A 72,089-nucleotide genomic window follows, 5' to 3' on the forward strand; every position below is an offset into this window, starting at 1 on the left:
AATTAATTGTGCCCATGGGTCCGCTACAATGTGGGACGCCTAATCCAAATTTAATTCCATATGACTATTCCTTAGCTATTACACAAAAAATTCCTATCCAGTTTCAATCTGTAATCAGTTTACAACCCTTACCTGCGGTCACGGTCTATACTGATGGCAGTCCAACTAGAGGGGTTGTTGCATGGCACGAGCAGGGGGTTTGGAAGACAATTTTCACCTTACCCCAAACTTCCGCTCAGAGATCTGAGTTGGCCGCTGTTAGTATGGCGCTGTTGACTTTTGCAGATCAGGAGGTTAACATTATTACCGATAGTCTTTATGTTAAGAATGTTGTACTTGCATTACCCGGTAGTTATGTCTCTCCCATGCTGGACACTAATCTACTTGCTCTTATGCTTACACTTCAAAAACTCATACATACTCGGTCTTGTCGATTTGCTATATTTCATATTCGCAGTCATCAACCTTTCCCAGGATTGTTAACAGAAGGTAATCAATATGCTGATCAGGCTCTTCGTGCCCTCCTTTGCACACCCATAGAAAGTCATGCCCTTCATCATCAAAATGCTAAAGCACTCCAGAAGCAATTCCATCTTACTGCCCAGGAAGCCTCTGCCATTATTCAACAATGTCCCCAATGCACACAGTTAACTCTATCCCCAGAACCAGGAGTGAACCCACGAGGTCTCATAGTTAACCAGTTGTGGCAAATGGATGTTACACATTTTCCTACTTTCTCCCCATGGAAGTATTTGCATGTTACGGTAGATACATATTCCGGATACATATGGGTAACTCCTCAGAAAGGGGAAAAAACTAAGAATGTTATTAATCATGTCATTCGTTCTATTGCCATCATGGGCCAACCTCAGACGATAAAAACTGATAATGGTCCTGCATATGTTTCACAGCAATTTGCACAGTTTTGCACTAAGTGGTCCATTACACATTTGTTTGGTATTCCTTATAATTCTACAGGTCAAGCTGTCGTCGAACGTACCAATCGTACCCTTAAAGAGCATTTGCTTAAACAAAAACAAAAAGGAGGAGTACCACTGGGATTGGCCACCAAAGAGGAGTGGCTGGCACAAGTGTTGTTTACCATTAATCATTTAAATTTGTCTCAATCTCCCAATACTCATTTTTCCTTTTCTACTCGAGCGCAGCGGCATTTTCAGCAGTCGGAGTCTCTACCTGCCCCGCGGGTGCAGTTTCGGCAACTACCAAATCCAGAGTGGAAAGGCCCAGTTCCGCTTATAACGTGGGGTCGAGGTTACGCGGCTGTGTCTACGCCTGACGGTCCTGTGTGGGTACCTGCTAGGTGTATCCGGCCCTGGAAAGACGATGTCCTGGCACGATAATCTTAAGAATCCCATCCCTAATTTTTCTCTGCAACTTCAGGATACTGGGATGTCTTCCAGGAAGCGTGGTCGGAATGTTCCGCAACCTCCCGTGACTTGGGGCCAAATAAAGAACTTAGCAACACAAGCAGAAAAAGCAATGGAACAAGCCGGGGTGGACAAGACAACTGAGAATACCATTCTTGCTTTAATTGCGTCTTTAAATACAAATTCTATTTTTGTACTTTGCATTTGTTGGATTTTAGGAAGCGCCGGGGCTGACAGGTTGGGGCAGGAGTTGGGGATGCGGTTTCAACACAATATCTGGGTTCAGTTAGCAAGAATGACAAATGTGAGTGACTTTTGCATGACTGAACATGTACAGGAAATGGGTATGTTGGGAACATGTTTAATACCCGTATGCAAAGCACCTGGGGATATTGGGAACATTACAGGACTTGGGCGGTTCATGAATACTTCAGAGATTAAATATCATACTGTTTCGAATTGGGGAACTCCAACCTTCCAGCTGCCTGTTAATGCTTTTCAATTATTTACATCACATGTTGCAAATTCCATTAATAATACGTGTGCTCGGATGGTTAATTGTAGTCGACATAAGGTGCAGAAGGGATGTCTAAAGGTTGGGAGACCCACATGGAATTGTACACAGCACATTAACATATCCAGTATGTACGGACACATTCCTTTACCAGGTGGATGGTTTTGGACATGTGGAGAAACCACTTTTAATTATGTTCCCGCTAATATTTCTGATACCATCTGTTGCCTGAGTCGACTGGTTCCCATTTTCCTTCATAAAAGGGAGTTGCTAGCCCAACGTAGGAAAAGAGAAGCTGTTGCCATGCCGGCTGATTGTAATGACAAGGTGGAATTGCTTAATAAAGCAGAAAGTGTATCACTAGCCATCTCCCTTGTTGGACTTCCTGCATTGGCAGTAAGTAACAGCAATCAATTACATAAATTAGCCTGTAATTATGTTAAGATGATAAATGCCACCTCTCGAGCCATTGCTTTGTTAAATGAAGAGCAGGGTATATTAAGACAAGCTATCTTGGATAATCGTGCAGCTATAGATTACCTGCTATTACAACATCAGTTGGGGTGCGAAACTATAAAGAATATGTGCTGTTTTAATTTAACTGACAACAGTTTTGAAATCAGAACACAGGTAAAAAACTTGAAGGATCTAGCTAATAACATTTTGCAGGACGCCCCTACAACTTGGTGGCAGTGGCTTTGGAGTTGGCTGCCCACTGGATGGCTAAGTCAGATTCTTAGATATGCTATTCTTTTACTCATTTTAAGTATAGGCTTATGCTGTTTTTTACAATACCTTTTCCAGACGTGTACACCTGTTGCTCCGCGACCATTACGTAGTAATTACTTTTTGCTAAAAAATAAAAAAGGGGGAGATGTGGGGTGGACTGAATGAACAGCATACGTTGGCAAACCACGCTGCTGTTCTCAGTACACTATCTCTCAAGACATTGCGATCTGACCAGTGGAAAAACAGGATGTGGTTAACTTTATGGCTGTAAACGATACTGACATCTGTAGTGGTTAAATAACTGCCTGCATATTGCCACGTAGATAATGCTGTTGTACTATGTATGTACGTGATGTTATACAATAGTTAAAGGTCATAGGCTGTTTATGGAGAGAAAATAATCCACGCCTCCAAGCGGAGGTAAAATAAAAGCGGAGACGAGAATTACGAGGGGGGCTCCGAAATTGAACTCTGGTCTCACCGTGTCTCACTGTGTCGTGATATCTACATGGAAATGGGACTGTACTATGACTGTACTTTTGATAATGTATGTTTCAATGTCTTACTAACCTGTATCTGTTATTTCTTTATAGGAAAAGCTGTTATTCTGTTGTTTGTTTGCAGGTCTGGGACAGACCTTTGTCAGGAAAGGGGGCAGTGTTATGGGTTTAGGGGCTGAGACAGATGATTTCTGAGTCCCCTTTCAGCCTCTGGTTTGAAGCCCTGCACCTGGAGGTGGGCTCTGCTGCAGAGAAGCCTTCTCTGTTGGTCAGATAAGCCTCCTTTGTTAATCTAATAGAGTGGCCAGGTGGGCTAATGGGTCTATCAAGTGCCCATTAACTGGCCAGGGAGATCCTATTGTTACTGAACCTCTTCAAGAGAGCCCTACCCCCCTGGGGTCAAAAGAGAGGCTTGTGATTTTAGTTGGGTCTGAGGAAGGGGTGGGAACTAGACACACAGAGATGCTGGCTCCCTGCACCATGGCTTTAGGATGCCTCCGTGATGTCCCTGTATATATAATACTGTAAATATGGTAAGTGTGGGTTTATTAGAGTATATGTGGTAAGTAGACTGAGTGAGAGGGGGAGTACATGGGTTGAAATGTTGAAGAATGTTGTATGATGATTGGCTGAGCGTTTGAGTGTCTGAAGGTATAAATGAGAGGGTGACAGTTGAGAGGGGGTGTCTGTTGTGTCGGTCAGTTGGTTCTGTGGGTTGGTTTTGGATAGGGTGGATTGGATTAGGCGGGTAGTGAGGCAGGTTATTGATGACTAAGAAACATAAAGAGTAACACATCTTATGAAACCACATACTTGTTGACTAAACCTTTAAGTAATCTTGTTATTCCCTGTGTATATAAATATTTCTTGGTTTACCAAAACGCCTGATCCTTGGCTGCACTTTCACACATCAGAAAGGTGGGCAGAGCATCTACCAAGGTTGGGAAACAGTATCAATGGTGGCAGCGGTGAAGAGATAGTGCAACATCATCAGGTATCCAGAGCAACCCAGGGCTGTAATATTTATAGCCACAAAGATACAGGGGGGTTGAGGCCTGTAAGTGCACCCAGACACAAAGTAGCAATAAGTGAGGAGACGAAGGCACAGTCTCAAGGCAAAAATTGTTTACTGGGAGTGTCTGGTGGTGCTGCCTAGCAGGGGGAACTTGAGAGAGGTTTGCTAGAGCCGGTGAGATAACTGTTTTGAGAGCAGGACCCTGAGGTGGGACCGTGACAAGGCGGTGAACAGAAGAAGGGGCCTGACAGCCTCCTGTAAGCCTAATGGAAAAACAAGATCTATTGGACTGCTGATGCTTTGAACCCCTCATCTTACGCTCAGGTTGGAATGTGTGTAAATAAACAAACCATATTACATAAAGACACCACAGTCTCCGCTGACCTTCTTTCCAAGGAAACCAAACCCTGGGAAGTGCAGGGACCTCTGGAGATCTCTCACCGCTGGAGTTTAGGGTGGCACGCAACACTATGTAGGCCCAGTGTCAGGGGTTAGCATCATTGACCTTAGCAGGGGGCTTCTCACCAACCAGAGCTCCCTGATGCCAACCCCTGACACTAGGTGTAAATTGCTGCCATTCTTCTTCCTCCTGACTGTGGCCTCAAGCTTCCTCACCCAAGTTCATTTACTCTCTGAAGGCACAATATGTCAGAGGTTGCCAACCTGTTTTGGACCAGTTTTGAAAGAGTGCTGGGGGTACATCACAAAATGGCTGCCATGGGAGTGTGGCATAACACAAAATTAGAAAGTAGTCATGGTGAAGGTTTTCCCATAATTGTATTTCTATAGTAGAAAAGGCTTGGCCTGTTGAATTTTTGCCTGCCATATAGCTGTTAAAGGCACAAGAACCCTGTTTTTCCCCAATGCCAATCCTAAACCAAAGCCTAGTATTCATCTGCATACTGAATAACTGCAAACACTTTGAAATGATAATTAGCATCTGTGGGAGGAAATCTGGGCACTTGCCACATAGTGGAGTGCTGAGATGACCATTCACATTATGCACAACTGTTTAAAATTAAACATTTTCTTGCTAAGCATGGTAAATGTTAATGGATTTCCTGACTCTTTGATAAGAGATTGTCTGAGACTACAATTTAGCAAGATATTAAAGTATGTAACTAGCTTTAATCATGCAGTCTTTTAAGTGCTTTTGTTCTTGGTCTTCAGAATAAGAACCTAGATAGACCTAATTGTGCATTGTTCAGTATAATTACTGAAGTGGCTTTACTTTTTTTTTTTTTTTTAAAGATGTCACATCATACTTCACAGATTTTGGTGCCATCATTTATAAATGGAAACATGTCTTTTTAAATCACAGTCAACTTTTAGCATGATGTTCTTTTAAGTGGTTATCAAAGAGCAAGAGAAAACTAAGCAGTGATGGAACAAAGTAGTATTTCATATATCCTCATTTGGTTATAAATAGAAGGAGTTAGACACGCAAATGATTCTTTTACAATAATGCATGATGGATATATAAAATCAAGTTGGCCAATGGATGAAATAAGGCTTTAGCTCAGCTTGCAAATGGTGGGGAAGGGAGCTATGTTCTTCTAAGAACTCAGTGGCAGAAAATAAAAGGTCCATTGCTCTCTCTACACCCCACCCCCTTGATGATGACTCAACAATAGGTCTGGAATTGTACCTAGTTTTAATATATCTGAGATGGGCTCACTGTGTGGCTTTGATTAAGTCAAAATTTCTAGGCTTCTATTCTTCATCTATAAAAGACAGATACCACTCCAGTGACCTACCTTACAAGACTGTGAAAGTTGCAGAGCATGCAACAGATCACAATTACTGTAGAAATGCTATGTAAGTGGTAGAAGCAGCACTTGCTAAACCACAGGGCACAGATCCTGAGCACTACAGCATGTTGGGGGAGGAGGATGGATGATCAAACCACAGAAACACTACAGCTGTGGTAGCTTCTTGCACCTTTGGTTGAATCAGAGCTGTCCCTACCATTGGACAGAACATGGCAATCACCTCAGGTAACAGAAGGTAGGTAGGGGTGTGTGTGTGTGTGTGTGACATGTAGCTGTCCCTCCAATCTTTCTCCTGAGCCATTCATTTAGTTCAGTCAAAGCTATGTGTGCCATAGGCTTGCTACACACCCCTTAAACTAGCCTGCTACCTTCATGTACACTGAAAGATGCTATTCTGTTGCCAGTAATGAAGTAAGATCCAACTGCCAGCCCTGTCAGCTTCAGTACATGGAATGGAGGGATGCCATTTTTTCCTTTATGCCGGGCAACAAAATGTCTTAGGCTGGCCCTGGACTGAGTTCTTTAAAAAAAAAACACCCTTCTTGAGATTGTCTACTCTATTTGGAGTGCCTATAACTTCACTCTGTTTGACATGATCAATGCAGCTTTGCGGAGCAGTTTTACTACTGGGAAGAATCACTATGACAAAGCTGTGTGGAAATTTTTTTTTTATTATAAAACATACAGTATACTGATCTTAATATTATACAAAACACAGTAGAAGTATCAGAGTCTTGTAAAGACCAATAATTTATACACTGAGACACAGGTCACTGTTATTATTCCAGTCTCATAGTCTGAAACAAACAAACCCACCATATAAAATATAGAATGACTAAAGTCAGCTAGGGATTCCCTTGCTGTGAGGCATTTGCACTGTTACAGTAATTATTGCTAGGCTGTGCGAAATAAAAATCAGGATTGTTAGGTGTGTGTTTTAAATTGCTAACAGAAGAGTTGAACCCAGACTGCTGACAGAAGAATGAACAGAGTAAGTTGGAGTAATCCAATTTACGGGTAGCCGGCAGGAGAAGGGGCGGTAGAGGAGGAGGCAGTGGGAAGCTCCGCAGCATCCACTTGCTGCTTAGGAGCCACCATCCCAGCTGAGTGAAGGCTCTGTTGAGAGCCTGACTGGAAGAGCCAGCTCCCATGAATAGGCCTACCGGGGAGTAAGCGCTCCCCATAGACCACCGTTGTCGTTATTTTACTCTGCCGACCTTTTTGCCGGTGGAATTCTTGTGTGGAGCGGGACCCGGGGGAGCATTCCGAAGGGAACTTCGATCTTGCATAAGTCCCCCCAGCTCCTCCTCTGCTGTGCCCCATTTTCAGGGCTTTTGCCGGCTTTCAGTCTGCTGGGCTGGCCATCCTTGGTGGATCCCCAGCAGCTCCAGCAAGGTCCTGTCTGCGCTGCAGCTTAGCGGGGGGGGGTTCTGTTGGTGGGGCCTGGTGGCGCCAGGAGCCTGCCAGGTCAGCTGAGGAGCCACCTCGTCCAGCTCCCCCCAGCCCGGTGCAAAATCAACTTGGATTGCACCCTACATTAGTAATCATATTCTATAAAGGCTTGGCTATGTCAAAGCATTGCAGGGGATTAAGGAAACAGTTTGTGCCCAATAAAAAAATAAAAATGAATCAACTTTCACATCAGCTCTTTTGTTATATTTAATACTTCTTTGGTATGTTTTAAGGTGCTGGGTGCATTAAGGCATAGATTTGGCCTTTCAGTGGTCATAGTACTTTACATCATGGGTAGAACCAAAACAGAGTTGGGTAAGGGAAATTTTCAACAAGTTGCTCCTAGTTTAAATTTGCTTGCAAAAGATGCAAATTTATATTCTGATTTTCTTCCCTTCTGCCAAGTGCAGAAGCCACAGGGCAGGGATAGAACCTGTGGTCTTCCACATGTTGCTGGATTACAACTCCCATTACCCCATCCTTTGCCCATGGTGACTGGGGCTGATGGGAGCTGGAATCCAACCACATTTAAAGAGTGTAAGGTTTCCCCATTCCTGATATAGGAGTTTTTAGATAGCACATAGTGTAAAATAATTTGTCAAGCAAAATATTATTGCTTGAAATGGGTCAACCAGACTTGGGTCATAACTACTTCTTACTGGACTGCTGCTGAGAATGGCATTCCTGAATCAAGTATTCTTCTCTGCCCTCAGCCACCCAATGCTGTGGAGTAAGAAACTCACAATGTGATATCACATCATAAGATGACTGTTCCTATATGTTATACAGGAGAAGAGAAAAACTTAGCATGGGGATGCCATAACACAGAGGATTCAGTGGTCAGGGACAGTGGGAGTTGTAGGCCAGCAACATCTGGAGGGTCAGCTTAAGGCTATTACATTATGACATATGTGACTAACCTGTGGCTCTCCAGATGTTGTTAGACTATAACTCTCATCATCCTTGACTGTGCTGATTGAGGCTGATGGAAGTCCAACAATGGGGTTCTCCATTCTTGGCTGGGAGGTTATATAATACAATCTAGCCAAAGTCAGGCAGTTATTAGGTCCCAGTGATCTCAGTTGTTAACTCTGCCATTGAAATCAATGAAATGTAAAAGTCCTTAACCTTGGCTGGATTATATATCAGAGATATGGTTATATATCCGAGATATGTATTTGGCTGGACTAAAGCACCCTTCAAGTCAAAAGCAAAATTGGAAAAGTTCACACTGTCAATACGAAACATTGCAGGATATTTAATCTTCCTTCCTCTTCAGCTCTAGTCTCAGGTTCCAAGGCAGATGGCAAGAAGCCCTCTTAGATCATTGAGAAGGTACAGAGATTTTCTCAGATATGTTACCTGCCTGACTAGTATTTTGGTATATCATGAAGATAAAGCTGTATTACACTATTTCTGGCACAACCCTGCTCTTCTCTTAGTACAATTGGTTTCATTTAGCAACAGTATTTTCCTAGCTGTGCTCGCTTGGCAGGGATATTTTTGTGTATTCAAAGACATTTGTTTGAACTTTAGAATATGTGTATGTAGGTTGCTTTTGAATCACTGCCTAGTATATTTTTAGCAGTGCATTTGTAGAAGCCTGCATCCCTTTGTGTAGCTTGCTGGATGATTAACAAGCCCTGAGGGTGAAGAAATTTGTTTCCATACAGACGGGACTGAGCTCCTGTTGTCAGATGCGATTTGTCTGGGAGATCCCATGTTATTTCTGCTTTAGGGATCCCAATGGCCATACAGCTCAGCTTCACCGTATTGCCTGGCCTCGCGTAAATGATGGGAGCTGGTTCACTTGTGATCCGAGGTGGATAGGCTATCACAATTACTGGGACGTTCATAAGGGAAGAGCCATACTCCGTTGTGACCTTGCACAGGTAAGTACCTCTGTCAAACACAGACGCCTCACGCACAGTGAGAGAGCCATTTTCTAACACAGAGAATCTACCAATAGCTTGCGGACCATCTAACACCATTCCATTGGGTAGCGTCCAGGTTATGTGAGCCCGCTGGCTGGGCTGGGAGATGCAGTGAAGCTGCAAGGTCTCCCCATTGATGATGCTCACTAGATTGTTATACTGATTGCCGATTTCTGGTTTCAGCCCCACTTTGAGGAAGACCACCCTTTCTGCATAACCACCTGGGTTCCTGGCAGTGCAGCGGTATGTCCCAGCATCTGCTGCAGACAGGGCAGTGATGTGTAGTATTCCATTCCTCTTGTGGTAAAATCGGTGCAAATGGCTGCTTTTCTGAAGTTCTGTGCCATTGGGAAGGATCCAGGCTGTGCTAGGTTGAGGGGCCCCATGTACTGAGCAGTTCAGATTGATACTGTGTCCCGCAGCAGCAGTGATCCTTTCTGTGACAGGATCCCTGAAGGTTGGCTTTTCCACACGGTCCACAACTTGAAGCTGCACAATCAGCCTGGCTTCTCCCCCTTCATTCCTGCCAATGCACACCAGCTGCACTGAGTCTGTCTGCCTCACTCCACGAATGTCCAGTGTACCATTGCGGTACACAGTGATTCTGTTCCCATAATAGGGGGCAGGTAGGATCACTCCTTCTGGGAAAGCCCACATGACCCGTGGAGATGGGATGCCTTCTGCTTTACAGTCAATGAGCTTCCGAGTGTCCCTTAGGACCATTTCTCTCACTGAGATGATGGCACTGGGGTGCCCATTTATTTTGGGAGGTTGAACGTTGACATGGATCAAGATAACTTTCCGGTCTTCCCCGGCAGTATTCTGGGCAACACATGTATAGTTGCCGCTGTCAGATCTTTGGGCTTTCTGTATGAGAAGAGTACCATCTCTGTATACCTGATATTTATCTGACAGAATTGGGATAGGCCTGTTGCTTGGAGACAACCAGATCACTTTTGGTGTGGGGTCACCTTTTGCTTCACATCCTACAGACACCACATCTCCATATGGGATGTTGACAACTATATAGGTTTTATTCCTAATTGTGGCAGGTTCAGCCACTACTTTGACCCGCACTTTCATCTCATCTTTACCAATCTGGTTCTCAGCATAACAGGTGTAGTCCCCCTCTTCTCTCAGCCCTACTTCATTGAAGTACAGTGTCCCGTTGTTGAACACCACATATCTCTTTGCTCGGCTTCCACTATCATCGGCTTGCATGAAGGTATTGATCATGCTGCCATCTGGAAGGCTCCAGGAGATCTCAGGATTTGGTAGACCTGTGGCTACACAGTCAACTTTCAGGTCCCCTCCATACATCACCTTGTGGTTATTCTCATTCTTGTGTTCAATTTTGGCAGGTTTCATCATTACATTCACTTTGAGAACCACGTAGTCATCACCAATCTTATTGCGGGCCACACACAGATAGTCTCCTGCATCCTTGTCAGTGATGGAATGGACAACCAGAGTTCCATTGCCAAATACCTTGATTCTGCTGTCCAAACTAATTTAGAAAAAAGGAGAAAACAAAACATGTGCTTTATGTTTATGTTCATAAGTCATCATAATTATCTTTATTTGCAACCAAACAATTCCATCCTGAACTGACATTCTTCTAATGGAAGGATGTTTTTACATCGTTATACTTCTAAAGTTCCACATTTTATTTACAGAATTCTATGAAGCATTTAGACTCGGAAATACAAGGAGGGGAAATCCTCATGTATATATACACACCAGAGATAAATTCCATGTAAGCTTATATGCATGGACACGCATGTTTATAAAATGAACAGGATATTGACAATATACTCCATATGGCAAGATACACATACATTTAATAATGATGCAATGTTATTCCACAGAGAATCACATTGCTTTGGTTGGAAACAGTCCAAAGAATTTTTTCTATTATAAAAATGGAACACATTTTTATATTTTCGCTCCCGCATCCAGGCTGCAGTCCTGTGCACACTTACCTGAAAGTCAACTATATTGAATTTAATGGGTCTTATGTGTGAGCAGAACATGCATAGGATTGTGTTGCCAGTTACTTAATAGTGAATCATAGGATCTTTCAGAGCAGAAGATAATGGTTGTTTGGGTTTCATTAACATTATACAAAATATTTACATGGAGCCATTTAAAAAGTTTATAAAGCCAAACAACTTAATGCATAAGGACATTTACTTTAGCTGCAACAGTGAAATCAATCTATTTTAAAAGGTTATAAACATCCAATGATATTGCATAGGGCTGTTCTGCTCAGTTGGCAAAGGAGATGTTTGCCTTGGATGTTGACCCTGCAGCAGGAATATCTAGTATTTCTAGCTGGAGGCACTCCCATTACTCTCAGATCTGGGAGATGGAAGAATTTCAATCTTTTATTCTTTCTCTCTGAGCAACTTCAGATATTATTAAGGTGCAGTCACTTCTGCATTCATTGCACAGAGGAGATTCATGAAGCATTCAAAGGAATGCTTCTGTATGATGTATCCACATTCTGTGCATGTTCCCCTTCAAATGCTACAAGCAGCAGAGCCAGTCAAATGCAGAAGTGCACTTAGTCTCAAGCCACACTCTAACTGGCAGGACTTTCTCAACCCTGCTACCAGTTCAAAGTGCTGGTTTGATCTATAAAGTCTTGGTCATTGCAGACCATAATGATCCCAATACCTCACATGCACCAACCTAGACCCTTTGCCTGTCACCTGAGGCTCTTCTCCACGTGTCTCCTCCATAGGAGGTGCAGAAGATGGCAACACAAGAACAGGCCTTTTCAGTGGTGGCTTCCTGCTTATGGAATGCTCTCCACAGAGAGGCACACCTGGTGCCATCATTATCTATTTTTAGGTGCCAGGCAAAAATGTTTGTTTTCACCCAAGCTATTGGCCCTTAATTTGGGTGGTATTAGGTATACGTGTGGCTCTTTCTTGCTTGTCTTTTAGTGGGGTGGGTTGTGCTAGACCTGCCTTTTTATATATATATATTATGGATGTGGTTTGGGGTTTTCATTTTGTTCTTTTTTTGTACTTGTTTTTAATCCTTGCATCAATTTCTAAATTGCTTCATGTCACTTCTGGTGAAAAAAGTGACTAATGAATGCAGTGAATAATAATAATAAAAATACCGCAGAGCCTTTTAAGTGGTGATGTCAGGATCGGAACCTGGGACCCTCTGAATGCAAACATGTGCTTTACTAGAAGCTGTGCCCCATTAAGAAAGTTATAACTCTTCCCCAAACCTGGAACACATCTTTAGGTAGTGACCTGAAGCTGCTGCAGTTGAATTGCTAAGAAGTAGGGTCTGCAGTTATCTCTTCCCCACTTCCTGCTCCCGCAGGACAGAGCAGTGGCCCTTGCATAGGTGCATCAGGGCCCTACAAGGTCAAGGATGGCAACACAAATGCTACAACCCTGAAGCAGTTCCTACAGAGCCTCCAGCCAATTGTCCTTTCTGGAAGATTCTAAGAACTGCATCCCCAACAACATTGTCTCATGGGATCGGGCTCAGCTATCTTTCTGAAGCCTAAAAGGTGGAACAAGATGCTGTGGAAGGTCCAGGGCTGTCACAGTAAAGGACAACCCTGCACCTATTTCTCCACAGGAAGGAGAAACAGTGCATGAAGCGACATGATCTCATTGTGACTTTCCTTTCACTAGTGGCAGCCCATGCTGCAGAGCAGGGGTTGGAGAATTCACAGCATGATGACATTATGTCACACAGTGACTTCTTTACATGTAATAGGGAAATGAGGAGAAATAAGGTGATGCTGTCTTCCGTGGCAGCCCCATGGCTTTTGTAACATCTAGTTCCACAGTGACTGCAATGTAGAGTAACATTAGTATAAACAGAAATCTAGTCCAAACATCTTAGTATACTTGAAACTCTTGGAAAACAACAATTATTATTTATATTTTAATAAAAAGAGTTACTTTAACATAAACACAGGCTTTCAGCTAAATGTACACATGCAGAAACAGGGAGATCAAATCTCATATTGCTGCTCTAGCAAACATGGCCACAGTCCAGTTGAAAAGAAACACATTTAGGCCGCCTCCTTAGTTTAAGTGGGGAGTTCAGCACACAGTTCTCTCCTGAAGCCGATAGACTTAACTATGCTTAACTCTGGATGCACTGCATCCTGTATTTTTGAGATGGGAGGGAATTTGGACTGACAAGTCTGCTGATATTGGAAAGTTATGCAGGCAGGTTTTAGCTTCTCTGCCTTCTTCATTAGAACTATTTCAAGCAGTTCCGCCTTAATTTAACCCAACCCTGTCTTTCAGAGGAGTTTCTTTGTGATCTACACTGGTCTAAACCAAATTTTAGGAAACCCGTTCCACATTGCTGTGCTTACTGAGTACTGCACTGCAAGGTGTTTGGAGGCCTAATCTGGGGTACGTAGTCAGTTTGGCACTTTGAACCTCATTGGTGCTGTGCTTAAACAGAGTATACCCTACAACACAACAAATACCCTACTATTCTTATGCATGACAAGGGAACATTGATAGTAGTGGGCAAGCTATTTTTCTGGGATACTTTCCCATTGAGGTAACCGATAAGATTGCAATGAACCTCAGTAAGAGCCTCAGTAGGAAGTCTTACTGAACACAGTGGGATTTATTTCTGAGTGACCTTAGAGTATGATCAAGAACTTAAGCCCAATATATCATTGCAATGCTGAATGCAAGAGAAGTTCTGTGCTGTAAAAGGTTTAACACTATTGCTGGTGGTTTTCCATTCAGAACCCATGTGCAATATATAGTTAAACATCAACACCATTATACTCTACACACATTTATTGTTTTATTAAATTTATATCCTGCCCTTCCCCAGTAGGAGCCCAGGGTGACATGACTTTAAACTGGTCATATGTAGTGCAAGCCTATTCACTTCTTCTGAGAAGTAAGTCCTATAAAGTTCACTGGAGGCTGCTCCCAGGTGAGCGTGTACAGGATTGCAGGTATCATCTATGGGGAACACCTATGGGGATGATGCTAACTTGCAGATTATATTTAAACTCGCTGGAAACAGTAATTATATGTAAATGGCCATTCTTTTCTTTTTATTTTACCTTTGTAGAGAATCCATCATCCTTTTTGAAGGTAACCTCCAGAGTATCCGTGGCCAGGGGTCCCCAGATGCACTGCAGTCTAATTTCAGGGTACTGCCATAAGTCACATCAGTTCTCTGAGGAGAGCTCCCAGTAATCTTGGCATTTGTGGACTGCTTGCTGACATGCAACCACACAGTTCTCCTGGCAGCACCAACCATGTTGGCTGCAATGCATTCGTAGCTCCCACTGTCTTTGGGAGAGACATTACGTATGTAAAGTGTTCCATTTGGAAAAACAAACAGATTGCCACGGACAAACTGGGAAGTTCGGATCTGGGTTCCATCAAAAAGCACCCAACGGACACCAGGCGGTGGAGCTGCTTTGGCACTACAGTGAATGTTAATGTTCTGTCCCACATTGAGGGTAATGTTTTCCTGTTTCTCCTGCTGGATAATAGGTGGCAAGGCAGCAATGTGAAGTCTCACAGCAAGGCTGTCAGCTCCTGCAGCATTGCTGGCTATGCACTTGTAAACTCCCCGGTCTGAGAAGTTAGTGTCCTTGAGGGACAAAGTTCGGTTTTCATACAGCATCACTCTTCCTTCTGTAGTAGTCACGGTTTGTAATATTTTCCTGTCAGGAAAAATCCAAGAAATATGTGGGCTTGGAATGCCATTGGCTTGGCAATCCATGCTTACTTTTTCTCCAAAATAAACAGTCACATCTCTGAAATGGGAACCCAGCATTTTTGGCTGCTGAGCTAAGACGGTCAATAAGATTATCATTTTATCAACACCATGCAGGTTCTGTGCAGAGCACAAATACTGTCCACGGTCCTGAAGCTGAACATTGTGAATAATGAACGTACCATTTTTCAAGACTTCAAATCGTTGTATCCTTGTATTAGCTGTCATTAGAGCTCCTGGAAGGTAGCAGGAAGAAAAAGGAAAAGAAAAGCATTGTCAAGCATATCATTTTCTCTAAACAGCCACTATATACTAAAAAGAACCTAGAAACCATAGTACATTGCAGTATTTAAGTATTTTATTGTGCTTACTATTTTAAGGTATTTTGTATATTTGATAAATTTAATTGTTTAAAAAGAGCCTTTATTCCTTTTCACCACACAATAGTACCCTGGTAGAACCTTAGAAGATGTACAAGTATAAAAATCCAATCTAGCCAGACAATCCAGAACACCTAGTGATCCCAGATATAATTGTGCATCCCTATTTGCATAAAAAGAAGCATCTGGTCCATTCGACAGATGATCATCACAATGTAGATGGGAGTGGGCATCCAGATGTACACCTGTATTGTGCATCAGCAATGCACACAGAAGGTTGCTTGTATGCAGAGATTTCTCTTGCTGAATTGGTGCAACAACTGTGCCAAAATACAGTAAAACCCTATTTGGTTAAAACATTCACCACACAATGGGAAAACAGACACTGTACCTTCTAAATAGGATGCTAAAGGGTATGAAGAGACATGTTTATTGTGTGGAAGGCACGTTGTTCATTATCAGAAAAAATGGAAGAAACAGACTTTATACCTTATTGTGATTGCATCAAAATTAAATCTTTTGATAAGTGATGGACAAATGGCCTCACCAAATTCTCCACCCTGCTTGTGAACAGAGAAATGGGGTGGACTGTTTCACTGAATTTCTCCTGGAGGGAAGAGAAATTCTTCATCAGTTTCTCAGGGGCAGGGCTCAGTGTTAGCAGCGGTGGAGACCAGCTTCATTCATTCTTCCTATTTATTTGTTTATTTTTGCTGTCATTGCAAGTGGCAACAGCAGTAACAGGTAGGCAGCCTGGTCACCATTTTGCATCCTCCAAAATTGCCCAGACCTAGCATCCCCTGAGACTGTGGAGGCTGGGAGAGGGATGGCAGTGGTTTTACACACACACAAATTAAAAATGGTGGATAATACATAAAGAAAATTATGCAAACTGTCCTTTTCTAGGGGCATGGGAAGAAGGAAAATCTCAGAAATTTTCTCAGAAAAAAAATGTATTCTGAATAATTTCAACTCAGCTCTAATTTAAATATCTTACCTGTGGAGATTTTTGTCCAAGAAAGTAAAGGCTTGGGGTCTCCTGTAGCATCACATGGGATAACAGCATCTGATTCAGCAAGGATGGATAACCTGTTAGATCCTTTTGTTATAATCTTAGGCCTTTCTCCTTGTATCTTGAAATGTGCTGAAGGCTGGATTATGCTGGAATTAAATGTCTTAACTCCTCCTGTTTCAGGCACAAATAGCACATTTGGATTATTAAGATGCATGCTTCTGGAGGACTGCATCACTGAAGTCACTTGAGGTTTAATGCTAAGAGTAGCAGTCATGGCTGGTGGTGCAGTACCCAAGGGCACCGGAGGCAGTGAGATAGCTGTGGCCCTTAAAAGAGTGCTTTGTGTGATCACCTTGGTTGGAAGAAAAACTTTATTCTCAGTTGTGCTTACTGGGGAAAACAGATTAGGCATCACTGGTTTAGAGTTTACTCCTAAATGCTGGAATACCCTAGTTCTGTTCAACAGGAAAGGTTTTCTGGAATTGGGAAAATACGGTACAACTTGCTTTATTGTTCCTCCAGGCCTGTCTCTGGTATCAGGAAGGTAGTTATTTGCAAAAATTCTGGAGAGAGTGTTGTGTCTAGTTTCACCCTGGTTGCTGAAACTACTTGGGATATGCAACTTAGGTCTGTATAATGGAGCAGCTGTTGTGGTGGGAAAGGTCTCTGTATGAGAAGAGGTTTTTCTGTCCTGCATGGTATATGCTGCATATGCTGTTATCTCTGGTTTATTAGTATAGTGAAGTGGGACCTGGTGAGTTACCAAATGGTGGAAGGGTCCTGGTGCAACGAGGTAAGGAGGCTTCATGGTCCCTCTCGTAGGGATATGTTTTGGAGGTGCAAAAGCCGGTGGCTGATTAAAAATGGGTATAATCCCAATTGGTTGGTTAGGAATATTTGGATTCAGAGATAGACTGTTGTATCTTCTGCCACCATATGGTTCTTTCAGTTGGTCTTGCTTTTGTTGTGTGGTGATTCTGTTTGAATATGAAGTGGAAAGTTCATTCTGTCTTGGGCTAAGTTTGGTCTTTATGCTTTCAACATTGAATCTTCTAGTGTCCAGAGGTGCTAGTTGACCAAACGTGTAATTTTCCTTTGTGGACAAATGATCAGACAAATTAAGAGTGCTAGGCACTGATGGAGGAAGGGTAGTGGCTAAAGGTGCAGATGCAATGGGAAATACTGGGGGATAGTTATTTTCAGTTCTATAAGCATTAGTCTGATCATGCCGATCATGTAAATGAGTAATCATATCTTTTGTGTGCCTTGAAGATGGTGGTATGTGTGTTCTATTGTGCCAAGGAGTAATCACCTGTTTGGTCTCTGTAGGTCTAAAAAGGTGATCATTCACTGTGCTATAGAAAGATGAAGTCAGTATTTCTTTTTGATGGGGAGATGTTGCAACTGTAGTCATGCTTTGAGAGTCTGAAAATTTATCCTGTTCATCTACAATTGGAGGAGCCTTAAAATGGCTCCCTATGCTATAAACAGTAGTCAAATGCTGTACAGTGGCAGGTCTTGACTGAGCTGCTCTTAAGTCAATGCCATTTCTTGGTGTTGAAGAACCAATAAGAAGCATTTTTTCTCCCAATTCTGGATCCACTGAGAAACTAAGCTCAGAAGGTGGCACTGGGCTAGTGAAACTTTCTATAGATATTGGAGCACTTGTTGTATGTGAGTTTCTGACTTCATTATTTGCTGTAATAGCATTACCTTCAGAAGCTTTGATGAATTCATTGTCTGCAGATGTTGTAAACATATGTCCTGAGTTGTGAGATAAAGGCAACTGTGTATTTGGGGCTCTAGTTAGAGAACCATGTGTTGGTGATATCACTGTGACACTTTTGTGGTCCTTGGCAGCATTGGAATGAATTGCAGGTGTTTTAGGTGGCAAAGTTGAAAGATGAAGAAGTGACGCTCCTTCCATGTCTTGGGACCCGATGGACATTTGTAAAGCAGTAGTAATTGTAGTTAGTGGAGAACTTACTTCCAAAGGCCTATACTCATTTTCATGGTGTGTTTCAGCATCAGGTTTATGATGATCCTTAAAAATGGAACTTTGCAAACTCTGGGTATCAGTTTCTATTTTAGATACTTTTTGAATAAATGGTGTCTCTTCTGTGGTAAAGACAGTAGGGGGAATAGGCTTTGGCCTTCTGTACCTATTTGGTCTTAATCTCCTTCTACCATATGGTCGCCTTCGGGGATGCTGGATAACTTGTGCATTAGGGGTAGTTGTTTTTATTGCAATCATAGTCACTGTGGTCAGTTTGTTGTTGGCAGCAGGAATCATTGTCCAGTCTCTCTTTTTAAATGGAGTAGTGGTACTTTCCATAATAAAAGTGGCTTCTGGTTTTTGAGCATTTGTGTTTTCAAGTATTATACCTTCAGAATCTCTGAACAGTTCAGATGAAATTATTCCTTTCTGATGCTCTCTGTTACCACTGTCTGTAGCTCCAGAAGCAAAAATGGTAGCAGTGGCTATTGGATTCATATAGTTGTCAATTTGAGAATGTGTAGAATGTGTTACAGCATTATCTAGCTTATTCATATTCTTCTGCTGTAAATTTGTTTCTACACCTTCAGATACAGGAGTTTTTGCAAGGAGATGGGCTTTGGGTGAAGAGGAGGATGTATATTGTGTAGTTCTGTCTCCTTTGTCCAATGTTTTCAAGGTACTTTGAATGTAAGGCAAACTGCTTATTGCTTTTTCATTTGAGGGATCTTGGGTGAAACCATCTATGCTTATCGGTTGTCCTGGTGGATCATCTGTCCTCAAATCATTATGATCCCAAGACTGTGTCTGTACAGTTGGAGAGATTGAAGTATCCCTTGCAATGGGTGTTTCCACATTGTATGGGCTTTCTGATGTGTTTGACAATTCATGTTCTACAGAAGACTCAAGCTCAATACTCATTGCTGTAGAAGGCATTTGGTCTTGATCATAATTCTGTGTGTTGACAGTGGGAAGAATTGTGACTGAGAACAGCTTTGCCTCATCTACATGTGATGCACCTGCAGAAGACCCCTCTCTATTTTCTTCCACAGTGGTCTTCAGTGGGGGGCTGACAATGGGAGGAAGAGCACCAGTGGTTTGGTGCATGGATGGTGTCTCTGTTGTAGTCTTTAAAGAAGGAGCTGGAGATGTAGTTGTTCTAAGAAAATTTTTCCCACGGACTTTTGCCAAAATGTTGGCCCAGTGCTGTGGATTAATTTGTTTGTTTGCCATATTTATTCTCCTTCGGGATTCAAATACCCTACGGCCCTCTGCAACATTGATCTCTTCAGTCCTGTCTATGCCTTTCCATAATTTCATTTTGCGTTTTCCTTTTTTATTCTTCTTAACCTGAAGATGAGGAACATTTTCATTCTTTTGTTTAAGGGATACTTCACGGTCCTTCAGATGGTTTTTTTTGCTCAGAGTACCATCAGCCTCTTCAGCACCTGATCCCTCATCATCTTCTATGATCCATCCCTTTCCCTTTGCAGAGGTTCTTGAACCAGGGTGCTTTTTTAATTTCACCCTTTTTGAGGATCTGTCAGATACCATTTTATTTACTGTTATTTTAACAGCAAATTGATCTGATCCTTGTTGGTTGATAGCCACACACCTGTAATACCCACTGTCACTGACATGGCTGCGTGGAATTAACAGTGTGCCGTTATCTAACAAGTACCCATTGGATGAGTTTGAGAAATCATGAAGAATACGACTACTTGGGAGTATCCAGCTTAGGTGTGCATCTGGTACAGCCACGGCACTACAGGGCAAAAGTATGGAATCCCCCACATTTTTTTCAACTTTCATTGTCTCAGAGTCAGCTGGCTGGATGACTGGAGGTTGCACCAGAAGTCTGTAGGGGACTGTGTCTACATCACTCCTCACTTGAGCAACACAGTGGTACACACCTGAATCAGTGTAGGCCACTGATTTGATGACTAACTGACCGCTGCTGAGGACAGAAAACCTGCTGTCTTTCATGTTGAATGGAGCTTTCAGTTTAGTCCCATCTGGAAGCATCCACTTGATGGAGGGACTTTCTGATGCTTTCACATTGCAACTCAGCTGAGCATCTGAACCTTCCACGAGACTCTGAGCTGCTCTGGTGTGCTGGTCTTGCTCTATCATAACCCAGCTGGTTCTCTGCTGTCTGTTTTCTTGAATCTGAAGTGTCTGAGAAACCTGGGTAGAAAAAGAGAGCACTACTTTTTCCCCTGTGCTCTGGCGTCTGTTTAATTGGATGAATATCAGTGGTTGCATCACCCAGGCAGGCTCAGCATGAATTCTCCCTTTGACACCTGTGTAGTAAAGGGCATCATAATCAGAACCTTGCCTGTAATGATAGCTCAGTTTTGGTTCATGGGTGAGCACATGTTCCCTTTCTAACTTGACAGGCACTTCGCTATAATAAGCAATAAGCTTCCACAATTTTTCATAATTGTCTCGGTTCATTAGGCATTCCAAATCCAGGGAAATGGTTGCGTTGACTTCAATTTCCTGAGGAGAGTTCTGGTTCCATTGAATTTGGGTGGAGTTTGTTGGTTTCTTGGTTTCACACTTCAGATTCACTATGTTTCCATGCTCATCTGTCATGTTCAGAGTAATGTTCCATGGAGACAGCTGAAACTCTTCCATGGGAAGCTCAGAGCTGTCACCATGTTCCTCCTCATCCTTGAGGCTGATGTTCTGTTTCAGTGGAGATTGTATGATGGGCTTTGTGCAGGAAACATTTTTCACATTTTGAATGTCCTTTTTCTGGAATTGCTTTGGGAAGCTGCATTTAGGGCAAAGCTGGCCATCTTCATAGGCTTTGTCTTTTTTACACTTTAGAACACCTGGAAGACAATAAACGAACAAACAAATCTAAAAATCACATGGAATTTCAACATAGAATTATTTTACCTGAAAGATTTGATTACACAACGCTCAAATCCAATCTAGCTGTAGAGCAATTGGTTAATTCTAGTTTCTTCAAAGGCACTGGCTTGGAGGGATACAACGGGGAAGCTAATTTCTACCTGAAGATAACAGCATATGGAAGAAGTTTGTTTCTGCCCATTCATATCCTTCTGCCTATCATACTGTTACAGCTGTCTGCCAGAAATTCTGCACACTAGCAGAAGCTATAGGTTTCACAAGCCTTCATTCTGCAGCTTTGGGAGCTAGAAACATGCTGTTTAAAACATTTAAATCAGAAGTAAGGAGCCTCTGGCCCACCAGCCTTGTCCATTTGGCTGTTTTCCTCAAGCCACGCCCACCTGCCCCACACCTGATATCATATGTGGATGTGGAGCAGGTAGATATCTGGCTGCAGAAAGCAGGATTAAACTCTGCAAACATCAGCCGATACACGGGAATTCAATCCTGCTTGGTTGGGGCATGCCAGCAAGTTCCCATGTGGAACCGGCTGGTGCATCCAAACCCTGCAGAAAGCTTCCATGTATCAGCTTTACATCTTAAGCAAAGATGCTCATGAAGTACCTTTGATTTTGATGATTCTGGGTTTGTTCCTACTTTTACTATCCAGATTACTTAATTTGCTTCTCCTGACACTTTCCCATGAACAGGAATGCTTCCAAAATGCAAATTTCTCCCTGGAATGTGGAATTCTGAATTACCTGGCCTTTTTTTCTCAAGTGGAACTGATACATTAGAGATTCCTGTTCCTTACATTCAAATTTCTGTATAGATCACGTTGAAAGCAGTTTGCTGCAACTTTCAGGGAGGTATCCAACTAGATAGTTCTGCTAGCGCAAGCACTTTTGACTGTGCAGTGGAACTTCCCCTCCCTCTCCTCACCCCATGAGTGCCCCCCCATCTGTTGTGGGTTTCCCCCCAACCCTCTGGAGCAGATTAAGGCAATATGCAGGGAGATAAAGTTCCATTGTGCAGTCAAAAGTGCTTGTACTAGTGGAACTGTTTAACTGAATGCTCTCTTCAGTCCCTACAGGTCTTTCCACTTCCCCCAGGCTACTTCTGCCTTACCCAATGTGCACAGCTGAATGCTGCAGCTAACCACTTATGGTCCAATTCTGGAGCAGATTTGAGAAATTTTCCTAGTTAAATTGAAATTCAGCAGGAATGGAACATGAAGACAGTTTGGATATTCTTCTTTTGGGGCATTCTTCTAAAGCTAAGCACTTGCAGAAGGTGAAGATCTGAAGTGGGGTGAGCACAATGCTTAAATTGCTGGTGGAGATGTAAATCACATGGACAGCCTCCACAAGTAGAGGAGGCAGAGAATAACAGGGCCAGCCCCTCTCCCTGCTCATGTGAACACGCAAGCAGAATGCCCAAATAGAGCTATTAAATATGTTGTGGAGGAGGGGGAAATGCTTCCATTTCTACGAATCCTTACTGGAGATACTGTAATCTCCCCCTTGTCTCACACACGCAATATTGGCAGTACATTCAGATTCTAGTGCTGCTTGTGCCATGGAAGATTCCCTCTGCAAAACAAAGAGGGCACGCTGCAGAAGGGTTCAACACACTACAGGGTATTCTGGGATACACTCTTAGCTTGCATCCTGCCCTGCAAAGAATGATAAAAAAACAAACCCAAAAGCTTTGAGGTGGCCCTGGTGCCCATGCCTGCTGTGAAATGCTTGCTATTTGGAGGAAGCATTTGGTTTGGTGACTGAAGTTAAAGAACGGTGGCAGCTGGTGGGTCCATGTCAGTGCGGCAGTGGAATCCACTCCAGGTTTTAGCTCAGCACCATGGACAGCTCCTTGAAAGTTCAGGCTAAAACCCGGTGCAGATTCCAGTGCCCCATTGACATGGACCCACCAGCCACCACCGTAGGGATGCCATTCTTGTATTCCCCCTACCATGTAAAACATGCCTACAACTACAACCTCAGGGAAAAGAAGTTTTAGTCCAGCCTGCTCTCTCATGAGCTAGGTTTCTGCCTGTGGGAAGTTCTTCAAAGGGAATTGGGCCACTACATTCCCACCTCATTGTGCAACATGCTTGACCTCAGTCATTGCCCCAGAGAGAAGATTTAGAAAATACCCTTCTCTGTGGAATGGCAAGTTCTGCGGTTTCCAGGAAAATGCCTGTATGTAAGAAATTAAGTTGGTTCTGTTCAGTTGTGTTCAATGTAGCACTAAGAGGAATGTTCTCCCCCTCTCCTCCCATGCACCCAGCCCTCTGGGCAGATTTGATGATGGCACATGGTGTGCATTGGAGGGGAAGGAGAGGGAGGAAAGTTGCACAAAGTCATTCTTCTTGCTCCATTATTTAGTTAAATACTGTTCTATGCTTTCGGTTTTGGCACCAATGAGAACTTTCTTCTTATGCTTTGTAGTTATGTGGTTTGCCTAGACTGCAGCTATGTCTAGATTGCAGAATTGGGAACTAATGCATCTGCAGAATTAAAGAAAAACCAAAGACAGAGCTGCATGCTATGTATTAAGCGAAATGTGCAGTTTGGCCCTTATATTGGGCTTTGTTAACCGAATGGTGCCCAGTTAATTTGGAGGCATATCTCAGGGCTAGTTCAAATGTACCCACTTCTGTACTTTTACACTTGTTACTGGTTTGTCAGGTCCTGCTTTCAGGTTTCCCATAGACATATGGTTGGCAACTGTGAGGACAGGCTGCTGCACAAGATGGGCCTTCTCCTGTTCTTTGGCTTTTGCTCACTGCCTGGTTCACTGATTAGTGGAAAAGCAGTTTATACATTTTTAAAATAAATAAATAACCCAGCCCTTGAGTATAGAGTATACAAAGTATAGTATGAGCATACAAAGGAATGCAACTTTTCTGGGCACGTATCTACTGGAGTCACATTACTACTGAATATAACAACTATGAGCATCCCTTACCTACAGACTTCTGATTCCATTCAAGGAGCCATGTCAACCTGCAGTCGCAAGACAAGGGGTTCCCATGAAGATAAACATTCTCTAGGAGTGGCATGTTTTGAAAAATGCCCTCAGGCAGTGTCCTAATGGCATTTTCAGACAAATAGAGGTGCTTTATTGTCGACAGCCTGAAATAATCAAGGACCAAAAATGTAGAAAATGTGTTGGGGTGAAGCTGCTGGAGCAAGTTTCCTTCCAAATGAAGAAGTCTGAGGGAAGTTAATCCATTAAAAGCATTTGGATGGATGAATTCAATTTGGTTGTGGTCCATGTGCAATCTCATAAGACTGGAAAGTCCTTGAAGGGTCTGCCCAGTTATAACCTGCAGCTTGTTGTAGCTTATTTTAAACACCTAAACGGCCAAGGAAAATGGATTGGTTGGTTAATGCTTTTTAATAGTAACATGGCACTGCAGAAGAAACACACGTAACACAATACAGAAGAATACAATGGTCCAGCCTAAAGAAACTAAGACACACTTCAGTCCCATTTACACAAGTGGGACTTAATTTAGACACCACAACATGGATTCCTATAGGGTGTACATATGATTGACTTTATGTGGATTGGGATAATAAATATACAACAAACGAACATGAAGAACTGTTCTGTAAGTCTGGTTCAAGAGTTTTTAAGTACACATGGAATAAAAATTGCTGCTCTACTGTACAGTTTTTAAAGCACTAGCAAACTTAGTTCCATACTGCAGACTACAGTAGGGCCCCGCTTATACGGTGGGTTAGGGACCAGGCCCCCGCCGTAAAGTGGAAATTGCCGTAAAGCGGAACCCCATTGATTATAATGGGGCATGTCGCGCAAAAATGACGCAAAAATGACGCAAAATTGCAAAAACGGCTGTAAAATGGGGAATTTCCCGCCGCCGCATTAGCGGAATGCCAGAATGCAAAGCGCCGGTAAGCGGGGCCCTACTGTACTGGTATATATGAGCAGCAGCTTCTTTTCAGGAGCTTCTGCACATGTATCTATACACCAAAAACATGCAGATAGCTGTTAGTGCATACCCCACAGGTACAGAGGAAGCTGCCTTTTACTGAGTCAGACTCTTGGTCTATCTAGATCAGTATTGTCGACACTGACTTCCAGCAGCTGTCCAGGGTTTCAGACGACACATGCCCAGCTCTACCTAGAGATGCCAGGGATTGTACCTGGAGCCTTCTGCTTGCAAAGCAGATGCTCTACCCCTGAGCTAAAGTCCTTCCCCAGGCATGCACCTCTGAGATTTGTGGGAACACAATAGACCATAATAATTGCTATTTGAAAAAGAAACATTTTGGCTCTACCTGTAGTGAAGCCAGATCTTTTAAGGCCCCGTTGGGTATATTTTGGATGTCATTTCCATGGAGCATGAGGAGTTCTAGTTTTTCAAGTCCTGCAAATGAGTTTTCAGATATTGCCTGTATGCTGTTAAACCTGGGAAGAAAACACATTGAAATACTTTCTGTAACGATGCATCATTCCACACTGAGAAAACCTGGCATTTTGGGGCTATTTCTAAATCACACATTAATCTGACAAAGTTAATGAAGCATTTTAACAAGACCATGTGTCTGTATTTCATATACGGTTTTAAAAGTCAGTTATAAATGGAATTCAGTTAGAGCTCATGGAATTATCCATTAGAACAGGCTTTTCCCTACAATGCCTTCCATGTGCTAGGGATATTAGTCAGTGGCAGGGATCCAGCCTGTGATGATATGGAGACTGCAAACCAGTAGGCCTGCAAGGATGCCAACAAAACATATTACAATAAATGAATGAAGTTTTGTGCAGAAGACATTTAAAAATGAATGACTGCCAAGCAGTTTCTGCAAGTAGAAAACCACAGCTACTAGCTAAACTGCTAGATTTGCATATATACTATGTAATTAGGCATTTAGCTGTTGAAATAAAACTGTGGTCTTCTAATTGCAAAACTGTGGGTCTAGACACTCGGGTTGGGAGCTGATTAAATACTGTTTACTTGATTAATCACTTGCCCTTTGACAGATTTATCAACTAAATTTAAATACATTTACATCTTACTGAAGTTTCACTGTAGTTGCCTTATTGAGTTACTGTAGGGAGCATATTACATAAAGAAAACCCGCTATTCACCTTTGGCCATTTATATATATCAGCCTCACTAATTGAAATTTGCCATTATTGATTCATAAACTGAAGCTTCAACTGATTCATTTGCTGATTACGCCAATGAACATTCACAGTCCCTACTAAAAACCATTTGTTTGGGAAAATATATGCTAAATGAATTTAGATTTTGTTAAAATGTTCCAAAATGACAATTACTCTTCTGCTTTCAAAACTAGGAGCCCAAAAATAAAGTGAAAATACTGCATTAGGCTGTCCTCTTAGGATACATATATCACGAGGTTAAATAAACACAAGAGACAAAATTAAGGAAAGGGGTTTCACTGGTTATAAATCAACTATGGCTGCCACAGTGCACACTGTTGCTTACACTGTGTCAGCAAAAAACAGCATCCATATTTGGCAAGTGTGGCAGGGGATGACATTTGTACTTGTGTTTTTTTTAAAAAGAAAATTTATGCTGCAATCCTAGACATCAGGGATGGCTACCTTTTTTTGGCCCGAGGGCCATGTTGACCATCTCTCTGCGGACTGCGCAGCAGTGGGTGTGTTTACTCCACATTTTTACTCATACACAGGTACAGGACACAGCACACACATGTATAAGCACACAAACCCTCATCTTTAGCTAATAAACGCAGATCAGATAACAAGGGAAGATTATCACTCCCTCCTTGCTCATCATACAATAATGACCAGAGAAGGGGGAATTTGCTTCTCCATCAGTATGTTGGGTTGGCTGGAGAGATTAAAGATCTCCACCCACCCCAGTGCTATGTCTACTTTACTCCCCTGCCATTTCCCAGTGCTGTTAAAATCTGTGGGTTCTTGGGGAGCTAGAAATATTTGCTGGAAGACTAGATCACAATTAAAAGGCCACTGTTAGAAGCATTTGGCCACTCCTGTGATACATACTTATTCACACCCAGAGTAGATCCATTAAAATCATTGATTCCAAGTTAAGTGCACTGTTTTCTACCTGAGTATGATGCAGTCAAATACACCCCTTGTTCAACTGTCTACTTGGGATCCTTCACACAGGTACAAACCCATGAGCATGCTGTACATCAATGCTACTTTCTTTGCTTTACTTTGTCATCTGTACCAGGTTTTAGGTAGAGCTGTTGCCCACTGCTACTCAGGCATAAATTGGGATAAATTTGAGGGTTCTGACTGGGAATAATGCTTTTTGGAATTGGGGGGAGGGGTCATAAGAATTTATGGTGAGTTCCATCACCATTCACTCTGCCTCTTTGGAACCTGCTCTCCTGAGCTAGCAGCAGCTGGGCCAGACATTAAGTAAATGCACAAATGAAATGCTGGCATGCTGGGACCTCTTCAGGAGTCTCCATAGACATTAGTGTTTTAAGAGCTTGAGGTGCACTACACTGTTCCCATATTATGAGACTAAACACTTTGAGACACTTCTTCCTGCCATGGCATTGGGAATGGGAGATCCACATATCAAGTCTTATGCTGCCAAAAGTTATAACTGGTTGGCTGACACTGGAACACTATATTAGTGCTTTCTGTTGTTATGTTACCAATGAGGTGTCTACACATAACAGGGCTGGCTCCAAAGGGTGGCCAGGTGGGGCCCTGGCCAAGGGTCCTGTGGCCCACAGGGGCCCCTGAAGGGCCCCTTGTTATGGTGGGGGAATAGCTCTCCCCTTCTGCTGCAGATCACAGGGAGGGAGCTGCCTGCCCACTTGCCGGCCTGCCCATGCCCACCCGCTTGCCCTCCCTCATGCCCCTGTCCCTGCTTGCCCTCCCCCTGCCCCCGCTTGCTTGCCCTTCCCCTGTCCCCACTTGCTTGCTCTCCCCCTGTCCCCGCTTGCTTGCCCCACCCTGGCCCCGCTTGCTTGTCTTCCCTCTGCCCCTGCTTGCTTGCCCTCCCCCCGGCCCCTGCTTGCTCACTCTCTCCCCACCCCCTGCTCACCGTCCTGCCCCCCTCACCCGTCCAACCTCCCACTCCTCCATCCACCTACTAAGTAGGTGGGGCATGCATGCAGGTGCCAGCGCAGGCTGGTGCCCAAGGGCCCCGGCATGCCTGGGGCCAGCCCTGTGCTTAAAGCTCTTCTTTAATCTATTTGACCTGAATTGGCCATTTCATTAATCAGAGGCTCCTTTTCTGAATATTGCACATCAGCCACATCTAGCCTTTTTAATTTTATTCTTAATCATTTCAAGCAATTCATCATTCGCTTGCTATCTTTATGTCCTTTATATGTAGGATAGTGTGCTGGATTGGTAGACATTGAGAAAAAGGATTTTTTTTTCATTGGCTTTGGTGAAACTCTGACAATTTAGAATAAATGAGGGTCTCACACATAATATAGTCTGTCAAGCCATTTCGGTGGCACATTTCTCTTTTTCATGTGCCTAAAAAAATATACCCTACTAAAAATCTAAACACAGAATAATCACTTGCAGGAAAGTGCTTAATGATGTGATTGGATCTCATTATCTCTCTTTGGAGGCTGCTTCAGTTTGGAACAACTGATGAAGAGAAATGTGAAAATGCCATCATCACTTCTATGATTGTCTCCTAGAATACCACATGGCAGCCACTGTGGAGGCACTGCGGACGGTTGTGGCTATTCTCTTTGTGCTTCACAGGCCACCATTACAAAATGGCATAATTTAGAGCAGCACCAGAGTCAGTACTAGAGTAAGTATTATCAGGCTGCTATAGAGTCTTGTACTCAACATGAGATGTTGCTTGGCTCAGGGGCCTGTGCACACACAAAGCAAATGGTCTCAGTGATTTATAAAGAAACCCAATGAGCTAGGAGGAGAGACAGGCGACTCCAGGTAAACAGAGACTGAAGAAGAGGTGAGAGCAATACCAATTGTGGTAGAAAGAAGAAGCAGGAAATTCTGGAGCACAGCTAAGGTAGGAAATTGCTAGGGCATAGATATAGAGAAAGCACAGCTTATCTAATAGCCCATGGCCAACACAGATTTGGCAAGTATAAAATTAGGTGCATACAGTCTTTGTATAAGAGCATGGAAGACAGAAGAGTGGTAAGGTTGAGAAGAGAAGCAAGGAAGCAAGTTTAATTAAAGCTGGAAATCTCTGTTTTAAAAAAGGATTAAGAAAGAAGTGATGATTTGTGGTGCTCTCATGCTGCAAATGCTAAAAAACTTGTTAACTCTTCTCTGAAAATGAAGTGACTGGATTAGGGGCAGGAGACAGGTTTGAGTCAAGACTGAGAGAACACAAATGTTATGCATGTTCACCTCTGGATTATCGTGTTGGTCTTATATTGAAGACAAATTAGTAGGATTTGAAGAGAATCAGAGTCTCACAAAAATTTGAAATATAAATATAAGTAGATAACAGTAGTTTTTAGACCAATTCCCATAAATACTGCTCCTTTTTAAAACAGGCCTTTTATCTTTAGAGGAATGGTATCACATTGCAATTCAACTGATGCACAATGCTCCAACAAGTGGGATGAACTCTCAAAGAATGTAAAACTCCACAATAAAATTGCAATACAAACCCCAAATTGATTCGTTCCACATGCTTAGAGATTCTTGTTGGCACAGCTGCTAAGGACCGAAATGTGCAGTGAACTTCAGTGGGAACATAACAGGCGCATGGGTGAGGACACGAAAGTGTGATTTCTGGAAGCCCCAGAGAAAGAATCAGCACCACGGATAGTGCCCCCAAATTTAGTTGCTTTAGCATCTTCACAAATTTCTTCATTTCACTATACCTATTTCATTTGAAAAAAGAGAACTGATTTACTTTTTAAATAGATGTAAAACATGACAATTCAGATATGCCTTTCATCTGGGCTTTCAGCATAAATGTCTGTGAAAAGCTTTAGAATACCATTTTATAATTCAGATGCTAGGCTACCTGGGATAGGTAGACTAAAAGCAGGATTCAGTTCTGATCCTTTACACAAAATATCTGCCAACACAACTTATAATCCTCCTAAACCCTTAGGTTTCAGTATCGAAGTCTTAAGATCAGCCTGTATCTTTATCTTTAATCATGTAAATGAATATCCATTCATTACTTTATACACTGAGATATACCTGCAACTGTGTATAATTGAAGGTGAGCACAGCAGTGAACAGAATCATACAAGGGGCCAACTTTAAAGTATCTAACTTTTTTTTAAAAAAAAACACAACACCCCAGTCTTCAGATATTTATTTATTATTTATTTATTAAATTTATATTCTACCCTTCCTCCCCGTAGGAGCCCAGTGTAGCAAACAAAAACACTAAAAACACTCTAAAGCAGCCTTGTCCAACCTTTGGGTTCCCAGATGTTGCTAGACTGCAACTCCCATCAGCCCCAGCCAACATGGCCAATGGTCAGGAATTATGGGAACTGTAGTCCAGCAACATCTGTGGCCCAAAGGTTGGACAAGGCTACTCTAAAGCATCATAAAAACAGACTTTAAAATTCTGATAGCATTAAATTCTTTGGCTACATAAATATTTTAAATGAGAACACAGGACTGAACAAAGAATCATGTAAGGCCCCTTTGTGCATTACTTGCATGAAGGTGGTCCATATACTGAAAGGTGCAGTGGGCCACACCTCTGGCCTCAAACCAACCCCCTACATCACATAGTTTCCCGAGCACTCCCCTCAAAACCCATATGCTAAGTAAAGAACTTTGAGCTGGAAAAACCTGTGTGCATAGACACTTATACTGTAGGCTTTGACATGTTCTTTAACTCTCTGCAACTGGTTCTATACATGTGGGCTTTCCCACACTGCGGACATCCAAGCTCAGCATGTGAGGTGGAGCTGGTGGAGTCACACAATCTGGGACACGTGGCTCCACTCCCCCTTTCAGTGTATGGGACCTGTTCAAGTGGATAATATGTTAAAGGGGCGACTGTATAACCTGGATCCACCACACATAAACACTTCTACCAAATTGGCCCACAACATGGAAGAAAATATCCTATAGTCATTCTTATAAGCATACCTCACAGAATGAGAACCTGTGACCGGAACACACAATTATGCTGAAAAGTTAACACATGTTAACACGAATTCATTTGACTAAAACTACCTATTAGTAAACACAAACCAGTTCTAAACATTAAGATCCGATGAATAAGCTTTAACTAATGTGCTGCAGGTGTTAACTTGCACTGCTACAGCTGGAGCATGACTGTACGGATGAATAACTCCTAGGCTGTCAAGCAATACAGCTGGTATAGCACAGTGGGGAGGACAGCCTGGCTGGGAGTACAGAGTCTGTGAGTTCAAATCCCCGCTCGTGTCTCCTGGGTGTCAAGGGCCAGCTAAAGATCACCCCCACAGTGAGTGGCTCAGGGGTTACATGCCCTGCCACCTGTGCAGCCATGGGCAAGCTGCATAGTCCCAAGGAGCCCAGTTGCCTCCCCCAGCTGGCAGTTGCGGACAAGGAAGGGGCTGGCTTGTGCAGCTGTGGCAAGCTGAGCAGGCCCTGGCCAGCTGGGGAGGACTAGCCTCAGAGGGAGGCAATGGTAGACCCCCTCTGAATACCGCTTACCATGAAATCCCTATTCATAGGATCGCCATAAGTCAGGATCGACTTGAAGGCAGACCATTTCCATTTTCCATGTCAAGCAATAGAGTAGGAGAGGACCTTCTCCATTCTCGTTGGATTGGCTCAGAGTAATCAGACCTATTTTACCAAACAATAAACCAATAGCTTAGTTTACTTGGAGCCAATCTGGATTAAATCAGACCCCTACCACATAAGCCTCACAACTTCCTCTCATTAGCTAGTTAGTCCCACCCTGCCTTGGGATGTAAGCCCACCCCAAGCCACTTAGATCTTTCCAATTCCTCCTGAATCCTGCTCCTTTGTTTCCCTGTTTCTCCTTAAGCCTTCCTCCTGATCCTGCTATGCCATTCATGACCTAGTTTGCTTTCTGCCAATAAACATCCTTACATGGCTGTGTGGGTGCCAAGGAGAAGCACAAATGCAGCAGTACTATAAGCTTGGTTCACATTCCAAAACAACTGGACAACTTATACTCTCACAACAGTGCTAGAGTCCTGACTCCTACAAGTTACTTTATCAGCACGATGGCTCAAAGGATTGAGCCATTAGCTTCCACAAAGCTATTTCTTGGTGTATATGCTGGAGTTCTTAAATCTGCAAGCAATAAGACTATCATTCCTTTCCTATCAGCATCATATGCAAGTCATTATGACTCAAAGTAGTGGTTCATCAGGCTGAAGGGGTTCTCAAATGCCTGTGGTCAGGTTAATACAAGAGTTGCCCCTTCTTTAAAAAATAACTCCATGACATGTCGAAGAACTTTGTACGTAACGAGGTGTTTCTTTAATGAAAGCTGTCATATTGAAATATTTTACATATTTTCTTTTCTTCAGAGGGCTAATAAACATCTACTTCTGTTCATATAATTCCTGCTTAGAGCCAGACAGAAGTTGTAACATCAAAAGATGACTTGCTATTCAAAATCCTGGGCTCAAGCTTCTAAGTGGAAAATGATGTACAGTGAGGTTTTTTCTTCCTTCCTTCTTCTTTTTTATTTTAAAAAAAGATCCATAGCAATGGAAAATGCATTATGCTTTCATATTGTCTTCCATCCCTATCAGTGGATGCCCTCGGGGAAAGACTGTGGCTTAGTGGTAGAGCATATGTGTTATATGCAAGAAGTCCCAGGTTCAATCTGTGCCATCTCCAAACTCCTGCCTAAAAACCTGGAAAGCTGCTTCCAAACAGTGAAGGCATGACTGAGCTAAATAAAATAAGCAAACAGACTGACATGGTATAAGGCAGGTCCCCATGCTTTCTCTACTTGGCACACTGACAAGCCTATACCAACCAGAAATAATGGCTTTTAAACATTCTTGTGTTCTTATTGCACAGAAATAGACGTGAAATATGGATGATGAGGCACCTGTATTATGAAGAGTAACTTTTGTGGCAGAATTATATCCATTACTTATTTAAATGGAGAATCCTGTTTTATCTTATCTAACCCCATCACAGTGTAAATGCTTACATTTACTGAATCTGTGATAAGAAGATTGCAATGAGAATCATGTGTAATCATACAGAGATTACATATAGGGATTTTTGTTCTCTAACTGGAGTCTGTTAATATTCTTTAAAGTATGTTGCTTATTGATTTTGCTTTTCAATAAAATGTATGTTAAAAAAAGAAACAACTTATTCAAGCACTCCATGTTTTGGATGACAAAACAAAAATTAACTTGTCTGTACCTGATGAACTGAAATGAGTACTGGCAGGCAGGGCAATCCAAACCCTAGCTGAGCAGCAGAGCCACGGCCACACCTGCAGCTGCATTTCTCACACCTGCAGGGGTGAAACACACAAGGCAGGCAATTCACTGCACCAGCCTGAAGCTGGCATAGCAATCATGCCCAGATCAGACTCAGTCCTGTCCAGTGACATCAGCGGGGCTAGCATTTTATTTATTTATTTATAGAATTCATTAGTCGCCCATTTGGCTGGCTGTCCAGCCACTCTGGGCGATGTACAACATAGGCATATAATACCTAGACATTGAAAATCTAAAAACAATGAAGATAAAATCTAGCGCACCCCAAAAGCCTGCCTGAAGAGCCAGGTCTTCAAGGCCCGGTGGAAACTCATCATAGAAGGGGCATGGCAGAGATCATTTGGGAGGGAGTTCCACAGGGTGGGGGCCACAATTGAAAAAGCCCTCTCTCTAGTCCTCACCAGTTTGGCTGTTTTGACTGATGGCATGGAGAGAAGGTCTTTTGAGACTGATCTTGTTGGGCGGCATAGCTGATGATGCTGGAGGCGCTCCTTTAGATAGACTGGGCTGAAACCGTATAGGGTTTTAAATGTCAAAACCAACACCTTGAATTGGGCCCGGTAACCAACTGGTAACCAGTGCAGCTCTTTTAGCACTGGAGTGATATGATCTCACCGGTGGCTGCCTTTAATCAGGGCGCCGCCGCATTCTGTACCAGTTGCAGCTTCCTAACCCCTCCAGGCGATCCAGAAGGATACCGTGGTCAACGGTATCAAAAGCTGCTGAGATCAAAAGCATGAGATCCAGTGGTTCCTGAGCTGTCTCAGTCCCTTCCCAGGAATGCCCCATTTGGGGTTTTCAACAGGCAGGAATCCACAGGTGGTGCTTCTGCTGCCCTGCACATTTGGTGGGCAGAATGGGGAGCTCTGTCCCAGCTGACTGATGCTGGTATCATTCTGCAGGTGGAGATTTGCAAGGCTGGGTGGAGGGATACCTAGGCCCAACACCCCCCCTCCCAAGCTGATGTAAAGGCGGTTTGGACTGGAGCCTAAGTTAAGGTAACTGATTATGAAAAAAACCCTGATCTATGAGGCTGTAGTCCACATCTGCATCATTTTACATATGGTAATAAAATCAAGTTAAAAAGTTGTGATTATATAAAATGATGCAAATGTGGGCTGCATCTCCACATAGAAGTCACTAAAAGCATGACATTCTCATGCTTTGTTGTCAATTTCTTTTCACAGTGAAATCTTATACAAGTCTACCGAGATGTAAGTTTGCATTTAAATGGGGTTTAACCCCCAGGTAAGTGGAAACAGGCTCAGACGGGCTCATTTCCCACACACTATATGCATGCATGTTCATTTGCCTGAACACACAAATGTTCAAACTGTATGGGGGCTGGAAGGGGGCAGGCACACCCAGTCCCTCGTCCCAGTGTCCTGGGATGCATTGCCTCACCACCTCAGTCCTTGATCCTTCCCTACGTCGAGTAGGGAAGTCTGAAAAGGGCTTTTGCTCAGGGTTCCTTGAAATATCAGAGATCCTGATAAAGCAGAGTCCCTCATCATATGGACGTTTCTACACATATTCAAACAAACATGAATAAATGCCTCATTTATCTTCTCTGTGCAACACGGCAACATGGCAAGACTGGAGACTGAGCAGGAGGGTGTGTGGCCAGCATGCATAACCTCGTGCTTCTTGCATGTTCATTGATGAACATGAACAGTCTGGTGGAAGCTGCCTCAGAAACCAACACTGGTGGACAGGTGAGATCTCAATGTTTTAAATGAAATGAGCCAAATGACAGGGAAATTCCACACAGCAGTTTATTAAGGACTCAGTGCTGCTCATGCATGGAAGTCTTTGCAGCCTCCACATGATGTTGTCCTCATCAAAATGCCATCTCATCCCCCCCCAACTTTAATTCAGATTTACCACTTCTGTATTTTGTTTTATTTTTTACCTACTGGGTTTTCTGTGGAAATGGTAAATCCATTACCATTTCCACAGAAAACCCTATTAAATGAGAAAATAATATGGGACAACATTGTGTGGATGTTGCACAAAACTTGCATGCATGAGCACTGCTGAGTCCACAGTAAGCTGCTGAACGCATATGTGAATTATTATGTTATGTCTATTGTTTCTATCAGCACTAATGCTCTTACTGCATTCATAGCCATATGGGGGCATTCCGAGTGCACACTTCAGCATGCTTAAGTCCTTCCAGGAAATCCCTAAACATGCATTATTAATAAACTAAATGATGGAAGAGCCCAGAATAACTGGCAATAACATGAAGGAGAATTTGACCTCATTTGCTGTAGGGAGCTGCTACTAAGTAGCTGGAAAGCACAGAGAAACCTGCACCATGGGTGCAAGCTAGCAGTGAGGCTGCTACTGGGTTGCTAATAAGGTGAAGACACATTTGCACTTTTTCATGATTGCACGGCAAGAAGAAGGAAAGTTGATACAACTTGTGCTACTGTACCTTTCACTATGCTTGACAGGAAAAGCCACATCTGCAAAATTTCTCTAGAGCAGTCTTTCCCAACCAGTGTGCCTCCAGATGTTGCTGGACCACAACTCCCATCAGCCTCAGCCAGCATTGCCAATGGTCAGGAAAGATGGGAATTGTGGTCCAACAACATCTGGAGGCACACTGGTTGGGAAAGGCTGCTCTAGTGTGTAATGGATATAGCCAGCATTTAAAGGGCCAAGAAGCCTTTTTGGATTAGCAATTTGGTGGTTGGTGTCTGCTAGGCTGCTTACCGCATAAAGAATTTTAGCAAATGAAGCTTGTTATGCCATAATGTCACATAGGTGAGAAAAGGAGCCCCTGGCAAAATTCCCTTGTCTGTGCAGCCTTTGGAGGTACAAGAGTCCATTCCCCTTTTGTATCCTGTTAACCTAATGATTACATTAAGAACATAAGAACATAAGAAGAGCCTGCTGGATCAGGCCAGTGGCCCATCTAGTCCAGCATCCTGTTCTCACAGTGGCCAACCAGGTGCCTGGGGGAAGCCCGCAAGCAGGACCCGAGTGCAAGAACACTCTCCCCTCCTGAGGCTTCCGGCAACTGGTTTTCAGAAGCATGCTGCCTCTGACTAGGGTGGCAGAGCACAGCCATCACGGCTAGTAGCCATTGATAGCCCTGTCCTCCATGAATTTGTCCAATCTTCTTTTAAAGCCATCCAAGCTGGTGGCCATTACTGCATCTTGTGGGAGCAAATTCCATAGTTTAACTATGCGCTGAGTAAAGAAGTACTTCCTTTTGTCTGTCCTGAATCTTCCAACATTCAGCTTCTTTGAATGTCCACGAGTTCTAGTATTATGAGAGAGGGAGAAGAACTTTGCCCTATCCACTTTCTCAATGCCATGCATAATTTTATACACTTCTATCATGTCTCCTCTGACCCGCCTTTTCTCTAAACTAAAAAGCCCCAAATGCTGCAACCTTTCCTCGTAAGGGAGTCGCTCCATCCCCTTGATCATTCTGGTTGCCCTCTTCTGAACCTTTTCCAACTCTATAATATTCTGGAAAGTGGTGATCAAGAGAAGGAAGTCATGTAGCATGCCACGAACACTAAGGTCTAGGAAGCTAGGCCTGATACACAGGAGAGCAGAAAACCGGACCATGTGTAAAGATAGCTAGTGGGTGGAACAGCAGCAGACTATGTTTATGACACAAACAAAGATCTAGTTCAGTGTAGAGGAGTTCTTGGAGTTATGCAGAGGACAAGCAAGTAACAAAACATAATCCCATGAACAAGGATGCAGTGAATAACCACTATCCTAGCTTGATAGAAAGTTCAGCACACTCAATTGTCTCTGGCGTATAAATATTAATTAGTGGGCAAATAACATGAACTCAAAGGGTAAAGAAAGACCAGGCAATGGGTAAGCACTACAGATGCAATGTGGGAGATATAGTGTTCAACTTGGCCTGGGAAGACCCAGCTTCAGATTCCTGTGCAATCATGTAGCTTGTTGGCTGAACTTGGGTCAGTCACTACCTCTTAGACTGACTTACCTCACAGGGTTGTTGTATGAATAAAATAGGGAAGAAGAGATCTATATATGCCACACACAGGTCATCAGTGGAAGAATGGGATACAAACATAACAAATAAAGTAACTGAAATATTATTTTAAATGGTGTAGGTAGGATCTGTGGAGAGGTAGGTTGCGTAGGTGGTGGATCAGATGATCATCAGTATCTTCAAAGCCTGTAATTCTGTAAAACTGGTGATGCAATGAATAAGCAATTTCAAAGGAACCAAAAGAGAAGGAATATAATATTTAAATCGAATTACCAATGCTCTCCTATTTTAAAGTAGCCCTTGGAAACATGAGTGATAATGGCAAGTGGAAAAGGCATTATAATGTGACAGAAGATGAGCAGGGGGAAAAATAATTGTTGGCTTAGACCAGGGGTGACTAATCCTTGGGCCACATTGAGTCAGCCACTCCTCTGAGGGCCACATGCCAGTCAGGGACCTAGATGTACTGTCACAATTATGAGGTCCCAGGTGATAGTACCACTGGAAAAGTTGAGACAAACTGGTTGGCAATGTGTGTTAAGTGGATTCTTATAAGTATCTTTCAGTCTGAGGGGCATCCTGAAGTCCCAAATATCTTCCTTACACTGCAGAACTAACTGAGAAGTTGGGGGTTGAGGAAAAGTGGAAATATAAGAGGCAAAAAGAATTACTGCTTGGCAATTCAACTTGCCTCATTCCATCCCAGCATTCACACTGTGGCTCACTGCCCCCTAGGGACTGTTGAGAGATATTACCTAGGTAGAGACTTAAAGGATAGAGACAAAGCAGGATGCAATATAGGAGGTGTTAGCTAACCTCTGAAGAATACTCTGCAGCAGTATATAAACGCTAGGGTGGTAGCTAAAGAGGAGACACACTGAATCAATGAAGAGGTTATATGTCTGACTGAGAGACCAGGCACAGGGAAGTCAAAGGGAGCTTAACCTTTGGCTGGGCAAGGATCCCTCCTGTGTCGATCTCTCTGCAGATCGTTTCATGAGACTCCAGCTTTGGTGTGCATTTTGTCTGGACAGGGACTGTGGTGGGATCAAGTGCAAGGATTTACTCCCCCAAGGTGGCCTCAGGTTTCTTCCTGAAGGCAGAAGAGAAGGAGTAGGTGGTGAAGAAAAGAGGTTGACTGTTTCCCCAGCCTCTCTCAGGGCAGGGAAGGTGATGTGATGGGCCTATACTCTAAGGGGACACCAGCGCCGGTTGTGCTTTCCACTCCTAGCTTGGAGAGCACATGCTTCCCATTAGAAAAGAATGCCTTTAATTCACCGAGTCATTACAGTTATATATTCGGGGGGGGGGCGAGAGAAAGAAAGAGGTATCCCCCGTTCCCTGAAAGAGTTTCCAGTCAACATTTCATTCCGACCTTTCAAACACACCAACGACGGGGGGGGGGTGACAGAGAGAGAGAGAGCACACTCAAAACAAAACCAGACAACTTTCCAGCTCTCTCTCATCGTCCCCTCATTCCAGAACAAGGAATAATCATTCGCAAGTCCTCTAGCCTCTGCAATTCATTCCTCCTTTCCCCTCCCCGGAATAGCTTAACACGACATTTAAAGTAATAACAGGCCGTTGAGGCTGCCAAGGGGAACCTCAGTAGAACCGCTTTTGGAATACATCGAGGCGCGGTAATCCATGCAAAACATCACGTCGGTCCAGCTGTCTGTCTGTCTGTGTATTACCTACTGTTTGCCGAGAGCGTCAGACGCAGTTGCCTGCGGAATCCATCCTTTCGTTGAACGGGCAAGAATAGTTAGCGCCCCAGTTGGGCAGCTGGCCTGCCTGCCGACGCGACCCCCGCTTGGGCTTCTTTCTGGGCCGCTCCTTCCTTGGATTCCAAAGTTGCTTGCAAACGTTGCACTCACATCCCAGCCCAGAGGTGTTTGCGTTGAGCCGAGCTTAGGATTCTTCCTTCCCGGTGATTTCTGTGACACCCAGTTCTGAGATTCATATCTCCGGGAAGAGAGGAAATATATGAAGAGGTGGGATGGAAAAGAAATTAAACTAAAACGGGAGCTCAGGAATCCATCCAAGTGATTTATTTTCTCTTTGTCCTCACTCTCGTCAGGAAGTAAATCCAGGCTCTCTTATTTAAGAGCGAAGTGAAACCTGGGTAACAGAACAGGTCACTTGGAGCGCTTCGCTCCTTCTCCTCGGCGCTTCTCTTTAGAAACTTGGACAGAAACAGAGGAACGATTTCCTTTTTTCGCCCCCACTACTTCACCGCAGCCTCGATCATACCTCAAGACAGAACGCTCAGCAAATCCTGCGTCTCGGGACTAGCGATCGGAGAGCGCCCGCACCAACAGGCGCCCCGCGCAAGGCATGCCCTGCTCCTGCTCTCCGCCTCCCGCTTCTTGCGCGGTGCGTTTTGAAGCAGGCAACAGCGCCGGCTCTCCTTTTCCTTGTGGGCGGCTTTGAGAGAGAGCCAGAGGCGCAGCGCTTCGAAAAAAGGGCTGGTGAGGGAGACACCTTTTCATTGGTGGGAGGGAAGGGTAAAAGGGAGGGCGCTCGACTTTCATTGGACGAGCCCACAAGCGGTGTGTGGAAACCCCCTTCCCTAACAGTATAGTTGATGCACACTCCAATTGCCGGGTCGTTTTTTCTCCTCCTTCCACCCTGGGCTTCATCTGCCCACGTGGGCGATGGCATGTGCAAGAGACCGCGGCTCCTTGGGGTTTTCCGGGCTGGATGCCTCAGGAGCGATGCTCGAATATCAGCCCAGGTAAATGACTTACCAGTATGGCATTGCACCTCCTCAGAGTCACTTAAACCAGGTGTCCCACGCGTGCAGCTTTAATGCATTAAGGATAGGAACATAGGAAACTGCCTTGTAGTGAGTCAGACCATTGGTCCATTCACCTTCCTAATATCTGCGCTGGCAGCTGCTGTCCAGGATTTCAGACAGGGGTTTCTTCCCGACCTGGAGATAAGGGGATGGACCCTGGGGCCTACTGCATGTAAAGAGGCGCACTACCATTGAGCCCTTCCCCTGGAATTGTCCTGGCATGCTAATATTGCACATTTGGGCAAGATGAGTTGATTTCAAGTAGTGCTGCACTAAATTTTTGCAGACTTCAATTTTTTGTGCAAAGGGGGATCATAAGAGACCTGCTGGATCAGGCCAAATGTCCATCAACCTGTTCTCAAACTGGTCAACTAGATGCTTAAGGGTTCAGCAGGACCTGAATGCAACAGGCACTCTTCCCACTGCTGGGTCTTGCCCAAGCAAGACATTCCTTGCAGCCCTGCTCCCAACTCATAATGCTTTTTATGCCAATTGTGCACAGCGGAAAGCCTTCTCCAGGGGCCCTCAAATTAAGTGGGTGGTGACCAGTGATATGGGCTTCTCATTTGCGGCATCCCCTCTGTGGAATGCTCTCTTCAAGTAGGCTTGCTTGACAGGCACCCATTCATATCTGTTTGGTACCACACACGGCCCTTTATTTCCCAAAGCATTTAAAAGTGTGAGCACATTCTGATGTGGACCGATGAGCTGAGCTGATCTGGGTCATGATCCATTTGGATCGAATCAGTTGAGTTAGCATTGAAATCTGAATGGATCGTCTCTCTCCCATCTTTAACCCCAGCTACCGGGATTGCATCATCAGGAGACAGCTCCCACATAGCTATGAGTGAGCATTGAAGGGGCCTGATACAGTGCTTCATGGTGCAATACTTGGCTATGTAATGAATACAGCCGTCTAATGTTGCAGTCCAGCAGCAAGACAGTCCTATCTTCAAAGCAGAGAAAAAGAAGTGTGAAGTATGAACAAATGACTTACATCATCAGAATCTCTGCTGATGGTTAACGCTTAGCGCAGAGCTATATTGCAATCTTTATCTCACTTTCTGGAATTGCCAGTTGTGAATTCATATCTGAAATCATTTTATGAGATGAGCAGTAGCCATCCAATACTGAAGAATTGTTTTCATCCTTATACCAGAATTTCCCACCTTTAGTGTATGTGTGTGTGTGTGTGTGTTTACAGTGATAGCACAGTTAATTCTTCAAAGATGTGTTTATTAATGTTAAATTATGGCGAGCCTGTTTCATAACGTTTTAATTTGACAGTAGATGTTTGTGGCTTAGTTAAATGAACAGGCTACAGGGCTATTTTGTTTATTTTTAAAAGATGTTTTTTCCAGTTAGAAGGAAATTAAATGGAAATCCTTTTTACAATAAATGCAGAGCTGCCACTGATGAGGAGGTATGGGAGGAGGTGTAGCTCAGTGTTTATTTTACAATGTCTATTTATTTGTTTCATAGTTAAATATTTATTTAGTGATCAGCCTTATAGTCTACCATTAATCACATCACTAATCTCAAGCAGACCCAACTTTTAATTAATTTATTATTAATTAAACCTCTATCCTGCCCTTCCTCCCAGAAGGACCCAGAGCAGCAATTTATTGCCTTCCACACATGTGTCTGAAGGTGATCTACAAAATTCAATAAATAAATCCAGCTAAAACAGGTAAAAACAACTTGGAAAATAACATCAGATACATTTAAAAACAACACAGACACCCATGGCAGAGACCTATTCATCCTGCTGGGAAAGCTTGTTAGAACACAAATATCTTCAGTTGTTTCTAGAAAGTGCAGATAGTGGGTGGGTGTCATATCTTGACAGGGATGTTGTTACACAGAACAGGGGCAGCTTATTTCAAAATTCATTTAAATAGGACAACCAATAAAAGTCAGAACACTGCTGCAGCAGTCCAGAGACCGATAGCAATAGCAGTTCTCACTGATTATCCCCTAGAGCCTGTTTTTACCTGGTGGCAGAAGCCTATTAGGGTCTCTGCCATTCGTACCTCTAGGAAGGGAGTTCCAAAGCCGGAAAATGACAAGAGAGAAGGCCCTATCCTGAGTTAAACATTGCTGTTATAGATAACAAGAATAAATTAGTGTTATTAGGGATGGGTAAATTTGTAAGTTTCAGTTCCTGTTAGTCTCTCATTTTTCCAGTCTTTAGTACAGTTCTTCACATTTCCGCACCAGTTTCCTTTTTTCTTTTTTTAAAAAAAGGCCTCATGAAAATTCATCAGCATTTTAGTGCAAATTTTTCCTTATATACACATTTTTGTATGAAATTTTGCTTGAAATACACATTTTTGCAAAGAATTTTCCCTCATATAATGCAAAATTTATGTTATTTTCAATAATATATGCATTTTTATCCAAATGTTACCTCAATAAGTACACTTTTGTACACACTGCTTGTGTGAAGAACTGCATTGCAAAATTTGGAGAAGTGTGAATTTCAAAGTATGACTCTTTTCAGTTCCCTTATTGTTTAAGAAAGTGAATTAGGAAAGTTCACCTTTAAATGTGAACTGAATTGAATTTGTCTCCCATCTCTAGCTGACTAAAAAGTTGCATTGTAGATGAAGTCTCACAGATCCACACCATACATTTAAAGCACATCCTATGCACATTTAAAGCACATTACCTGCCCCAAAGAATCCTGGGAACTGTGGTTTTCCCTAACAGAGCTACAAATTCCCAGCACTAGTTACAAACTATACTTCCCATGATTCTTTGGGAGAAGTCATGTGCTTTAAATGTGCATTGGATATGCTTTACATGTATTATGTGGACCTGTTGGAGCCGGTATAAAGGAAGCTAAATTCTTTCCCTCTGGTGCATGCAGTAACACATGCTCTGATATCCTTGTGCTGAGCAGTTTTATTCCCCACTCCATGTCATTGGATGCTATTAGTGGAGAGGCATAAAAACACACATCTAATAGATCAAGTGATGTGCCTGAATTTAATTATTTGAGTGATTTAGTAAGAAGCAGTGCTTTTTTGTGATGGAACTTGCCATTATTGAGTACCAGGACCTCTTTTTTACTGCCCATGATAACAATTTTTTGCTGGCATTGACAGCACTTTTATCAAGGTATGAGTACTGGCACCTCATTTTTTTTTTACCAAAGAAGGACTGGTATGAAGCAAAAAATATATGCAGAAATGCCTCTAACATCTCAGTTCTCATCAATTGTAAGTCTACATAATATCTTTTCCCACAAACATAGCTTTTTTAAAAAAGCGGGGGGGAAGTAATGTCCTGTGTCTGCCGAGAGGGAATACTGGCTGACTTTTTTTCTCATGGGATTACTTCAACGTTGATAATAGCTTCTGGGCCCTGCTTTGTATCACAGCCGTTCTCAGGAAGGAGTGCAGCTCAGATATGACAGAGAAGTTCGAGACTGTCAGCGGATCAATGTTTCTGATGTGCATGTCTGCTGATCCTCTTACTTAGGGTTTATTCCCTTGTGATAATTCTGTCCATGTGGCGACAGTGCTTTCATATTGGATGAATGTAACCAACAATTAAACCCCAGCCAGCTTTTACTCATCTTTCTCTCACCTGCTAGGCTGAATTGATGGACGTGTATCACTGAGCCAACCCATTATTAGCATTAGCATTTTCAGATATCTTTGAGATATCTGGAAAGAAGAGAAATACTGTCTAATTTTTCATAGATTCAGATCACTTTCCAATATTTCTCTCTAGAAGAGAAAATAAAATATAAGTCATGTCTTATAACAAATGGCTCTTTGGGATCAAAACAGTAAGGTTTTCAAAGAAGTCCTTGCTCATCGTCTACTAGAAAGATTTGTGCTGCTTGGAGCTTGTAATCCAAGTTGTGAGTTGGCCCTTCAGAATGCTGGGGTGGTTTCCACTCTTTGAGGCTGTTGTCTCCTCTCACAAAGCTTTCTTCCTTAGGATCCTGAATAAGCATCATTTGATCTGCTGTGTTTACTTGACAACGGGCTTTGAGCGTTGCTTGGCTACATCATCACACAGATCTGGAGGGCAAGTTAAAAAAAATTGTTCTGCTCCTATAAGCTGGTATAGTCCTTGGCCTCAACACTGGCATGGGAGGCTTTTTCTCCTTGCCACAGCAAATCAAAAGCTATTCCAAATGACCCACCATCTGTAACAGATCAAAGACAGGACTTTTCCTTTTGGCAGATCCTCTTCTTGCAAGGGATCCTTCCCAAAAGGAATTATAATAGGCTGCTTCCAGTTAGGCTGAAGCTCCTGACACACCCTTGGCTGTCTAGTTGCTTGAGAGTTTCTGCCAATAGTTACATGTCTCAGTAGAGATCGGCACATGGGGTGGGGTGGGGATAAAGAAAGAAGCTTTGGCTTTATTTTCTCAAAGCCCAGTAGACACAGAACTTCAGAAAAGCTTGTGAACTATCCTTAGAATACAAAAAGGTAGCTTTACAAGCATGAAGTCTAGAATATGGGGAAGATTTCAGTGAGAAATTCTTGAGACTTGCATTTTAAAACCAGTAAAGGCAAATGTAAAAGCATGTAGAATGTTATTTGGAAAAAAGGAAGGAAAAGGGAAGGCACCAAATTGCACATACACAGACATGCAAATGGAAACAATAAAGAAACCAACTTAATTACTTACAATTTACCTGTTTGAGCAGAGTCAGGTTTCAGAGCATGTGTAGAGTTCCTTGCAAAAGAGATGTTCTGAGAGAGAGCATTTGAGATTGGTAAAAAGTGCCCCCTTGACACATATGGACTGTTGTTTTGTGCTCCACCTCTGATGTCAGGGGTCTCTTTTGCCAACCAGACATGTACTTAGAGGCTGATTCCATGTCCTTAACAAATCTTAACCTCAGAATGTACATTTGAGAATAAAAGACAGGGAGTTGTATCCAACTAAATTCTACTCGTGGTGGACCCATTGAAATTAATGAAACTAACTTAGTAATGTCAGTTAACTTCAATGGGCCTACTCTTGAGTAGAACTAGCATTAGCTACAAACCTGGAAATTTCTTGTGGACTTCCGTATGACTGGTCTGACTACAGAGGACACTGTCGCTCTATTCTGCCTATAGAGTTCATTTCATGTCCTCTGTATGGATCCCTTCCGGTGGCTGTGGAATGAGTCTGAGCTTTTAAACAGCGCTTCCATTGTCATCCTGAGGTTGAGATTGCTACCAAACAGTATCACTTTGTGGCCTTATAATCTTTGTCATGTAGAACTTATTTGCCACGCACTGCTTCCAAACCAATTCTAACATTACATTCAAAGAGGCTGACAGAGCAGGTACTGTGATTGTCATGAACAAATCAGGCTGTGTATAGGAGACTGAGAGACAATTCTCTCCACCACCGCATTCTACAGGCAGGTATCCTTGTTGAACGCCACTGAAGTATACAACAAGGAATTACAGTACAGAACTTGTTAAAGAGGCTTCCTATAGTGCCAACTCTACAAGCTTCAATTTGTCTGGAAAGAAATCAAATTTATATTATCTTAATATTTATTTTTACAACTTTCTTACTTAATGAATGCTGTTCAATTTAGGAATTTGGGGGAGAGGGAGAAGAAACAAGAGTATAAAAGTATTGAATGTAGTAGATTATACTGAACCTTATTGCTTTAAATTACATTTTAGTTTTTCAAAAAGTATTTCTCAGTCAAATTTCACTCAAGAGTGATTTGCACATGGAAACTGGCTTCCACTCATGGGCCACTTATCTAAATTAGATCCATGCAAAGAAATGGGTACATACCGGACACTTCTGCACACCCTGCACACTGCCAAAGGAATGGTTGGCAGTGTTAGTGACAATGGCTTAGATCCACATTCCTGTGAATGAAATTCAACTGATAGGGCACACCCACTGGACAGGAGGGAGCTGATATTAATTTATTCCTTCTTCCTTGCATTTAGGGATTTAAGGAGGCAGCGTTTTCTGTCCTGTCCTAGGTTCATTGCAATCAGCACTGTTTCTGTTTCACTGCAGTTTGCTTCCACTAAGACCTGTGCTGTTTGTCTTGCTATCCACTGTGGTTGAAAATTACATAATTAACTTCAGTAGAAGGGAAAAGTAAAAAACCATGCAGTAAAGTAATTAGGTAATGTTTGTGGGCTAAAAAAACCCCAGTAGTGAATACTGCTCATATTCGCTTGTGGGATTCCCTTTCCTGATGAACAAGTGAACTGCAGGAATTTTCACTAACATTTCCATTTCTAATATAATTCTCTAACATCCCTTCTTGCAGCCCCTTGAAAATCTGCTCTAGAGGGTTGTAGGGGGAATCTGCAACGATTGCTTCTCCCTCCTCTAGCAGGAGCCCCTCCTGGATTTCAGTCTCTTCCATGAATGGAGTGTCAATGATATAGGAAAGGAGGACCTGATTCCTTATTTCTACCTCTGCTCCAATACATGATCAACACTTTCTGTTTAGACGCATGCAGCACAATCCTGTGTGGGAGGCTCAGAATCTAGAAAATTTGGGGTGTTCGTATTATCTGCGATAATATTTCACATCTCTTCGACCTTCATGACTTTCAAGCAGTTAACTGTTTCCCTCTGGAGAAACTCAATGTTGCCTCTGCTATTTCCTGAGTTAGTGCATTATTATTACTGTCACGGACTTCTGTGGAACAACTTGTTCTTACGTTTACACTCTCTCTACAAAAAAGATGTTGGAATTAAATTCCAAATATGTCACTGCATCAAATAAGGGGGATATAGTGGGGAAAATCCCAGCTGTGGTTCAAAGCCTGAACATGTGCTTCCTTGAATTTTCAAACAGCTGTTAGTATTTTATCCCTCTTCTTATAGGCTGGCTGATGTGAATTCAGCTTCTCTGGCTAAATGCATTCCGTGAATAGACAGAAACCCACAGTTTCATGGGACTGCCACCTTGCAACCTGGATAATGAACACATTAAATCCCACCATGTTGTGGAAGATTGGACAGCCACATATTGTGAAGTTTTTAAGCATCTTTGTTTCCTTGAACATTTTTAATGTTGTCTAAAATGTATAAATACCAGGAGTTGAGACTAGGGGTTCTTCAGAAAGTGACTCCATTCAGTACCACCCAAACTACAGTGCCTATGGTTAGGTGCAGAAGTACAAAAATGTGTGATCAGTGTTTAAATGAAAGAGCTTGACAGTGAAATATATGGCTAATAAATGGAGACAGGTGGGATGTATGTGAAAAGAAGACTGTCTGCATTAGTTCATTAAGTAAAAATTATCTGTGTGGCATCAACAGACATGCACATTGCTATTGCTATTGAACAAATATAAATAAGTCTCTGAGATTGAACAAACTCACCTATCTGAGTGGACAATGAGTTCCAAAACTTGATATATAAAAACCCTGAAATTTATGCTTGCATTGCAGATTGCCCCACTTCTATTTACTTAATCATAATACTTGCACCCCATTAATATACATTCTCTTCCTGAAATCGAGTGAGCCAGACTTTCTTGGCATGGGGCGGTATAGTCGTATTATGGAACCGATCAGTTTTCATGCAAGGAATCTGAAAGCAGACTTGTGTGAAAAATCACACTTTACGTCAATTTACCAAAATGTAGGATTGCTTTCTGGGGCATTTTTAAAGCCTTTTTAATTTTTTTTAAATGCAGAATTCTGTAGCATCTCTAGAAGTCTCCTGACAAACTCTTCTGAGCCTGGTTAGGAATGGAGAAAGTTAAGAAGAATTATTTCATAGAATGTGTAATTGATCTTCAAAAATGAGTCTTTTAAACTTGGCTCTATTTGAAGCTAAGCCCCCATCATGCTTCTAATTATGTTACTATTGTTATTGATAGTCTAGAGACCTCCCTGCATCCATCACCAATTATATTTCATATTATTCTTGGTGGTCCCTGAATGCTGTTGAGCATCTGGAGCCCAATGGAGATCCTACAGCAAGTCCTCTACCACTAGGTAAGCTTAAAAGGAAGTGGCAATGGTTGAGGTCTCATGGTTGGAATTGGGCCATTTGGGTCCATTCCAACTCATGTCCAAACTTAAGAGGAGGTCAGTTTGGAAGTGGCTTGAGACAGTGAAATTTGTGATACAAATGTTCCCCAGATGAACTCCAGTACTATAGCTCGAGAACAAAAAAATACAGCAGTCCATAAAGAGAAGGCACTGTGTGTCATGGCTTTCCTTATACATTCCTTCAAGTCTCATGACTTGGGCTATTAGACCATTGCTATTAATCTGGAATTTGATCCCACAGCCATAAGAAAGCAATCTGCCACAACTGACTGTAACTGGAGATTCTTTGACAGTAGCAGTAATCGGAACTGACATACATGTTTTGCTTTCGAGAAAGATGGCAAAAGTAATGCAGAGAGAAAATGAAGAAAAACAAAACGGTATGATATGTTTGGAATTGATAACTACTCAGAACTAGAGACATCCATTTCCTGGATTTATTTCACAACCTGAAAAAAACAGAGCACAAGCCAATTCCTATAATTTTTTTTCCCTTCAATGGCCAGATTTCCCCCCCCTCTCACATCTTGCAAGTTTCCTTTTCCATCTTTTGAACTGTTTAACCACCTGGCAATTTATAGCTGTAGAAAACAAAGTTCCAGCTGTAATATTTTGTAATTTTTTTTAAAAAATTAGTCAAATTGCTAACCTGTCTTTTGCTTACCTTTAAATGAATGGATTGTATGTATGTTAATTTCCATTTATTTTCAATTACAATGCAATGTAAAGTCACATCATATGCCAACAGAATAAAAATGAACTCGTTGCAATATTTCAAATATGACATACGCTTAATCTTACATCTTCCAGCAGTATTTGTCTAGGCAATATATTTAGTATTAATTAAGTATGTAAAATGATGCAGTGAGCATCTTTTATTGTACACTAAAATTAAGGTGCAATAAATAAATGTAAAGGTTCAACTGTAGGGTTTGAAAATAAGTGCCTAATTATCTTCTGTGGTTTTATTTTACTAAGCATTTTTCTTTTTCTTTTATTGTTGTGGTTGAACTACAGTACTTTCTTTTCATGATCAAGGATTATGGTGCACAGAGCCTATATCATGAAGGACATTTATTATGGCTAGGGTTTTTTTTATCAGCACACATTAATCATGGAAACTGCATTGCAGTTTTTCTCCCCTGTATCATAAGGAGCCTCTGTAAGATGGGAGTTTGCTATTTACATATGACACATTTTACATGTAGGGAATTGAGGGTGAGAGATAACAAAGCTGCTTCACTGGACCCAGCTATAAACAACAGACTTTATGAGTAGTTCCATAGTGCTCCCATTCCATCATACCATTATTATGGATCATATTGGAGGCTACTCCAGGTGACAAGTCAGGAACCCAGATCCCTTTGGAGTGGTTTATGATGGCATGGTAAAAAAAGGAAGGTTAGCTGCTTGCCATGTGAGTAAAATATTGAAAGCAGCAACCAAGCCTAGCTCAAAGTTTAGATGCAGGGCAGATGCTAGAATGAAAATAGATAATTTGTTGAGCTAGTAACCCTAGAAAGTGTGAGTTATCATAAGATAATCAGACTCTGTGGATTTATAAAATCCAAGGCCAGGGGCAGGAGATGCATACACAAATCTAATAACAGTATTTACCTTACTTTCCTTGCCAGTAATGATCTCATGGACTAAAGAAATGTTACTATATAAGACTACCGGTAGGTCCAATCTCAAAAGAGCGTGGACTTCTTGTTAGCTTACAAATTTCAGTAAAGCTAATGGATCAACTCATAAGAAATACAGTAAAGATAAATAAAAGAGGGAAAGCACCAAATTTACTTGATATTACTGTAGAAACTTTTTATTTGTGTTAAAGAAAGTCTTCTTTATAAAGGACCGTAGTTATTTCTTCTCCAGTTTTATAACCCTTAGCATAATAGAGGTGAAACAAACATTTTTAGAAATGATATCCAGTGACATTTAAAAATTCAATGCTGTACTCTGGAATTTCAGTTTGATCTTGAAATCTGGTGGGTTTGGGGGAATGGTTGTAATTGAAATTTCACATCAAAATTCCTGTTTGACTTTGACATATGATTAATGGAATGCAAGTTATTAAATACAGCTGAATATTGCTGCAACAGGTATCGCATGCCCTCATATATTGTATATTTGAAGAATATTTAAATAATATTTAATAACAACTTCAAAGAGGTGAATTTTGAAAGCACACTTTTGGAAAACAGATTTGTTTCAGTTTTTAGATTTTGCAGTTTTAAAAAAATGAGATATTCCTTCTCAGGGCTATTCTGGTCACAGTTAAACAATAAAAGAACCATGTTAATTTAACCAAATTAAAACCAAACTTTCTTGTTTATTGAAAACATTTCTAGACCACTTTTCAGTTAAATAGTAATTAATTATTATTATTTTGCATTTCACCCATTCTCTCCTAGGAACCAGGGCAGCTAACAGCAATCATGCTTATAAAATCAAGATAGAACAATAACAGAAACCAATATAATAGTCAAGTGCAATATAGCAGACACTGAAAATTTGCCTATTAAGTTTCACTCCAGCTATGTTCCAAAGATATGTTTGAAGATAATTGTGTGGTGACACAACCCAATATTCACAACTTGCATGTCACCACCAAGAAGGTCCTTCTTTGCATTACCTATGGATATGCCCATTGGGAGGTGACCATGAATAGGTCCTCCTCACTGATTTCAGGACCTGGGCTAGCAGGTACTGAGGAAGACATTCATTTAAATATTTCGTTGCCAAGCTGTTCAAGCCTTGTATGCTACTACAAACCCCTTGAATTGGGTCCAGTAGTTCACAAGTAGTCAGCACAGTGCTTTAAAGACCTGCGACACATGATCCCATCTCACGGTCCCATGTAATAACTGGGCTGTGGCATTCTGCACCTGTTTCAGCTTCCAGACCACCAACAAGGGAAGCCCCACACAGAGCATATTGGAGTAGTCTATATGGGACATTATCAGAGCATGAATATAATATATAAAGTGTGTTAAAATAAAATAACAATATCAACAATAAAAGCAGAAAGGATAACAAATAAAATAAGACCTAGTACTTAAAAGCAAAAGACAGTTTAAACAAAATGTAAATACAGCAGCAGTAGGATAATAACAATTATAAAACATTTAAGGATGCAAACTTGTATATAGCTCTCTGGGAGTATCTCTACATAGTAGGATTTATTTCCAAGTAAATATGCATAGATTACATTGTAAGAAACCTTCAAAAGGATTATTGAACAAGTAAGGTTTAAATGGTCTCCTGATGATAAAAGGATTGGTGTCTCTCTTACTTGCTGGGAAAACATTTCTGGATCAATATGGATTTTATCACTACAGTCCACTGATGAATTCATCCTTTTTAAAAAATTGTTTGAATTATGATGGGGATTCCAACCTGATTATGATTAAGGATTCCAATCTGTTGAATCCTGTGAACAACAAAGATTTATCTGACAAATTCTCTCTACACACACGCAGAATGACATTTGTTTTATACCTCTGATGACTGATTTCTGAATTAATTGTCCTATTGAGTAAGAGTGTGCTTTTTGAAGAGGTGCTTGTTTCCCTTTTTAAATACTGACGTTAGGCATGCAGTTCACCAGCAATATCTTCTATTCAGTTCCATGGTGCTATGGCACAGATTCAATTCTTTTCATTTAATTCTTCGAAGAAGCTCCCTGCAATTCATGCCTCATAGAGTACATATATAGATGAGAAGTGTTAGAGTATATGTATCTCAAAAAATGTCATTGAGCAGGATTAAAGTATGTGTGTGTTGGGGAGACACAACTAGCTATTCAAGGCCAACAGAACTGTGTGTTTGTGTATGTCAGACTCCACATATCACCTCAAGCCACTTTTGAAAATGAGGGGACTTTGAAGAGCAGTTTGTGGCATGACATTGGCGGGGAGGGGCGGAGTCTGCTGTTGAAAGAGAAAAAAAGTGCAAAAAATGCCAGTGAACTCAGCCACCCGTTCAACATGCACATCCTGACCACTGTTTGATTTTCAAGATGTGAAAACAAGTAGCAAATGTTGCTCCACAAAGGAAAGGAATCTACTAGAAATTCATTTTTAAAATATCTCAAAAAAGTTTTAGGCTTTCTAATGAGGTGTCATATTTTACCCCACAAATGCATCTCTCATATAAGGTCACCCACCAAATCACCATCAGAAAATCCCGTCATTACTTTATAAGTGCTTCCTCTTTTAAGCAGGTATCTTCTTATTGAGTTGTAAAAAACAAAGATAGCAAGTGTAAAATTGCCACGAGGGGTGAAATGAATGGTTACTGGATAAAAATCACAACTCTTGAGGATGGCAGCTCAGTAAGTCAATTACACCTGGAATAGTGAAATAAATACATAGAACTAGTTCATGTGTAATGCTAAGCCAAACTATTGCTTAGTGCAAACTAGGGATGTGTGAGAAATTCAATTCAGTTCTCATTTCAAGCCGAATATCTCAAAATCACAGTGATTTTCTCAATCACATTATGAGAACCGAAACACAGCCATCCTTCAAAATTTGCACTTATTTGAATTTTGTAATGCAGTTCGCCAAACCAGTGTTTACAAAAATGCATATATTATGGGAAAATATATATAAAAATGAATATTTGAGTTGAAATAACATACAAAAATGCAGCAAGATGCACAGATACAGTAACAAAACAAATGATGCCTTGTGCCTTTAATGGTTGTGTGGTTGGCACAAACTAAACAGGGTAAGCCTTTTCTAGTGTGGAAATACAGTGCAATGGAATACAATGGGGAAAGTTTCACCTTTTGACATTCTGTCTGTTAGACATCTTATTACTTGTGTGTGGCCCCTGATTTACTTTTGGAACCTATACTTCAGCACAGCAGCATGTAACATTTTGAATGCTGATTTCCCCCCCTGAAGATGAACTTCTTATGAACTTAAAAGTTAATTTGGATGAACTTGAATTAGTTCATCTTGTAAAAGTACAAACTTGAACTGGAACTAGTTCCATTTTAAAATGAGCTTTCCAAGCAGTGGTTTGCAGCAGAGAGTAGGATGCAGACATAATCCCTTGCCCAGCTAGGCCTGGAACAAATCGAAGGGAAGCGAGTAAGATTGATAGATGAATTCATTCTTGGTAGATTTAGATACAAACTGACCTGATATGGACCTTTCAGATAGATGTTCACATTGGATCTTAGTTATTCACTTTTACACTTCCCAAATGTTCAACATAGTTGTCAACTGAAAAAAAAAATCAAAATATATTTTAGAATGTGTCTTTTGAAAAAAAATGTTTAGAAGTGCATATTTTGAGAGAAACTAATCTTATAAATACATTTTTAAATGCAAGTTTTTGTGTAGATTTTTGTTAATGGCAAATTAATGTGGAGATGGAACAAATGGACTTACAGGTGAATAAATATGAGAATGACACAGCTTGGACATAGATTTGCTCATTCCACAAAGCCTGTGGCTTGCTCCTGGCTTCTTTTTAGCACATGGCCCAAAGGGAGAGAGGCAACTGGCTTAAGGGAATAGTTCTCTTCAGGCAATATAATTAGGAGTGAAAATGTAAGGGTGGGAGGCAGCACGGACAAGCACACTAGATTTACACCTGTTGCCATTCTGGTCACTCTTCAAGATATGCAGGGTGACTCTCTGCAGCTGAGAGCCTCCACAAGTGCAGAAGGCTCTTCCTCGCTACACAAATGGGGTTTTACTCCAAATGAGCATGGGAGACTCTGCTTATATGGAGGCTTCTGTGATGGAGTCCTCTGAGTCAGAGGATGGCAAAGCGACATCTTTGGGCTGGAGGGGCACTGGTACCATGGGTTCATCTTGCAGATCTGCTTCTGGGGCTTGCCCTGTGTGTAATTCCTCTTCTGACAGAGTCCTCAATCTCATCCCCTGAAGAAGGGGAATCCAATCCCAGGTTGTTGACACTTCTTTCATACTGGATGGATGGAGCTGTTGGGCAAGAGGAGAGTCTGTGATACACCAACTGCAGTACAGAGAGGGAGAAGAGGGGGAGGAAGGAGGGGGAAAGGAAAGCAAGTGAGGGAAGAAAGTTGGTGTGAGGGAAAGTGAGGAAGAAAGGGCAGCTTGAGAGGGAGGAGAGGAAAGCGATGGAGCCAGAGTGAAAACTGAGGAGAGGGATAAGCAAGGACAAGTGGGAGAGCAGGTGTAGTCAGGGAGAAAAGAAAGGGCAGAGGATTTTTCTTCCTTTGTACTCATTTATTTATTTATTACATTTATATCTGCACAATGCCATGAAGCTCACTGTGGACCTTGGGCCAGTCACTGCCTCTCAGCCTCAGAGGGAGGCAATGGTAAACTCCCTCTGAATACCGCTTACCATGAAAACCCTGTGCATAGGGTCTCCATAAGTCGGGTTCGACTTGAAGGCAGTCCATTTCCATGTTTATCCTGCCCTTCCTCCCAGAAGGAGCCCAGGGCAGCAAATGAAAATACTAAAAGCACTTTAAAACATCTTAAAAACAAAAGACTTTAAAACATATTAAAACAAAACATCTTTAAAAAACAATTTAAAAAATATCCTAAGAAGCAATTCCAACACAGACACAGACAGGGATAAAGTCTCTACTTAAAAGGCTTGTTGAAAGAGGAAGGTCTTTGTTAGGTACCGAAAAGATAACAGAGATGGTGCCTGTTTAATATTTAAGGGGAGGGAATTCCAGAGTGTTGGTGCCACAACACTAAAGGCCCACTTCCTATGTTGTGCAGAATGGACCTCCCGATAAGATGCTATCTTCAGGATACCCTCACCTGCAGAGCGCAGTGATTGAGTGAGTGTATAAGAGGTAAGATGATCTTTCAGGTATCCTGGTTTCAAGCTATATAGGACTTTATACACCAAAACCAGAACCTTGAATTTGGCCCAGTAGCTAATGGGCAGCCAGTACAATTATTTTCAGCAGCGGGATAACATGTTGCCAATACCCTGCCCCAGTAAGCAGTCCCACTGCCACATTTTGTACCAGCTGCAGCTTCCAGATCAACCTGAAGGACATGCCCCCACAAAGCTGAATTACTCCGCTGCACAGATTCCTTTAATGTTCAGTTGGTCACCTGTCACAGTCTTACCAACTGTGTGAGATGTACTGTATTTCTATTTAAATTATATTGCATGTGAGCATAGAAAGCTGACTAACACTGAGTCAGATTCTAGCTCAGTATTGTCAACACTGACTAGCAGGATCTCTCTGGATTTTCATGCAGGAGTCATTCCCAGCCCTACGTGGAGACATCAGGAATTGAGCCTGGGACCTTTTGCCTGCAAAGCATGCACTCTACCACTAAGCTACGACCCTTCCCTAAATATAGAAGGATGTTGTTCCAGGGCTTGTCATGTTTATGGTAAAACGTCTAGACATTCTGCGTTAGAAGTTAAACGTTGAAGACGGGTTCCATCTCAGACTGTGTCAATATGGCCATGCTGGAATTGTTCTCTAACATTTGCCTAGATATATATAATGAAATATATATTTTATGAAAATCTGTCCTCTTAGTACATGATCATGGGAGCTGTAGTCCAACAATGTCTGGAGAGCCACAGGTTCCCCATTGCTGTTATAAACGCTCAGTAAGAAGCCAACTGACTAGTCAAGTGAAATCACTGAGGAACGGTTTTCAGAAGCACTGTGAATTTTTGTGAGAGCCTTCTTAATTCTGTGCTAATTTGCTCTTGGCTAGTGATGACATGTTTGCAACAGTAGCAAATGTTACTTGTGGTACTTCAGTTGCTCATATTGACTTCATTAGATTTTGCAACAGGGAGGGGGAAAAATAATTTATGAGGATAAATTTTATTGTACAAGCCTCACAGAGGTCATTTTAAATGCCCTGACAGTAGATATACTCAAAATCACAGGAATCATACTGCTGATGAAAATAAAAGTTTTTATATCTATATCTTTTTTCTGTCTTAAAATCTATACTTAGAAAGAGCTGTGATTAGCTGAGTGAACAACCCTTGATTTGCAATTCTAAATTACAAAAAGTTCTGGCGACATTAGTGATGCTCTTTTTAATCCACAGAGACTTAAATTAAATGTTGTTGGTTCTGTGTTGGTTTGTGTCTGATTCAGTGATATGCATTCCTTTCAATTTAGGAAAAAAAGGTGTATATAGGTGTAGCATATTCAGTTTGGGTGAAGCTGATAAGTTCATATATGATTGGCTGGAAAAACATTTAAAACATAACTAAATCAAAAATATTAGTCCCAAAACTTTTAGGATTATTCTATGAAGAGATTTGTTTTGTTTTGCAATACCTAGCACACCTACATTTCTCAAAGGCCACCTCCTATAGAAATTCTGGCAAAATATCTATAATTATAGCTGACCTACGTGGCCTCTGTCCTCTTCCTCCAATTCTAGTAGTATTAACCAACCAAAGGTCCCCTTTAAACAACTTTGCCCATTCTATTTGAAAAGATCTCCAGCCGAATGAAAAGGTCTCTGCCACAGCTGTTCATTTTGTATTGTTCTCAAACCTGCTTTCAGTTGTTTTTGGTACGGTTTTAAAAGCTATTTTAGCTGTTCTTATGATACGCCTTGAGACATATATGGAAAAGGTGATTCATAAATTGAACCATCATCATTTGCCAACACCCCTCTTTCTCATTGCCTCTCTCTTCCCTCCCTCTGCTGTCCCTTTTCCCTGTAATCTGGTTTAGATTGCAAAGTCCTTGGTGGCTGAAACCAGTCTATTCAAACTTTCCCCCCCCTTGAATTGATGTCAAGGGATGATTCGTGTGGTCAAAATTACCTCCATGTGATTCTTTCCACTATCTCTGAGGATTCAGTTGACTGTGTGAAGGGATGGGCAAATATGACAATTTTGGTTTATATATATGCTTTACAGGCCTCAGGAAAATTCATCAGAATTTTAGTGCCAATTTCTCCTAATTCAAGTTTTTTGCAAAGCTATTTTCCCTAATATAATGCATTTTAATGTTATTTTCGTTAATGTATGCATTGATAAACACACTTTACCCTAGTATATTCATTTTTGTACACCTTGCTTGGCTGGAGAATGGCTTTGCAAAATTTGGAGACGTGCAAATTTCAAAGCATGGCTGTGTTCCAATCCATGTATTGTTTTGGAAAGTTCATATTAGATAAGTTCACCTTTAAATGCTAGCTGGATTAATTTTCTTCCCCCATCCCTAACTGTGTGACTTGGGAATATCCATGGGCAGGAACCTGGCAACAGTTCCAAGGAGTCTCAAGGTGCTGCCATCACCAAGGAAATCTCAGCCAGACAACTGCAACTCTATCAGTAGAAGGCCCAGGTCATCCTGAATTTTGTCTCCCATACAACTGCTTGCAGGCAAGACTAAGGGGCAGCTTTGAGAGCATCATGGGAAATCAGTTTTGAGTGGTGAGCTGGCCCAGGTCCTATTTTCTTCCTAATACTTTCAACAAACCAACTTATTCACATTCTTACCCCAAGATGGCTTGCAACAGGCCATCTTCCTGGGATATCCTTAAAAACACTCTTTTCATTTGGTTGGCATCACTTCTTAAAGATGCGCTGATTTCCATTGCAGCAGGGATGGGGTACCTGTAGCCATTCAGATGTTGCTAGACTACAACTACTGTTATCCCTGACTGTTGACAATGTTGGCTGGGACAGATGGGGATTTTAGCTTTCAGAAATCTTTATCCCAGTTGGTATCTGTCTTGGACTTGAATTGATTTTGTGTGCAGTATGTGCTGTTGTTTTAAACTTTTTTAATTCATAATTTTAATTGTTTTTATATATGCAATTAAAAACTTTTTATATATGTAACTGTTCTGCATATGCTATTATATTGTAATTAGCTCTGGGATGCCTCATGGGAAGCAATCCAATAATAATAATTATAATAATAATTATAATAAAAAATAGTCCAACGACATCTGGATGGCCATAGGTTCCTCATTCCTGCATCCAATCTGATTTTTCCATGTAATCAATGGGGTTTGCACCCCTTCTGCTGCATTAAGTGCTCACCACTTCTAAAAATACATACAGGCCTAATGCACCACAGATCTGATGTCTTTTTTTTTTTGCTACAATATTTCATCATATTGTACAACTAAGTACAAGTGAGAAAATAGTCTAGATAAAGATAGTATTGTATTCAGTTGTATTCAAAAGGACAGTATGGAAATTGGGAAATTAACTTGAACAGCCAGGTTGTCTTTCCCCTGCCCCCCCAAAGTGATCTAATAAATCAAATTAAAAATTGTTGTTTTGGAATCCATCTGTCATCTTGGTATCTTTCCAAACTATCTGAGCAGATCATTTGGTTTAACAACGTCTCTGGAATTCACACTCACTCTTTTATGCTGTTGCCACATGTTCATTTGGTAAAAAGCACATCAGGAAAAAAAAATCCCAAAAGGCAATGAGCTAGCTGTCTGTACCTTTCACGCATAGTCATAGGTAATTTATTCAGAGAACTAGGGAACAATGTCTCTTAGTTCTGTGGAGAAATGGGGAGGAGGAAGATAAATGGCCTCCCATGAAAAAAAAAATCTCCCTACATCTGATAGCATGTCTTCCATAAACAACTACCACAAGTCTCCCATTTCATAGTGTTGAATTTCGGAATGCTCTTTTATTCCCTGTTGCTTCACAGAAATAAAATGTGTTTCCTGTAAATAAGAACATTTTTTTGGTTGACTAATATGGAACTAGCAGTGTTGGAGGAGCCACATCTGTGTATATCATTTCAGGCTATAGGAACAGTGGCTGGCTTGCTGGGATACCAAGATTTGAAACCATACCCTTAAAGGCTGTCGCTGAAATAGCAGTGATTTCAAAAACATTCTCCATTTTGTTAGAAGCTGCTTAGTTACAAATGCTTTAAGGAGAGGCCCTTTCCATTATATAATAGTAAGGCAGCTGTAGAAAGACAAGTCACAGTCAGGACAAGACATTTGGTAGCCTCCCCCCCTCCCCATTACACATACAGAAGCCAACTAAATAGCCAGTTGTATCTTATTCTGATGCTGGCAAGAGGATGGTGTTCTTCACTGCACCTGCAGACAGCAGACTATCTTAAGAGGTATAAGGCTGTCCGTGTGGCACATATAGCTCTGCTCTCCAACATTTTCCCATTGCTTCTTGACCCTCAGCATTTGCTTGAGGCAACTCCCTCCCTCTGCCCAATGGTAAGGCTAGTCCTGGAGACAGTCATAATGGGTGGAATCTGAGGGAGGTTTTATAGATGGAACTAGGAACAAATGTAAACATCTTTCTAAGTTATTTCACTAGCCTTTACTAAATGATGGTGCCAGAACTTATCTTTAATATGCAGCACAGCCTGTTCTGTCAAAAAAGCTGAGATAAGTCATTACGAGTTTGAGGGCAAGGCGCCATTAGTATACTGATGATGCTCAGCTCTATTTCTCCATAACATCTGAATCAGGAGAGGCTGTGCGGGCCTTGAACTAGTACCTGAAAATGGTGGGATGGATGAGGGAAAATAAGCTGAGCTTGAATCTTGATGAGGCACTGTGGTAAGTGGCTCCTATGTCCAAGAAATTGGTCAATTGCCTGCTCTGGGTGGGGTTCCACGCTCCCTGAAGGAGAAGGTATGCAGTCTGGAAGTGCTTCTGAATCCATTGTTGTCACTGGAGGCCCGGGTAGTCTCAGTGGCTAGAATCGTCTTTTATCAGCTGTGCCTGCTATGACAGCTATGACCATTCCTGGACCAGGAGAGCTTGACCACAGAAGTGCAGGCACTTCAAGATTGGATTACTTCAATGCACTCTTATGTGGGGCTTTACTTGTGCTTGACCCGGAAACTGTAATTAGTACCGAATGTCAGCATATAATACCTCTGCTCGGAGATCTGCACTGGTTGCCAATTTGTTATCAGGCTAAGTTCAAGGTGTTACTATTGGTTTATAAAGCCCTTAACAGCTTAGGACCAGTTTACTTGCGGGGTTGACTTACCCATATGTAAGGCATTTGGAGCAAGTGTAGTATAATAGGTTGTTCATTCAACCATGAAGCTTGCTGGGTGACCTTGAGCCAGCCACTATCTCTCAACCTAATCTACCTCACAGGGTTGCTGTGAGGATAAAATGGGGAGGGAAGAACCATGTACACCACCTTGAGCTCCATGGAGGAAAAGGTGGGATATAAATGTAATAAACAAATAAATAATACTCTACCACTGCAATCTGAGGAACTGGCAGTCTTAAAGGTGCCGCATAATACCCCTTCTGCAGTTGTAAGAAATCAATCTTTTAGTGTGGCAACACCTACACTTTGGAACTCCCTGTTTATTGACACCAGATAGGCATCTTTGTTACACTCTTTTCGGCATTTGCTCAAAACATTTTTATTTACGCAAGCCTCTCCAGTCATGTTGACATATTTTAATCTCTCTTTAGGTTACTGCTAATTTTAATTATAGTTTAAATGTGTTTAATTACTTGTTTTTAATTGTTTTTTTACCTGATTATTTTAATGTTTCTTATGAACCCCTTTGAGGTTTTATTATAATCAAATAGAATATAAGCTTTACTAAATAAATAAAATAAATTTTAAAAGTGATTGCAGTTGGTGTCTCTCAGCAGAAGGATGGAAGTGTTGTAGGAGAGTCTCCCAAGTCACTGGGAAAAGATGATGAACTCTTGGAGTGTCCCTTCCTTTTTACAGAACAAGATGAATGCTTTGAGACTTCCTCAAGTGTGGTTTGAAATGCTTTCTCTCCCCTGATTCCTTCCTTCCTTCTCTAGGCTTTGCCATCCTGCCCTTACTTCTTTTCCCCCTTTTCTAGTTGTCCATCACATTTTCTTTCTCCTTCATGCCTCCTCATGATCATAGCTTCCTTTGTTCTCACCAGGGGCTGGAGCACACATACCAATTCATGTTGTGTCACTCCTCTTCATGTTGCAACCAGCTGAACAGGGTTTGTATATTTTTCTTCTTCTGGGACCTGAGGTGATGGGGTTTGAGCCAGGAAAAAAACCCTCTTTTGTGCCTTTCCTTTCAGATACAACTTAATCATGAATAAACATTTTAACAAATTCTTCTTCATGACTGTTTGTAGGTATAACACCTGCACACTCTGGCCTTCCATGTTGGCCTGAGCATCACCGCTTGCAGTGCTATTGTAACATTCCTGTGGCTGCAGAACATCGTGCCCTGTGACAGTGCACTGGCATAGAGGTTGGTACACTCCCATCTCAATCTTTTATTTGTGAGTGAAGCTGGTCTTGGCAAACACTGTGAGAAATGGTTCATGTACGGACAACAAGCATAGGCCTGCTTGGGAGAAAAGCTCAAAAAATCATTTTTAAAGTGGATGGTGGGAGAAGTGTATATGTGTAGAGATTTTTTTTTAAAGGCATCCTCTATAGCCCATGGCCACCCAGCAAGTTCCATGGCTGAGTGGAGATTTGAACCCTGGTCTCCCACTGATCATTGCTACATGGGATATTGTCAGGGTGTAAACCAGGATGTGGGTGGCAGGGTACAGGGATTGGCTGACAGTCTGGCATGGTCTAGTTTTGTTTTTAATATGGTCCCTGTGATTAAAATGCAAGAGTGCATTAAATACTGAAGGAATAATTAACCTGTGTTGTGTTGTATTGCTGAGTACACACTCTCAGGACCCATCTGCACTATACATTTAAAACAGTATTAAACCACTTAAAGCAGTCATGGCTTGCTGCAAAGAATCCTGGGAACTGCAGTTTGTGAAGGGTGTTGAGAGTTGTTAGGAGACCCCTGTTTCCCTCAGAGCTACAATTCCCAGAGTTCCCTGAGAAGAGGGATTGATTGTTAAACCACTCTGAGAATTGTTGCTTGGTGAAGGGAATAAGGGTCTCTCTCTCTCTCTCTCTCTCAGTACCTTTAACAAACTATAGTTCCCAGGATTATTTGGGGGAAATCATGACTGTTTAAAGAGTTATGATATTGTCTTAAATGTATAGTGCAGATGGGGCCTTAGTTAAGATTGTAAGATGTGCCTTGTGCATCTTATCAAAGTTGGCATAGTCTAGCAATCATTGCATGAGCCCCAGCTACCAGCAGGCAGACAACAGTACAACAGAAGTTCGCCAGTTGACCACCATCTACCCACTCCTAGCACAGGATCAGTGAAGGAAGACTAATGGCAAACAAGTAAACAAACTAGGCAGGATTCAGGAGAACAAAAGCAGAGCAAGGCAACCAAAAAACTCTTAACTACAGTAACCTTCTTCTTCCTTGCTTTTGTAGGGTTAGTTAGGAGGCAACAGTCAAATCCCAGGAGAATCCAGGACTGAGGAGTGTCTCCTGAGAAAGAGAGAATGCGTTTGGATAATTAATTGTTTTGGAGAACTCAGGTTTGATCATTGTGGTTTACCACATTGTTTTCCGTGGAAAACTTATAATGTAGGAGACAACCATTCCAGCACTGCCAGTACTTTCCTAATGAATAGCACAGCAAATGACAACAATATGAATCTTCAGGTTTCAAGCAACACAAGAGGGCATAAAGTGTGTAGGGGATATGGCAGGTGCCCACAGCTCCTGCCCCCAACTTTCCCTGAAGAGGGATTCTTCACCCGTTCAGGTAAATGTGCTTAGAATCTTTCTCGCAGTCAGGAACCCTGCAATATCAGGGTTCCTGGTCATGGGGAGATTGCTAAGAAGATTCAGCTATATACACTTAGAAGCCCTCTTCATGTTTTCCTGTTCAACGAAGGAAGGTTGGGTGGAATGGAAAGGGACATTGGAGACAGAGACAGTATGCACTCCCCACCCTACTCCATGCCCCTTATGCCCTCATACATTCTTCGAATGCCTGAACAGGGTCATGGTTCTAAAACCTGTCCCACCAAAGTGAGACAATTACAAAACATAACAGTGAACCCCCCTAACAAAAAGTTCAGATGTAGCATGTTAAATGATGCAAAACAGACTTACCAATGAATGATATTAAAACAGAGCAAGTCACTGTTTGGCAGTACTAAACTTTATGGCTCCTTCAATAGGCATGGACGTTGCCTCAAGAGAAATCTGGCTCCTGGTGAGTAAGAAGCGAAGCAGCAGTAGCCAGTTAAGCAAAATAAATGTGTGTACATTTTTCCAGTCTGATGCATTTTACTATCACCATCTATGAATATGGCACTGGGGAAAGCTAAGGTAATGAATCCCATGGAGAATTAATTTCTAATGTCAGTGATAATCATATCTATTTGATGTTACAGCCTTCATCCAAATGAGCACCACACATTTTACAAAGAAAAAACTGATCTGTCACCTTTATAACTATTATCTTAGGGCATCATTTAATAGTAATCTCTCTTCCATCCTCCACCACCAGGATATTATCTTGATCACAGTTTTTCTTTGCTGCAGCACAAACATTTGGAAGCATGTGTTTTCTCCTGTTGGATTTTAACAGCTGTAATTAGTTGTAAGATTTGGGGGGGTTGCCATCATTTTCATACATTCCACCTGCAGCACTCCATGTGTCTCACCACTTCATGAATTGTCCATTAGGTACATGGTAGCTACTTGAAATTTCTCCCAAATAGTTCTGCACATCCACCACCAGGTGGGGGAATGCAGAGATTGCCATGCCAGCACAAGCATCACCTGAGTTCCTGACAATGCATACTGAAAGATGGAGCCAGCACATTATGGTGGGTGCACATGAGCCCTAGGCTGGCCACAGTTTCAAAGTTAACACAGACAGGATTTTCATGCAATTTTCCCGTGGCTGATGCGCCCAAATGGTTATGTGAAGTGGCTCTGGTCTAGAACAAATAAATTCTGTTGGTACCAGGTTGCTAGTGGACTTCCGGATGTAGGTAAAAACAAACACAAATAAGACCAATCCATAACTTCTTCCAGTTTTGGAGAAAGGAAAAAAAGCAAATAATAGCTATTAAGAGAGCTGAATGAGCCACCATTTTCCTTATGTACACAGTAATTAATACTGTCATCTCCAGTCTGGTTTTTCAAGAGCTATAAACAGTGAAAACATACAAAACCCTTTAAACATAGATGATGAAGAAGTGTATCCAATACAGGCTGTGCTGTCTCTATCATACCCCTTCCAAAATTTGAAAAACTCTGGGAAGAGTCTCTCTGTGCTCTTACTACAGTTTTCCTAGATAATACCATGTTTGGCATTTTTAGATTTCACACACTTTGACCCAAACTAGACATAACCTGGGAGATGTGTGTGCCAATCTCCTGCAGTTAGTTTCTTTTTTAACAAATGAAAAGGCACAAAAGTGTGCCATTTTGAGGAGAAGGATGATAGGCTAAGGGCTGTTTAACTCTCTTCCCTACAGGTAGTTTTCTACTTAAAATGAGCTCCCAGCTGCTTTTCCACTTGTGGCAAGAATAATGAATAAGTGATGTCCTGTATCTTTCCCCACATGAATGGAAAAGTAACAGGTGGAGTAAGCAAAAACAAAGGGGGGGAGGGGGAAGCAGGCTGCTTGTGTGGCTGCTTTGCTTTTAAAAGGATTCTGCAGACTGTTACATCTCTGATATAATTGTCAAGTTTATCCCTAGGGCACAACCCACCTTACCACTTCCAGTAGCGGATGGTGAGGTGGGATGGTGGCACTTACCTGACCTTCTGACAGCTGAGTCACTGCTGCTTACTGGGAGGGGAGGGGCAAGGGGGAGGGGCAAGGGGTCAGGAAGGTTGGCACAATGCAAACACACCAGCAGGAGCACCGGACTGGCTGTTGGCAGATCAGGTAGATGCCATCACCCCACCACGCCATCTGCTGCTCACTACTTCTTTTCCACAACCCTCACACCTTTCACTGTAGTTTGCTGAAGAACAATGCTTAAGGCTGCAACCCTGTACACACTTATCTTGATGTCACTGAATTCGGTGGGGCTTACCTCTGAGCAGGCATGCATTGGACTGTACTGTATGCGGTTTGTTTTTCTGACCAAGCTGTCAAGCGATTCATAGTGCTTTGTCTTTTCTCATGACTATACAGGGTCACAATTTCTGCCAACTGTGGCTGCTTTCAGTCATTAGGATTATTGCATTAGTTTAATGGATGAAAATGGTAGCGCTTCTGTCCCAATGTCTAAAATTCCTTTCACTCTGCAGTATCTGTTGCGTTAAGGGACAGTAGCTTTTTCAGCCGATATACCGGCATTTCACTCACATGCCTTTCACATGGCTGCAATGACCAATGTCTTGTTTTCATCCCTCACCTGTTATACACATGCACACTGTAGTTCCCCACTGTGTAGAAGGTCTAAGCTCTCATCCTGTCACCATCCTGTCTCCTTTTAGCTTCTGATTTTTTTTTTTTTTTAGTTGTATAGACATAGGGGTTTGGGGAGGAAATGCTGCTGCTATCCGCACCTATGCTGGAATACCTGTACAATTTTCATCAGGCAAGAACAAAAAAGTGTACCTAAAGGGTGGGAAGGCACATGCTGGAATGTCTGTCATGTGAGCGGCTGCAGCTAGTGAAAAACTGCAATTTTTCAGGTTCCCAAGCTTGCAAACGGATTATTTCTGGCATTGTTTATCACAAAAATTAGCACTAAACTTCCTCTATATTCCCCTAGAATTCCAGAACGAGTTTGTACGCCATGTGAAAGATCAAATATAATGTGCAAATTACTAGGTAAGAAATTATCAGAATAAAGTGCAGTGTGATAGCTGCCTGTAAGAAATGTCTCTTATTCTTAACAGGAATGTTAAAGTAGAAGTAAGTACTCTATTGTCCTCTGAAGAGCCACTTCAGTGTTTTTGAGAACCAGTGCAATCTCTCAGACACACTCAGCTTCCATCTTCATTATTTGACATTCTGGCCAACCTGCAGTGAAATCTCACTACATCAAATATTGTATAAAAGAAGGTACTTAACTGTATTCTTCCAGAAATCAGACTGAATATTAAAAAATGATCTTGGGAACATTTTAGTGAATCTTGCCAATAATTTTAGAAGTACAACAACTGCATTCAGGTAGTTCCTGTGTCAACTCTCTGGAAATTCTATCAGGAAATAGGAATGACTGAAACAGCTTGCAGGAACAAAAACATGAAGAATCAGATTGGTCTGTCAGATAATGATTGCTTAAGCTACTTAAGCCACTTGAGGTTTGGAATTCTACTGACCTTTTCTTCATCTTTAAATCAAGCAGAGTAACAGCGCAATTCTGTACGTCAGGAATTGGAAACCTTGGGCCAAGAGGCTGAATGTGGCCTCTTTATGCCTGGCCCTTGGAATTCTACCCAGGCCACACACCGTCCTCAGCCACACCCCTGCTCTCCAGGCTACACCTCTCGGTAACCATGCTTTGTACCCTCTTTGAGTGTTTTTACCTGGCTAGAATGTATCCTTGAACTCTCATAATGCATCTTGCTTGCTTGGATGGACGACAGAGAGGGATGTGTGGGTAAATTAGTGTTTGTTGCTTCACTCACTTTTCCTTCTGGCCCTGCCAACCACTGGCATGTGCCCCCTCAGAAGGCAGAGAAGCCAAGAAGAGAATGCTGCCCTTGGATTGAAAGAGATTGCCCATCTCTGCTCTACTTTCAGTTGTAAGTTTACTGCTGATGATCAGATGAAACGTTACTCTCAGCCAGGAACACTGGAGGGCCATAGTAGATTGACTACTGCATCAGAGGCCTTGCTTGTTTGCACTGACCATGGCAACCGTAGGGAGCATTTCTTTCTTTGAGCTATGCCAGCTCCAAATTGGACCCTTTGCAGGGCAATGAATTGGCTTAGGATCCAGCAGATTCACAGCTGGCTCTGCTTCACCCCTGCCCCTATCAACACGCTGTTTTGGACCCCTACACTTGTTACTGCCAGTGGGAATACCATTAGTGGCCTCATTCCATCCACTCCTCCCACTAAGGGAGTCCAGCAGAAAGGTATGACATCTGCTATATTCTAACTCTGCCACATTGATCAGGGGTTTAGGGTTGCACTCGCAGTCTGCCTGTGAAAGAAGCTTTGAGAATTGCACATTCCCTGTGCAATAAAGATAATTTTAAGATCACCAGTGGACAATAGTCAAAAACTATAGTAAATACATTTGTGCTGTGCCAAGAATGTATATGAAAGAAAGGGATCACCCTATACTATGATGATTTAAGCAGAAGTCTTCATTTAATGTTGAGTAAGGGTAGGGTCAGTTCAGTAGCAAATTACCCTAGTGTAATCTCATTGGCCAACTGGACTACTTCAGAGTAAGAGACTCCTGATTTGCCTCACTACATGCCAATGACCAATATTTTTGGTTCTCCAAAAACAAAAACCTAAAATAACTTTCTGGGAGTCTTCTGTGTGTTCATTTCACTGGAGTTAGTAAAATCTGGTTTCATCTTAGGGTAGCAGCTAAGAATATAAACATGCAGTAGAAGGGGGGAAATCCCCTTCTTTTTGAAATTCTGTGTAATGTACATCTCACCCATGATATATGAGCTCCAAGTGCAGACATATATCTCAATTCTAGAGAAGACGCAGGAGCCATGAAGAGAGGGAGTGTGGAATACTCTAAGGATCAGGCTCTTAATGACTGAAATTTGCAGAACACGTCTCATTATTTTTTTAACACAATTAATGTGATACCAGTTAGGAAAGGGACAATGTAAGATCAACTGTGAAAAAAGAAAACAAGTATCATGACTGAAGAATGTATTTGGATTGCTTTGTAAACATTTAACTTTGAATAAACCCAAACAGTAAAAATAAAGTACTGGTTTGCAGGGAGGCTGAGACTCACTCCTCATGGGCACAGAGGACCAATTCCTGCTGAGAATACTGGTAGGAGCAGGTGGACATGTCAGGAATCTATCAGGGTGGAATCTGACAGTGGTGACCTTTGCATGCCTTCTTCTTGAGTGGCAGCCTGGGAAGTGACCAGAGGTCAACACAAAAGGAAAATATGGAAGGAAAAGGGGGGAAATTTACCCTAACCCACAAACATTTCAATGTGGGTTTTAAAGGTCAAGAACCAACTTTGCTCAAGAACCAACCTTGATTACAGCTCATGGTTTGTTTGGAGAAAGACAAACCATGAGCCTGGGCGTGGACATAATGCTAAGCCAAGCTATGGCTTAGCTCCTGGCAGCTTGGCAGCAGCAGAGATGGGAACAAAGCAGCCATGATTTTAGCTCCATACACCAGCATGTTGCCTGCCCACTTTCAAACCACAGTTGAGCTGTGAACCGGAGGCCTGGTTCACAGCTCAACTGTGGTTTAAAAGTGAAAAGTGGGAGGGTGTGTAACAGTCTTCCTTCCCTTAGGGCCCCAGAGCAAAATCTTCTATCCCCACCCTTAACTAGCAGGGGATTTCAGTCACCTGCGCCTTCTCTGCCTTGCTTGAAGATTCTACTATTCCTGTTTTCAAGATGGTTGGGGGAAGACTCAGGAGTCCTCCCCAAAGTCCTTTCCTTTGTGTCAGTCATATCTGGTGCTTTGTCTCCACTAGAATGGACACCTCTGAAATGTGGGAAAAGAAAGACCCTGTTGCTTGCATGCCACCCCTAGCTTCATTAAATTGTTAAAGGCAGATGAGGAAACCAAACATGAGGTATTTGGTGTTTCTGCCCCCTTCCATGTCACTCTAATAAATCACTGTAGTTGGAATGACTGTGAACAGGGCCGGCACAAGAGGCAGCCAGGTTGGGCCCTGGCCAAGGGCCCTGTGGCCCAGACGGGCCCCTGAAGGGCACCTTGTTAGGGTGGGAGAGTGGCGCTCCCATTCCATGATCCACGGCAGCATCAGATCCTGCAACCTGATGCTGGCATGGATCACGAAGAAGGAGCTCTCAGGCACTCCCCCAATACAGACAGCGTGGGCTTCAATATGCCCACTTGCATGCCCCACCTACCTCTCCCATCAGTATGAATGCCGTGTGTGCTGTGTGTGCCTGCCATCACCCAAGATGGCAGTAGGGGCTTCCCTAAGGGACTGATGCCCTTACCACCATCTTGTTTGATTGTAGGCATGTCATTCACACGACACAAGAGGTAGGTGAGGTGGGTGGGTAGGTGGGTTTATTAGCCCTGCACTGCCTATATGAGGTGTGTGTTGGGCTACAGCACCATGGGTCCAGAACAGGCTGGTGCCTGGCACTGACCCTGGCTATGAAGGGCTGTGTGGCTCATCGAGTAGAGCACTTGCTTTACATGCTGAAGGTTCCATGTTCATTCTCTATCATCTCCAGGTGGGACTGGGAATGAATTTTGCTTGAGGGTAGAAACACACTCACTCTTCTGCCAGTTCCAGTGCATCTCCACCTCTCTCTTTTGATGGGAGCAGGTTGAGTACATTTTTTAAAACAATTCAGCTTCAAAGAGATTTTGCAACTGATTGGCAGATCAACCCATTCCCCCTCTAGGTGCTGGTAATAGGAAATGTTTTTATCTGGCGATTAGTGTTTACAGCCTTAATCTCTGGAGAGTCACTCTTGGTCAGTGGAGGCAATACTGAAGTAGATGAACCAATAGACTTGGTGTAAGACAACTTCCAGCGTTAGCCAGGTTAAAAAATTGAGTGGAGACAGCCAACTAGGTATCCTGAACCTGGTTGGCTGGTGAGCTCTGTAGCACAATTTTGGGCACTGTTTGACATCTAAGTTGGGTGAGTGATGGGCTGGTGAGGTAGGATTGTGTCTCTCTATAATACTCCAAACAAATAATGAAATACAAATGAACACAGTGAAAGGTTTGCCATTAAAGTTCCTCCATGCACATCTCTGCAAAAATTCCATGTAGCCTTCCAAACTCATTGTCGGCATCTTCCACAAACACCATCTGTAAGATCAACATATGCACAACTTGTATTGCCATATTTGTAATCTCATACTGTGGCCTAACTGATGTAATCTTCTTTTCAAGTGCTGTTTGTAAGGGTCTTAAAATATTTTTCTTCACATCTTGAAGACAAAGGAAGAAATTTAGAGGGAAATTACATTTATATCTATCAGCACATGAGAGTTTGCAGCTTTGGAAAGAATGGATATCAAAGAAGAAATGTTAAAACAGCTTGGTAGAGACTACAAAGAAATTGTTTTATGATTATTTTGATCTAGGCTGAATGTCTGTATATAGTTCATATACCAGGGAAAGTGAATAAAGAAAAACTGTGTCCAGGTTAAAAGACATGCTTAACTTCTGCAAGGTAAAATGCAAAGGGTAACCAAACTACTTTGCAGACAAAGCTTCACTGGAAATCACATTCATGATTCATCTGCTGTAGTGGATCTCAAATTACAAGAATGAACATTTGGTGTCTGTTGTTAAATCAACAAACAACCCCATTGACTTCACTGGATTTTCTCTAAGCATACAGGTAGAAATGAGAGCAGGATCAGGTCACATGTGGTGAACTTCAAACCTAAAGACTATTTTCTCATTGTGAAAATTGAGTCAAGGCTGACTTAATGCCATGTGGTTCCCATAAGCATTGGACAAGATGACAGTCAGGTGCGGGATTGATGGTTAAATTCTACCTGGATTTTTCTAGTATGGATTTGACCTCCTCACATGGTGATGGATAACTGTTGATGAAGCCCACACAGGGAAACAAAAAGTATCATATCTTCTCCATTTTAGTATATTGTGATGACTTGATGGTTCATAAGAACATAATAGCGCCTGACTTGGTTCCATGACCACATATTCTTGAGTGACCATCTTTAATTTTCCCCCATAAGACAATTACTGTCAATAATTTCTATGAGGAAAAATGGAGGAAAACTTTGGGACAATCTTCTGGTGGGGGAGGGGGTTGCCCTCCATCCTAATGCTGGTTGACCTGATGAACCACGAAAGGAACTTGGGATAGACTCATCGGCACTATTATGTGAAATTTTATAGTGTTCTTACTCATCAGTGTAACATCTGTAAAAACTATGTCATCTAGTCTTTGTTTACATTTGCTAAAATATTGGCCAGAGAGTTTGTGGAAGATCCATGTTGAATATTTTTGCCATTGAATGACTTTTGTCCATTTGCATTTCACTTTTCTTTGATTGCAAGTTGACATTGCTTATTTTCAATTCCCCTGAAAAGTGAACTCTTGCTTTCATTCTTTGATGTACTTTTTGCTCGTCTGCAGGCATCATTAACATACAATTTATGTCTGGATTTGTTTATCTTTCTTTTTTAAAACTAGTAATCCAGAGAAGGAAGTAAACAACATACTCGGCAATATTCCAATATAGAGCTTTTTCCAATTCCTTGGAGTATGGTTTATCATTACCCTGTCACATTGGCATTTAAACCACGTAACAGTCTTCCTGGCTGAATCAATTTGGAATGCATCAAAACTTTGATTAAGTTTTCTGAGGCACAGAATTAAATATTAATTGACAAAAGTCAAACTCCAGAACTTCTTCCCACCATAGTAATGATGATGCTCATGGTGGGAAGGTCTCCAAGTGACTTATATTACATTAAGCCACTTTAATAATCATGTAATAAAGGAATGCAGCCATTGATGTTATTAGAAAAATTATCCTAAAACCACACGCAGGACATGAAGATGATAGTTCTCTCTCCCTCCTACATATGCACTGTCACCACCAGCTGAT

General features: G+C 42.0%; 1 protein-coding gene across 4 annotated transcripts; it reads right to left on the reverse strand.

Moving 5' to 3' along the window:
• Positions 1-6,579: 6,579 nt before the first annotated feature.
• Positions 6,580-40,146, reverse strand: MXRA5 (matrix remodeling associated 5). Of its 4 annotated transcripts, none has more exons than XM_061627052.1 (7): positions 39,417-40,146; positions 29,930-30,145; positions 25,613-25,742; positions 24,273-24,663; positions 16,427-21,280; positions 14,385-15,285; positions 6,580-10,811 (listed from the first exon to the last, which is right to left on the reverse strand). In XM_061627052.1, the coding sequence occupies exons 2-7, from the start codon at positions 30,133-30,135 to the stop codon at positions 8,903-8,905; spliced, it is 8,391 nt and encodes a 2,796-aa protein (XP_061483036.1). In that variant the 5' UTR covers positions 30,136-30,145; positions 39,417-40,146; the 3' UTR covers positions 6,580-8,902. The 4 variants fall into 4 exon arrangements, with proteins under 4 accessions (XP_061483036.1, XP_061483035.1, XP_061483038.1 ...); XM_061627051.1 differs by having other exon boundaries at positions 39,413-40,146; XM_061627054.1 differs by lacking the exon at positions 29,930-30,145.
• Positions 40,147-72,089: the final 31,943 nt, after the last annotated feature.

The sequence above is a fragment of the Rhineura floridana genome, chromosome 5, assembly GCF_030035675.1.
Source record: "Rhineura floridana isolate rRhiFlo1 chromosome 5, rRhiFlo1.hap2, whole genome shotgun sequence".
Taxonomy (NCBI): Eukaryota; Metazoa; Chordata; class Lepidosauria; order Squamata; family Rhineuridae; genus Rhineura; species Rhineura floridana.

Excerpts from the sequence above, each read along its gene's own strand:
- MXRA5 (XM_061627052.1), bottom strand. The coding sequence starts at position 30,135 with ATGAAGAAATTTGTGAAGATGCTAAAGCAACTAAATTTGGGGGCACTA. Across the intron at positions 25,743-29,929 it reads GTGGAACGAATCAATTTGGG|GTTTAACAGCATACAGGCAA; the intron begins GTTTGTATTGCA and ends TTTTCTTCCCAG. Across the intron at positions 15,286-16,426 it reads TTGGACAAAAATCTCCACAG|GAGCTCTAATGACAGCTAAT; the intron begins GTAAGATATTTA and ends GCTACCTTCCAG.